This window comes from Leucoraja erinacea, unplaced genomic scaffold (genome assembly GCF_028641065.1).
Source record: "Leucoraja erinacea ecotype New England unplaced genomic scaffold, Leri_hhj_1 Leri_557S, whole genome shotgun sequence".
NCBI classification, from domain to species: Eukaryota; Metazoa; Chordata; class Chondrichthyes; order Rajiformes; family Rajidae; genus Leucoraja; species Leucoraja erinaceus.
This window is the reverse complement of record NW_026576462.1, coordinates 7,709-79,797: the sequence shown is the minus strand read 5'-3', so window position 1 is coordinate 79,797 and position 72,089 is coordinate 7,709. Positions and strand designations below refer to the sequence as shown.

Below are 72,089 nucleotides of genomic sequence, written 5' to 3'. Positions count from 1 at the left end.
ATAGCGGCACACTTGGATAGCAGTAGCAGGATCAGTCAGCATGGATTTATGAAGAGGAAATCATACTTGACTAATCTTATGGCATTGTTTGAGGATGTAACTTGTAAAATGGACAAGAGAAAGCCAGTGGATGTAGTGTACTGGGACCTTCAGTAAGCGTTTGATAGGGTCCCTCATTGGAGATTAGTGGACAAAATTAGGGCAAATGGTATTGGGGTAGATAATTGACATGGATAGAAAATTGGTTGGCAGACAGGAAACAAAGAGTAGGGATTGACCGGTCCCTTTGAGAATGGCAGACAGTGAGTGACTAGTGTGGTCCCGCACGTGTCGGTGCTGGGACCGCAGTTATTTACAATATACTAGACTAAGTGAGATCCTTTGGGTCCCAGGTTCACACGGGGGGCTGGTCCCCCAACGCAATATTCCACATTCCACCAATTCCAAAATTGGTGGCCATTCGGGGAGGGTGGTCTTTCTGGAACGCTAGCATGTGTGTTGTGGGCCGAAGGAACTGGTTTCCAGAGGGCTAGTATAGACATCGTGGGCCGAATGGATTCCTGGGCTGGCAGTTCAGTCACTCAGGTTTGGCAGTTCAGTCACTCAGTTCTGGCAGTTCAGTCACTCAGGCCTGGCGGGCTGGCAGCTCAGTCACTCAGGCCTGGTGGGCTGGCAGCTCATTCACGCAGAGCTGGTGGGCTGGCTATTCAGGGCTGGTGGGCTGGCAGCTCAGATACTGCCATAAATTCTGCTCAACACAGATGAGAGACTGTGAGAAAGAAGATAGAGTGTGTGGATAATTAACTTTAGACATTTTTCATCAGATCACAGCAATGAAGGTGGAATGTCAAACCTGGAGTGGATCTTATAATAATAATAATAATAACTTTATTTATAAAGTGCTTTTAGACAACATCAGTTACCACAAAGTGCTGTACATGGGAAGTCAACAAAAAGTTATTACAAACTACTAAAACCATTAAGACGACAGGACTATAAAAACAGTAAAAATTAAAAGACATTAAAAGCACTAAAACAGGAACAATGTTTTAGTTTAGTGTCGAAAGCCAGTGAATAAAAGTGAGTTTTTAAGGGAGGATTTAAAGATGGACAGTGAAGGGGCCTGTCTGATCTGCAGCGGCAAGGTGTTCCAGAGTGCCGGGGCAGCAACAGAAAAGGCTTTATCCCCTCTGAGCTTCTGCTTAGACCTTGGTACCTCAAGGAGCAGCTGATCCGCTGACCTGAGGCACCGGGTAGGAGCATATAGGTGGAGCAGCTCAGAGAGGTAAGGCGGGGCGAGGCCATTCAATGATTTAAAAACAAATAAAATAATTTTAAAATGAACTCGAAAGTGCACTGGGAGCCAGTGAAGGGAGGCCAAAATTGGTGTAATGTGCTCCCTCTTTCGAGTTCCGGTTAAAAGGCGAGCGGCAGCATTTTGGACCAACTGGAGACGAGCCAACGAAGCTCGTGAGACTCCAGAGTAGAGCGCGTTACAGTAATCCAGCCGAGATGAAATAAAGGCATGGACTACTGTTTCAAAATGCTGCCGCTCGAGAATGGTCTTCACCTTTGCCAGCTTCCTTAGGTGAAAGAAGCTGGACTTAACCACTGCGCCTATTTGTTTATCTAATCTTACTGGGAGCCAATGATGGGAGGGAGAAAAATACTGGGGTGAGGTTTAATACTTACAGGGGGAATACTTACTGATGGGCCGAAGGAACCCCTTCTGGGCTAGTACAGGCATGATGTGCCGAATTAACTATTTTTAAAAAATCTGTGAAATCTCAGTTGAAGGCACTTTTTCTGGAATTTTCCCGGCCTGGCACATGCCTTTTGACCCAAAATGCTCCGCATGGATTAATACGGTCATTTTCGGCAAAAGGGACTGGTTTCTGGGTTAACGGGTGCCTTGTGGACCGAAATAGGTGGTTTTAGGTAGGCCAAAGGTGAGATGGCATGTGACTCACCCACTCACGGCTGGGGGGCTGGCAGTTGACTCATGGCTGGTGGGCTGGCAGTTCACTCACGGCTGGTGGGATCACACGTACATACCATCCACCTCACACACACAATCCATCGCACAAACACAGACACCCTCCATCACACACACACACAAACACATTCATACACACACACACACACACACCATCTCACACTAACACACACCCAATGTCCATCACACACTCACAGGCACACTGAGCCACCCTCAATTTATCACCCCACTGACTCACACACACTCGCTCAAACACACACAACGTATATACGACAGTAAAATCTTTTGAATCTACTCACGTGGCTGAGCGCGGCCTTTCCATCGAGTGGGACTCCCGCAGTGAGAGGGACCTTTGGATTAACCGGAGTGCAGTGTCAACAAGTCAAGTCAAATCAAGTAAAGTTAAGTCAAGTCAAGCACAGTGAGTGCAGTGCCAACAATCCAATTCAAGTCATGTCAAGACAATCCATTTCAAGTGAAGTCAATCGAAGTCACTCCAAATCAATTCAAGGTAATCCAAGTCAAGTCAAGTAAAGCCAAGCCACGCACAGCGCAGGCGGGGCCAACAATACAATCCATTTGCCAACAAAGTCAATCAATTCCAAGTCACGTCAATCCAAGTCCAGTCAAGTCAAGTCAATCCATTTCAAGTCAATCCAAGTCAAACCAAGTCAATCCAAGTCAACCCAAGGCAACGCAAGCCTAGCCAAGTCAAGTCAAGTAAGGCCAAGCCAAACACAGTTCAGGCGGGGCCAACTGTACAATCCATTTGCTTTCATTTCAGGTCAAGCAAAGCAAAGGCAAAGCAAAAGCAAAAGCAGAGGGTAGGCGGGGACAGCCAACAATATATAATCAATTCGCTTTCCTTTCAGGTCAAGCAAAGCAAAATCAAATGCACAGGGCAGGCCAAACAACTAATTGCATTTTCACTTCGGGCTAACACGTTATTTGTTGCCAATACATTGCAGATTTTCAGTTCAGTTGACTCACAGCTTAGAATCACAGTTGCGGACTGTCCTCACACTCTTAAACTGTGAGTGACCCACGTCCGGCATCCGGGGCTCAATACTCCCGCCCTCGGAAGGGCGGAAGGGCAGTTAATCTCACGATTTTTATACATTCATATTTTTTTAATTTTTCAGCGATCGGAAAAATCCTTGGGGTTGCTGCAGCGGAGGATGACTGTGAGTAAGGTGCCAAAAAATCATAGCATTGTAGCGCACCGTTTTTTCTAAAACCAATTAACAACTTAGAGAGAAAATAGTCTAGATGAGACTTTTAGTATAATGACAGATATTATTAATTTAGATGAAAGTAATAAAGGTAACATTAGCAATTTTGGCACATGACACAGTATAGTGTCAGGGCTAGTATAGAGTTTGTGGGCGGAATGGATTTTTGGGCTGGCAGATCGGTCACTGAGGGCAGGCAGCTCACTCACTGAGGCCTGTACTGGCAGAGGGGCACCAGAATGCTTGGTGTTGCTGAAGACATCTGGAAGATTTCTGTCCACAACATCAAAGCATTCTCTCCTAAGCATTGGACATTCATCCCAAACAATGACTTTCACTTGCCTCGTGAAATGTGCCGTCTTAGAGATCTGCTCGATGTTGCACAATGTATCCTCGGCCACTTGGATGGGTATCTTGAATCGAGAATGTGTAGTTCTTCCACCAGGCAGAAATGTAGCTGCTATCCCAGAGGATACTACAGCAATAGCCACATCAACTTGAGCTCTAACATTTCCTGACATGATGTTGAAAAAGCAGCCTAAAGACAATTTCAATTGTTAATGAACACTGAAGATTTTATGCAAAATATTTTTTTTGAGGAGGGGGCTGTCAGGGTGGGATGGGAGGTGGTAAACATCGTGCAGCCAAGGGAGGGGCACAGCTTCAGGCGGGGGTTCACGTGAGCTGATGAGAAGGGGGGGGGTCATGCAGGTGGTGAGGGCGGCTTCAGTAGGGGGTGCACCCTATAGCCAGGCGGAGGGCAGCATCTTGAGGTGCGGGGATGTCAGTGGAGGAAAGGGGGCAGTGAGCGATTTACTCAAGACCTGTGGACTCACTGCCTTGGGATTAACATGTCCTTTAGACTGACCGACTCTCACGGCTTGTGAACTGACTGATGCCTGACTTCTGGAGTCACGTCCGACTTTTGTAAACTGAAAACGGTAACATCTACATTGAGGAACAGCTTCTTCCTGACAGCCATCACGCTATTAAACTTAACAAATAAGCTCTGAACTACGAAATACTATATTATTTTACACACACACACACACACATATATTCATAAACACACACACACACACACACACACACACACACACACACACATATTTACTCACACACTTATTCACACACACACACATATATTCACACACACACATATTCACACACACATACATTCTCATGCACATATTCACAAACAGACTCATTCACGCACACACAAACTCAATGACACACACATTCACACAAAGACCCACACACATACATAGACTCATACACACACACACACATACACAGACTCATCCCCCACCTCAAGACGCTGCCCTATGGGTGGTAAATGTCGTGCAGCTAAGGGCAGCTTCAGGCGGGGGTTGTCGTGAACTGATGTGAAGGGGGTGGGGTGTCCTCATGCAGGGGATATGGACGGCTTCAGTAGGGGGTGCATCCTATAGCCAGGCGGAGGGCAGCGTCTTGAGGTGGGGGATGTCAGTGGAGGAGGGGGGCAGTGAGCGATTTACTCATGACCTGTGGACTCACTCACTGCCTTGGGATTAACTCATGGCCTTTGGACTGACTCTCACAGCTTGTGGACTGACTGATACATGACTTCTGGAGTCACGTCTGACTTTTGTAAACTGAAAAGTGTAACATCTACATGGAGGAACAGCTTCTTCCTGACAGCCATCACGCTATTTTACATATCAAATAAGCTCTGAACTACGAAATACTATATTACTTAAAACACACACAGACATATATATGCGAGCATTGCCACTTTCATTTCACTGCACATCTCGTATGTATATGTGACAAATAAACTTGACTTGACTTGATATATATATATATATGTAACGGGTATAGCTTGGACCCAATAGCAGCACAGAATTAGGCAGGTATAATTGGTAATTAACTTTATTACGATACTGTAACACAGAGTAGTAACACAGGAATGGGTACACCGTACTCACACAGAGGCTCAGGATTGAGCGAGGGTTCCGAAGAGGGGCAGGCAGGAGATGTAGTGGCGGTAGCGGAAGGTCCGGTAACCAGGAGATCCAACACACGATGCAAACAAACCAGCAAGGGACAGACGAAGGGAGAATCGAAGCCAGGCAGGGAGTCGAGGAGCCGTTGCAGGGATACACCAAACAGCTCATGAGAGAGGCAGACAGAAACCAGGAGGTACGGGACGAAGGCCGTGGTCGGGGACAGAAGGCCGAGGTGATATCCGGGAAGACGACAGGACGGAATGGTCAGGGGCAGGCAGGTTCGAATCCGTGTAGGCGGTCGGGAAATCGCTGGAGAGTCTTGCATGAATGCTGAGAACAATCTGGCACTGTGTGAACGGTGAGGAGAGTCTATATACCGGGTTAATAGGTGATCAGAGGCAACTGAGTGCAACAGGTGAGGAGAGTTGGGCTGATGAGAGGGGAGTGGCAGGCAGGCAGGTGAGGAGAAGGAGGGACCGGTGGAAAATGTGAGGGAGAGAAAGATTGCGTGGTCGGCAGAGGGAGGAGCTGACAGTCGACGGCTCGTGCTGGATAGAGCTGTTAGAAGCGGACAGAACAGCAGTTGGAGTAGTAGGGAGATATTGTATTGGGGTATCGGCCGACGGCCTGTATAGGTCCGGTAAACGGTGCTCTGGCAATATTCCCTGCTGTTAGAAAATGACAGGCGAGAGTGGGTCTAGTGGTATGGAGGCCAGTGGAGGAGAGGATAATGAAAGAAAATGTTGAGAAGTAGTGGGAAACCGTGGAAGCACGGGGTAGTCCCAGGAAGAGCAGTCTTAAAAGAAGGAAAAGCAATATTGGTGGATCGGAGAGTGAAGACAAGGAACCGGAAAAGGAATCAGAAAATGATTAAAATGTGGTTAAATGTAGTGGTGAGGTTTGAAGGAGAAGGAGGAGTAAAAAAGATAGAGCCAATGAAGCTGACAAAAATAATCAGAGCCCAGGTTGGGGAAGTAAAGTACGCAAGAGTGCTGGAGGATGGACACGTGCTAATAGGGTGCAACAGTGAGGCTCGTTGAAAAGGCAATGAAAATGAACAAGATTGACAAAACCAAAATAATCAAAGTAGTGAGAGTGGGAGAACGGAGGAGGGCAGGGTGTAAAGTGGTTATCTATGGAATCCCTCTCAAAGTTAATATGAGTGAACTGGTTCAGGAACTCAGAAAGAGATGTGAATTAATTATGAATGCCAAAAGAATGACCAAAGGAGCAAAGAAAGAGGAAACTGAGTCAGTCCTGCTTGAATTCAAGACAGAATCCCTTCCAAAAGTGGTCCATTTTGGCTTCATGCGATATAGTGTAAGAGAGTACGTACCCAAACCAATGAGGTGCTTCAAATGTCATAAATTTGGGCACATAGCTAAAATGTGCAAGGGGGCGAGGTAATGCGCAAGGTGTAGTGGGGACCATGAATATGGCCAGTGTGGAGAGGGGGTCAGACCAAAGTGCTGTAATTGTGAAGGAGAGCATAGTGTGGCTTACTGGGGATGTGAGGTGATGAAACGTGAAGCTGAAGTACAAAACATAAGAGTGAAGGAAAAGGTCTCCTATGCAGAGGCATCAAAGAGGGCTGACCCTACAAAACAGATGAATGAAAGAATGACCAGGAGGGAACAAGATGTGGGCATAATGGAGGCAATAAAAGAAAAAGAAAAGAGTATATGGAAAGAAAAGGAAAAACCTGGTTATATTTATATTTATAGCAGGAGTAATAAATGCGACAGCAGAAGTAAAATCTAAAACAGAAAGGATCCAAATCATTGTAAAGCCTACAGTCCACCACTTGGGCATGGCAGGATTGAAGTGGGAGGAAATACATGATGGTTTCGGTATCCAGGCGAGCCAAGAGTCAACATGTGTGGGTTAATAATATTAATGTTAATCCTACAATGGAATGCAAGAAGCTTGTTAGCCAATGGGCAAGACTTTAAGCAATTCATAGACAGTAGGAAGGAACAACCAGATGTCGTATGTATCCAGGAAACCTGGTTGAAACCAAGTTTAGATTTTGTTCTATATGATTACGTTGCAGTGAGATGTGATAGGGGAAATGGGGGAGGAGGGGGTTGTGCCACTTTCATTAAAAAAGGGATACCATACAGGGTATTAGGAATTGGGCAGGAACAGGAATATGTGGTAATAGAAGTATGGTCTGAGAGGAGGAAAATAGTGGTAATAAATTACTATAATCCATGTAAGCGATTAGAGGTCAGTAAGTTACAGGAAGTAGAAGGCCAGAGCAAATCTAATGTTATTTGGTGTGGGGACTTTAACGCACATAATACATTATGGGGCAGTAGAAAGTCAGATAATAATGGACAGATAATTGAGGAATTATTAAATGATGGTAATCTAGTATGTTTAAATGATGGAAAGAAGACCAGGGTAGATGTTAGGACAGGGAAGGAGTCTGTGTTGGACCTTACACTTGTTTCTAATAGGATTGCTGCTAAATGTGACTGGGAAGTATATGAAAAGGGTACCATGGGAAGTGATCATCACCCTGTACTATGCAAAATAAATATTACTTTAACTATTAGTAAAGAAAACAGAAGTGGACGATGGGTGTTTGGAAAGGCTAATTGGGAGAAATTTATGGAGGAAAGTGATAGATATGTAAAACCGATACAAGAAGAGACAGATATAGAAAACTTTGAGAATAAATTGTCAGAAGGTATCAAAAGAGCAGCATTAGTTTCCATACCTAAAAGTAAAGGAAGATCAAAAAGGAAAGCTGTGCCGTGGTGGGACAATAAGTGTAAAGAGGCGGTGGTGAATAGAAACAGAGCATTCAGATTATTAAAAAGAACTCATAACTACCAACACATGATTAATTACAAACAGGCTCAGGCAATTGTAAGGATGACTATAAGACAAACAAAAAGAGCATATTGGAGGAAGTATTGTGATTCAATTGGAAACACAACACAGGTAGGGGAGATATGGGGGATGATTAAAAAAATGGAAGGTGATAAAAGGGAGTGGAGTTATCCTATCCTAACAAATGGAGATCAAACTGTAGTCTCAAATAAAGACAAAGCAGAACTAATGGTTAACACTTTTAGTAGGGTTCACAGCTCCCACAACTTATCAGATGAAGGAAGAAGAGGTAGGGAAAGAACAAGAGAGGAAAATGTTGAGGCCTTTCAAAGGAAAGGTATCACAGAGGACAAGTACAATATTCCATTTCATTTGTGGGAGCTAAAGAGAGCTCTGGCCAAGTGTAAGAACTCAGCCCCAGGGAAGGATGATATTTGTTACATAATGATAAAGCATCTAATTGAGGAGGGACTCCAAAAGATACTTGCACTATATAACAAGGTGTGGGAAGAACGGCGAATACCGGAGAGGTGGAAGGAAGCAATCATTGTGCCTATTAGAAAACCAGGGAAAGATGCAAGTAATCCAGTAAATTATAGACCTATAGCTTTAACAGCACACATGTGTAAACTGATGGAAAGAATGGTAAATGAAAGATTAATGCATCTAATGGAAGAAAAAGGTATAGCGGCTAATTATCAGAGTGGCTTTAGAAAAGGGAGAGGTACTAATGATCCAGTTCTGTGCTTGGAAGATGATATAAGGAAAGCACAAGTTAAAAAATAATCTGTAGTTACCGTATTTTTTGATGTAGAGAAGGCTTACGATATGTTGTGGAGAGAAGGTCTTCTAATAAAGCTGCATTTAATGGGAGTAGGAGGAAATATTTTTAACTGGATAATGGATTTTCTTAACGGTAAAAGTATACAAGTTAAAATAGGGTCAGACATCTCTAGTAAATGTGTAGTCGAGAATGGAACTCCCCAGGGAAGTGCGATAAGCCCGATCCTATTCTCAATCATGATCAATGATATATTTACAAACATTCAACCAGAGATGGGGCGATCGCTCTTTGCAGATGATGGCAGCCTATGGAGAAAGGGGAAGGATATATATTTTATCGTGAAAAAAATGCAGCAAGGGATAGCCCAGGTAGAAGAGTGGGGAGGGAAATGGGGTTTTAAATTCTCTATAGAGAAAACAAAGACAATGGTTTTCACAAGGAAGAAAATTAAAGAGGATGTTCAGTTAAAACTATACGGCAACAATTTGGAAAGAGTAAAAGATTTCCATTTCCTGGGAGTCCACTTTGACTCCAGATTAACATGGCGGGTCCACATTACAAAAATAATTGGAAAATGCAAAAAAGCCATCAATGTAATGAGATGCTTGGCAGGTTTAGAGTGGGGAGCAGATATATTATCTCTTAAACATCTATGTATCACTGATCAGATCCAGACTAGAGTATGGTAGTATAGCTTATGGATCAGGATGCAATTCGGTGTTGTCCGAGTTGGACAAAGTCCAAGCGGAAGCTCTAAGAGTCTGTATAGGAGGTGTGCGGACGTCACCTGTATGTGCACCACAGGTGGAAACTGGGGAGATGCCGTTGAGACTGCGCCGCAGACAAAAGGCTAATTACTGGCTAAGCCTTAAGGGTCATGGAGAGAACCACCCAACAAAACAGGTAGTACAGGAGTGCTGGGAGAGAGGGGTGGCTCAGTCTGGAAGCTTCGGCTGGGTTGGAGGAGGTGTGGCAAGGGACATGGAAGTAGAGGACAAAGAGTTCTGCCCTGCAGTATTGTGGCCATCTGTGCCAATATGGTTACTGAACATCCCAAAAGTTGATCTGGAGATATGGGAGGCAAAAAGGAAGGAGAAAAATTCGGACCTAAAAACAGAATATAATAGCCATATAGATAATAGATACAGGGAACACCTCTTAATTTTCACAGATGGATCAAAGGACCCAGTAGCTGAAACAACAGGGGCAGCTGTGGTAGTGCAAGGGATGAATGTTGAGATTTGCAAAAGAACAAATAACTATTTGGCAGTATATACAGTGGAACTGTACGCTATTTTGATGGCAGTTCGGTGGATAGAACAGGTGCAACCATGCAAAATATTAATAAGTAGCGACTCATTGGCTGCAATCCAGAGTATTGGGTCTGGTGCATCCCATAGGCGGCCTGACCTAGTGTATGAAAGTCTACTACTATTAAGCCAAGTAACAAGGAAGGGCAGTGATGTGACTTTGTTGTGGGTCCCAGCACACATTGGTGTGCTAGGAAATGAAAAAGTGGATAAATTAGCAAAAGAGGCCGTTAAAAAAGAGAACATAGAGGTAAACCTACAATTATCCAAATCTGAAGGAAGACACATTGTGTGGAAGAAAATAAATCAGGAATGGCAACAATACTGGGAACAGGAGACAAAGGGGAGACACCTCTATTCGCTACAAAACAGAGTGGGCATTACAGCAAGAAGAGGGGGGAACAGGAGAGAACAGGTAGTATTAGCAAGATTGAGGATAGGACACACCCACCTGAACAGCACATTAAAAGTGTTGGGAAAACACCCTACTGGGATGTGTGAGGAATGCCATCAGCCGGAAACAGTTCAGCATGCTCTAGTTGCATGTAGAAGATATGCAACAGAAAGAAGAGTTTTGATCAATGAAATGAAGAAAATTGGAATGACAGATATATCAGAAAAGAACATTCTAGGGTATGGGGGGAAGGAAAAGGAGTGACTTTGTTGTTTAATTTCTTGAGGGCCTCTGGCCTTATAAAAAGGATATAAAGTAAAGACATGAGGACTGTGGAGTGAAGCCAGAAGGTGGCAGCAATGCAACATTGTGGATGCCGGCTGCCGTAAAACTCCAAAGAAGAAGAAGAAGAAGAAGAAGAAGAAGAAGGGACCTGTGGAAAAGTACCGGGAGGTGAAGTGGATGAGAATGAGGAGAGGGCAGACTGTGACACAAAGAGGTCCTTCTGCAGTTGTACAGAGCCCTACTGAGACCACACCTGGAGTAGTGTGTGCAGTTTTGGTCCCCTAATTTGAGGAAGAACATCCTTGCTGTTGAAGGAGTGCAGCGTAGGTTCACAAGCTTAATTCCTGGGATGGCGGTACTATCATATGCTTTATCTATCTATCTATCTATCTATCTATCTCTTTATCTATCTATCTCTTTATCTATCTATCTATCTCTTTATCTATCTATCTCTTTGTCTATATCAATTCAATTCAATTTTAAAACTTTATTGGCATGATAAAAAACATTGTTATATTGCCAAAGTATAAAACATGACATACATATTTCAAATGCATAAGTATAAATACAAGTATACAGTGCATGGATAGATATGTCCCTGTACATAAACTCGCAATAGGCCTATAGCCCTTTATTGATTGCTACACGTTCTTGCAGCTGTAAGCAGTACAACACAATAGTAAGTTTAGCAATTCAATATAAATTTCTTAGTGTCAGTTAATGTCAATTAGTGTGTGCCTACATATGTGCATGTCGATCATTCACCGTCTCTCAGGTCATGGCATGCTGTTACGTATTGTGCACCAAGATGTGCCGTATTTCCTTCGCCACGGATTATTCTTAGTTTTGATGTTTCATCTAGTTCTATAAAATCAGGGGTTGCCATACTGAGTTTGTCAAAGTTTGCTTTCCTTGTTTTGTCAATTTTTTTGCATTTTAGAAGGAAGTGCACCTCTGTTTCAACCATCCATCAAACAGTGGCCGCATATTCTGTTTTCTCTTGGTTGCCAGAATCTCTTCTGTCTTCCTTTTTCAACTGCTAAATAATGGTCACTTAACCTGTATTTGGTGAGGGTCTGTCTCTGCCTTATGTCTCTAACAGTTGAGAGGTAGTCTGCCAATTTATAATCTCTTTTTAGGGCACGGTAACATTCTAATCTGCTTTGGCTTTTGTTTTCTTTATCCCAATGTTCCAAATACGTTTCTTTACATTGTTTGATAATTTGGTTCGCTCTAACTGGTGATTGGGGGTCAGTATTGATCTGAGGCCACTCTGGGTTTAACTGGATAGGGTTTAACTGAATAGGGGTAGTTAGTCTCAGTACCAACTGACACGGAACTCTTTTCTGTGTTCCCCTCTTGTGTTTGAAGGGCTTTAAACTGGAGAGTATATGGGGGGCTAGATTTAAGGTGATTCCAAAATTTTAGTGATCATTTCTGGAAATTTATTATCAGTGGGTATCTGCCTAGTTCAGCCCTACATGCATTTGTTGGTGTTTTCCTTTGCATACGGAGGATGTTTCGACAAAATTCTGCCTGCAGGGCCTCCGTTGCATGTTTTTCCCATTTACTATAACTATGGTGACTGAGCGGACCCCATACTTCACTACCATAAAGTGCAATAGGCTGGATTACACTGTCAAATATTTTAAGCCAGGTTTTAATGGGAATTTAGATGTTGTAGAATCTTCTTTTTATTGCGTACAGAGCTCTTCGAGCTTTCTCTTTTAGTGCATTCACTGCCATATTGAAGCACCCTGATGCTGAGATAGTTAGACCAAGGTAAGTATAGCTCATAGTGTGTTCGATAACAATACCATTGAGAGTAAATTTGTATTTATCTTCCTGACATCTGGGTCTTTTCTGAAAAATCATGATGTTGGTTTTCTTTAGATTTACTGCCAGGGCCCAATGTTGGCAGTACTCATCATGTAGGTCCAACTGTTGCTGCAGTCCCTGTTCTGTGGGGGGCAGCAGAACCAAGTCATCCGCATAAAACAGGGAATTTACCTCTCCGCCCAGAAGACAGAGGCCCGGCGCTGTGATCTGGTCCAACATTACTGCCAAAGCGTTGATATATACATTAAACAGTGTCAGGCTCAGATTGCAGCCTTGCCGGACGCCTCTTCTCTGGGCGAAGAGATCAGTGCATTGGTCCCCAATTTTAACGTCACATTTATTATTCAGATACATTGATTTGATAAGGTCATATACCTTTCCTCCTATACCACAGCAGAGGAGTTTGTAATAGAGCCCTTCATGCCAAATAGAGTCAAATGCTTTCTCAAAGTCAATAAAACAGGCAAATAGTTTCCCATTAGTCACTTGTTGTACATGTTTTTCTCTGAGAGTGTGAAGGGTATAAATGTGGTCAGTGGTACGGTGTTTTGGGAGGAAGCCAACTTGGTTTTTACTGAGAATGTTGTGTTTGTTAAGGAAATCCTGCATTCTGTTATTTATGATACTGCAGAATAACTTCCCTAGGCAGCTACTGACATAGATGCCACGATGATTATTTGGGTCTAATTTGTTTCCACTCTTATAAATGGGTGAAATAAGTGCTTGACACTGTCTATCTGTCTATCTGTCTATCTGTCTATCTGTCTATCTGTCTATCTGTCTATCTGTCTATCTGTCTATCTGTCTATCTGTCTCTTTATCTGTCTATCTCTTTATCTGTCTATCTCTTTATCTGTCTATCTCTTTATCTGTCTATCTCTTTATCTGTCTATCTCTTTATCTGTCTATCTCTTTATCTGTCTATCTCTTTTATCCGTCTATCTCTTTATCTCTCTCTCTTTATCTATCTATCTATCTCTTTATCTATCTATTTATCTATCTCTCTCTTTAACTATCTATCTCTATCCATCTCTCTCTATCTCTCTCTCTATCTATCTCTCTTTCTGTCTCCTTCTCTCACGGTCTGACTCTTTCTCTCTCTTTGACCATCCCTCTCTCTCTATCTCTCTCTCTCTATATCTCTCTCTCTCTCTCTCTCTCTCTCTCTCTCTCTCTCTCTCTCTCTCTCTCTCTCTCTCTCTCTCCCTCTCTCTCTCTCTCTCTCTCTCTCTCTCTCTCTCTCTCTCTCTCTCTCTCTCTCTCTCTCTCTCTCTCTCTCTCTCTGTCTCTCGTCTCTCTCTCTCTCTCTCTCTCTCTCTCTCTCTCTCTCTCTCTCTCTCTCTCTCTCTCTCTCTCTCTCTCTCTCCCTCTCTCTCTCTCTCTCTCTCTCTCTCTCTCTCTCTCTCTCTCTCTCTCTCTCTCTCTCTCTCTCTCATCTCTCTCTCTCTCTCTCTCTCTCTCTCTCTCTCTCTCTCTCTCTCTCTCTCTCTCTCTCTCTCTCTCTCTCTCTCTCTCTCTCTCTCTCTCTCTCTATATATATATATATATATATCTATATATATATATCTCTTCTCTCTCTATATCTATATATATATCTATATATATATATATATATATATATATATCTTCTTATTTCTATCTATCTATCTTATTCTATCGAATTCAGAGAGAACGCCGCCACCTACAGCCATCATTTTTGGCCACCTCGCTCATGGTGGCATGAGGTTGAAAGGCACTACTTACTGCAAATGGTGGCTTGGGTGATATGGCTTGCAGTTGTTAGGCACTACTTGTTTACACAACTGCCAAAATGTTGAATTTGTGGTCTGAAAAAAATTGTGGAAGTTGGGGTAAGTGTGAGAGACATGTACCCAACATTGGAATTCCAAACGTGAAATGAAGGTAAAGAGAAGCGAGAGTGGAAGGGACAACAGCAGCTAATGTGCTTGGTAAAGATTGGCTGTGCAGATACCGTAATTGAAAATATTTGAATTATCGTGTTTGCTCACTGCATTTCATCAACAGTAAGGCATTATTCGTGTTTTTTCTTGATTCCTTTGGTATCTAAAAATTCTCAGAAGTGATAAATCTGGCTGTAAATTTTTCTTCAAATGCGTTTTCATTTTGTACGTAAAAACCTACTTGAGAACCATTGGCGATTTATAAAAAATAAAAAATAAAAGAAATTACAGCCAGATTTATTACTTCTGAAACTTTTTAGTTGCCAAAGGAATCAAGAAAAAAACACAAATAATGCTTTACTGTTGATGAAATGTAGTGAGCAAACGGCCAATGTTCGCTAAGCATCTCCCTGGAAGATGGAGTTGGAAACAATGGTAAGTACCTACCAGCAGTACATCGCGTGTAATCCATTTTGGTGTAGCGTGACCCGACTGCTGTGAAACCTCCCTATATGTGTGTGTGTGTGCATGTGAATATATGTGTGTGAATATATGTATGTGTGTGAAAATGTATGTGTGTGTGAATATGTGTGTGTGTGTGTATGTATATGTGTGTGTGTGTGTAGGTGTGTGTCTGAATATGTGTGTGAGTGAATATGCGTGTGTGAATATGTGCATGTCTCTATATGTATGTGTGTGTGTGAATATATGTGTGTGTGTGTGTGTGTGTGTATGTGTGAGTGCATGTGAATATATATATATGTGTGTGAATATGTGCACGTGTGTGTGCATATGTGTGTGAGTGCATGTGAATATATATATATATGTGTGTGTGTGTGTGAAATAATATGGTATTTCGTAGTTCAGAGCTTATTTATTATGTTTAATAGCTTGATGGCTGTCAGGAAGAAGCTGTTCCTCAATGTTGATGTCACAGTTTTCAGTTTACAAAAGTCGGACGTGACTCCAGAAGTCGGGCATCAGTCAGTCCACAAGCTGTGAGAGTCAGTCCAAAGGCCATGAGTTAATCCCAAGGCAGTGAGTGAGTCCACAGGTCATGAGTAAATCGCTCACTGCCCCCTCTCCTCCACTGACATCCCCCACCTCAAGACGCTGCCCTCCGCCTGGCTATAGAATGCACCCCCTACTGAATCCCTCCACATTCCCTGCATGAGGACACCCCATCCCCTTCTCATCAGTTCACGACAACCCCCGCCTGAAGCTGCCCTTGGCTGCACGACATTTACCACCCATAGGGCAGTGTCTTGAGGTGGGGGATGAGTCTGTGTATGTGTGTGTGATTGAGTCTGTGTGTGTGTGTGTGAGTGAGTCTGTGTGTGTGTGAGTCTGTGTGTGTGTGAGTCTGTGTGTGAGTGGGTTTTTGTGTGAATGTGTGTGTCATTGAGTTTGTGTGTGCGTGAATGATTGTGTGTGTGTGTGTGTGAATATGTGTATGAGAATGTGTTTGTGTGTGAATATGTGTGTGAATGTTTGTACATTTGAATGTGTGTGTGTATGTGTGTGTGTCTGAATATGTGTGTGAGTAAATGTGTGTGTGTGTGCATATGTGTGAGTGCGTGTGAATATATTTGTGTGTGTATGAGAAATAATATAGTATTTCGTAGTTCAGAGCTTATTTGTTATGTTTAATAGTAAGATTAAACGAGTACTTACCAGTATGAAGTTTGATCTGTATTTTACGAGGAGATACGATGAGGGATTACGTGACGTGAAGAACCCGCTCAGTGCGCAGGCATGGCATTACTTCCAAGCAGGGGTGTGGAATCACAGTTAGACACAATATATGAAGTAAACATAGCAAAGATTAAGGAGACATCAGTTTACTAGTTTGATCTATATAATGAGGGCGGGAGCGGAGGGCACGTAATTCCTCATCGTAACTCCTCATAAAATACAGATCAAACTTCGTACTGGTAAGTACTCGTTTAATCTTACTATTTTACTTCGGAGTCACGTGAGTGACTACGTGAAGACTTCAAAGGTCTGTGATTTCAAACCGTGTAACAGTTTTTATTTCACTCACTGCCGAAGTTCTTGAGGGAGGAAGTGTTATCGTAATCAACCGATGGATCTGCTTTCTCAAGAAACAGAAAGGTATTTATTAACAATAACAACATAAATAGCTCCCCTGAGTTTAAATTAAATATTTCCAGTTTGTAATATTCTGTCTGCAATTAAGTCGAGCTTTATCAACGGTTTATAATAAAAAACATTCTGAACGTCGTTTCCCTCGACCATCCTGCCGTATTGAGAATGTGGTCAACCGGGACGTCCATTCGTTCAGCCGCTGATGTCGATGCTGCCCTAGTGGAATGGGATTTAAATGTATTAGTGTCTATTCCGGCAGCTTTCAGTACCTGTTTGAGCCACCTTGAAGTGGTTTCACTCGTTACCCCGCCATGAGGTTTCTTGTGGCTGACCCATAGGGCTTTTTCTCTCCCTCTGAGATTGTGGGTTGTGTCTATATATTGTTGTAGATGGTTCACCACACTCAACCTTGGCTCTAGTGGGTAGGCCCGGAATACCACCAGTGAATTGGGCGTTCCTGGCCTGCTTTGTTTTGACCAGACCTAGAATGATGAACGTGATGCGGTCTGGTGTGATCACCATGTTACCCAGTCTTAGTCTATGTAGTGACTGGACCCTGTGAGCGGATACGAGAGCCATAAGCATGAGCGTTTTTTACGTAGATTGCTCAAGACTGAGGGATCTAGCTGGTGGCCATCCTCTGAGATATGTTAATATCACACTGATATCCCATACATGGGTATACCTTGGTTTTGGGGCTGTTATTGTAAATGCCTTTCATAAGTTTTATCACCAGTGGATGGGATCCCATGCTCTGCTGTCCTGCTGTTTTTAAATAAGCAGACAGGGCGCTTTGTGCTGTATTTACGGCACTGTAACTCATCTTTTCATCATGGTGTAGATGGGCCAGGAACTCCAGCACGTCGGTGGTTGTAGTAGTTTCGTATGTTGTCCCTGCGTCCTGGCAGTATTTTCCCATTTTTTAATGTAGGTTAGGTACTGCTTCTTGGTGGATGTTCGCAGGGATGCCGACATGGTGGTGATAGTTCATTCGGATAATCCCAGTCCCTGGTAAGGTCTATCCAAAATCTACAACCCAGGAGTTTGATATTTTCATGGCATGGGTGGCTTATGCCTGATACTGGGTGAGTCAACCACCGTGGTCCACTAGGGAAATCCATAGGTGACTCGACCACCATGTCGTGATGAACTGGGAACCATGGCTGTGTAGGCCAGTCGGGCACCATCAATATCCCAAAGGCAGAGTCCATCTGTATTGCGAAGTACCCGACTGATGAGGCAGAAGGGAGGGAAAGCAAAAAGCAGAAATTCCCCCAATCCAGCGTATAGGCATCTACCGCTGCTGCCTCTGGTCTGGTTCCCAAGTCACATACATAGGTAACTGGTGATTCCGTCTTGTTGCAAACAAATCGATATCTGGCGTTCCAGATTGCTTAATAACTTTAGCAAATATTTTGGGTTTAACATCCATTCGATGTTATCATTAAATTTTTCCGTGACCTGGTGTCTGCCACTGTATTTAGCTTACCTAGTAGATAGGCAGTCGATAGTAAAAAATGTCTTTCGACACACCATTGCCAGATCTGATTGACCAATTTGTCGCACGATAATGATTTTATGCTCCCCATATGGTTAATATAAGCCACCACCATAGTATTATCAATCCGTAACCGCACATGCAAGTGCTGCATTTTAGATGCATATGCTTTTAAATCATAATACTCAACATTTCTAAATTGATGCCCAGTGTGTGTGGTAAAGATGAGTCTGGTTAGTCCATCTGGCACCTGTGCTGGATATGGAGTTAGTTGCCCCCCTCCCCCCAGACTTGAGCACTGGCATCTGATTAATAACTAAAGTAGGGTTATATATATGGTCCCTAGATAAGGGACGTATCAGATATTAAACTGATAAGAACAGATACTACACTTGATCTTAGCCAAAAGGCCGAGAAGCGATTGTCTAGGGGCTGGAGTTAGACCATAGGGCAATCTCTATACTACCATAGCTGCCCCAACCAGCTAAATTTAGGTATCTGCAATGATCCTTGTGTATGGGTTTTAGATAGTAGGTTTCTTTAATATCAATGCTTGCTATAAATTATCCTTTGGAGATCAGTTGTCTGACAGTAACAAACGTCTCCATCTTAAAATGTATATACTCAACAAACTTTTTTAGTGATGTTAAGTCCATGATGATGCGATTTCCACCATCTTTTTTGGTTTTAGTGACTATATTTGATACAAATTCGAAAGGTTCATGTTTGGTCTTTTTGATGACCCCATTTGTGATAAGCATCACCAGTTCAGCTTGTCCCTCCCGCTTTTCTTCCTCGGAGGGAGTAAGTTCCCTTAGGGCCAAGTGTTGAACTGGTGATAATATCTCTGATATAACTGAATTTTGTATCCACTAATGTTGTTGAGCATATACTAGCTCCTCGTGACATTACCCCATGCTTCTTTTAACAAGTGTATTCGCCCCCTGTTAGTAGAGCACCCTTGTTTTTTAAAATGCTGGCAGAAACCCAGACCCACCTACCTCCATGGTTATGGGTATTCTTCTGTTTTCTCCTGGTCCAACGAGTCCTACACGTCGTGTGACGTGGTAGGGGTGGCGCGTTTTCCCTGGGGCCTGCTCTGGGCCCTGGCCTGAAAGGCTTACAGGATTGGCATGCAGGCCCCGAGCTTTCACCAGTACCATAAGGTAACCCAGCTGGTGGATGCATTAGAGGTACTACTGACTGGTTTACGTGTGGTGCTCATTCCAGACACTGCCGCCTTTCCCCGATATTTTTGACACGTCGCCAGTTTTTGAAAACTTTTTGAAGAAGGGTTTTTCGGCCCGAAACGTTGCCTATATCATTCACATTTTAAACTTTAATAAAACCTTTTTGCACTTTTAATGCTGTGTGTTCTTCATGCCGTGTGTTCTTCATCACAATAGAACCTAATAGGCAGGAATGGCTGCTCTGTGGGAGAGCCACTAAGAGTGTGCATGGGGGGGAGGTTGTTTGGAGATGCACTGACTGTGTGGGGTGGGAGGGGAATGGCAAGGAGCAGAGTGGGGGGGGGGGGGGGGTTGAAGGTAGGCGGGGTGACTGAGTGAACTGCCAGCGTACCAGGCGTGAGTCACTGCACTGCCAGCCCACGAGCCGTGAGTTAGTGAACTGCCAGCCCACCAGCTGTAAGTGACTGAACTGCCAGCCCAATAATCCATTCAGTCCACCCTCTTCCCCCTTTTCTTTTACAGTCTCACCTGTTTTGGGAAGAATTTCTGGCAGTTTCTCAGCTGCCAGCCTGCCAGGTCCGAGTGATTGTACTGCCAGGCCTCAGTGACGGAGCTGCCAGCCCTCAGTGACTGTGCTGCCAGCCCAAAAATCCATTTGGCCCACAAATTCCATACTAGCCCTCTGGAAATCAGTACCTTTGGCCCCCAACACTCATACTAGCGCAACAGAAAGCCCCCCCCCCCCACCCCTCACTGGCCAGCAATATTGGAATTGGTGGAGAGGTGGAATATTGTGTTGGGTGTCCAGCCCTCCCGTGTGATGCTGGGACCCAACAGGTCCCACTTAGTTTAGTATAATATTAAAACTCTGTGTGTGTCTGGCTGGCTGGCTGTGTGTGTGCTGTTTGTGGCTGCCAGCCTTTGATTCGTTGCTACACTAACACCCGACCCACAAACACCCTGATTTTTTCCATTTCGGTAGAGATTTCACTTTTCATTCCAAGTATCCACTCCTCTTTAAATGTTGTCGTGTTTATGTACACTTTTTTAATAAAATCCTTCTCCCCCGCCCCCACTCTCTCATTTTATCGCCTCCTGCTGGCCAGCGACCATAATGGCTGCTGCCACCCGTATCTCACCTCAAAGACGCCATTTAAAAACACCCGCACTGCTGATTCCTGAGCTGCTTGAGTTGGAGGACCATGTCTCCCGTGGGGGCTACGTGTAGGGAACAGCTATCTATATTTATCTATCTATCTTTATCTATCTATCTTTATCTATCTATCTTTATCTATCTATCTTTATCTTTCTATCTTTATCTGTGAGATTCAAAAATCACAAATGCTCTTGAGACAAATTCAGACAAAGAAGTGTTTTTATTAATTTCATATTCTGCAGAATAGGTGCCTCTCCTCTGATGTCCCCTAGAGGCACAAAGAAGATGGAGATGCTTTCTATCTTTATACCATTTTTCACTATGGTCACTACCTCATGTCTCCCCATCGAGTTTCGTCCAATCATAACATAAAGCCCACATTCCCACGAGAATGTCCAGGAATGTCTCGGACCATCTCCTGACGTCAAAGACTCCCAAGGCTTCTGCTGAAGTTGTTATCTGTTTGCTACTTTTTATCTAGAATTTCTCTCTGTTCTGTATATTGTTACTTTATTCTACCAGCAGTCTGGCTTCTGCTGATAAGCTCATTTATTTCTAAGTTATATTTTTCAGAGTTCTAGTATAAATCAACCATCCCTATTAACCCCTTTCTCACAATCCACCATTTTTCTTTTTGCTACGCATCTTTTGATTTATACAATATCTTCCTTTTCTAGTGCTAGCAGCAGATTCTTCGCCTCCCTATCCTCCTCTCGCTAGTCATACTGTGTTCTGAAGGCCAGCGCAGGGAATGATACAACATCCGAATAGGCACAAAGTCAATGGTTCCTTCCCTTCACGCACAGTTTACGGGTTGATATTGTCTGGTGGGGCCTCCACAGGACCCTTAAATCGGTTTGCGTGTGTCCACCCTTTTTCTTTTGTTCGTACTGCTGTCTCGGTGATTAATAACACAAGGTAGGGTCCAGTCCACTTTGGTTGCAGCTTTTCTTCCTTCCATGATTTTACAAGATCCCAGTTCTCTGCTTTCACAGAATGGATTGGCAAGTCGAGATGGGGACTCTGTGCCAACAGCTCCTTGGTTTTTAATTCTGTAATAGAATGAGATACTGCCAGTAAACAGTTCCTTAAGAAAACATCATTACCATGGTGGGTATTCCTTCTATCTTTCCCAAATAATAAAAACCTAACTTGTTCAACCTTTCTCTGTATCTTAGTTGCTGAAACCCAGTCAACATTCTAATTGATCTCCTCTGTACTCTCTATTTTAACCTTTTTCCTATAATTATGCCTACCAAAATTATACACCATACTCCACAATTGACCTCACCAATACCTTGTACAATTTAACATTACAACCCAACTTCTATACACAATGCTCTGATTTATAAAGGCCAACACACCAAAATCTTTCTTTACCATCCTTTCTACACGAGATTCCACCTTCAGGGAATTATACACAGTTGTTCCTAGATCCCTCTGTTCAACTTCATTCCTCAATTCACAATCATTTACCATGTAAGTCTAGTTTGAATTTGTCCTGCCAAGTTGTATCACCTCACACTTATCAACATTAAACCCATCTGTCATGTTTCAACCCAGTCTTCCAAATGACCTAAATCTCTCTGTACATTTTTTAAAATCTACTTAATTATTCACAACACCACGTATCTTAGTATTATCTACATACTTCTTAATCTATCTTACCACACCAACATCCATATTATTGATTCACATGACAAACAACAGTGGTCCCAACACACATCCCTGAGGTACCCCTCTAGTCATTGACCTCCAACCTGATAAACATCCATCCACCATTACTCTCTGACATTTCCCAACAGTCACTTTTAATCCATCTTGCTATTCCTTACTAACCACTTCTTAACCAACCTTATTTCCTTTATTGAACTTTGTCAAAGGCCTTACTGAAGTTCACCACTTTAACCTCATCAATTTTCCTAATAACCTCTTTTAAGAAAAATCATGATTAGTCAAATGTCACAATCACAAATCCATGCTAATTCTTCCTAATCCTACCCCATTTATCCAAATTCCTATAATATTGTCTTTAGTATCCTTTCCATTATTTCCCACCACTGATGTCAAACAAGTTCTTGTTAAAACTCTACTCTTCTTTGTCCTCCTGTTCAATTACCTCAGGGCTATTATCTATTCGTACCTGTGGGACAGCCCTCATGTAATTATTGAAATCGTACTAGGTATCTCAACCTTCTAAACGAACATCGGTCGGTGATTTAGAAAACTCATACATACACCTTGTCTTCAGGTTTAAAGGGTCCTTCTTCCTGGTCCATCTCCGACAGCTTTTACTTTACCTGTTCATAAATAGACTTGTATATCATTATTAACTGTTTCATATACTTTTTAAATTCTATCTGTAACTGTTCCAAACCCGGTCCCTTGCAGGAACTTCTCCATTGTGTCACCTGCTGGTTAGTTTGCATGCAACATTTCTTCAGTGCCAATGGCAGAGCATTACACAAATCTTATTTATTTTAACCTTCAATGTTCCATTTATTCTTTTCATCAAATGAAAACAATCCGTTGTCAAAGCTGATTTCTGTAGGTTTACCAAACCTCTTAATTACCTTATTCAGCATAAACGACACTACAGTGCTCATACCTAAATCGATTCAGACTTACCCTGGACATCTCTTCCAGATGCTGTTTCAGCTGCTTTGTCTGCATTTTAATTTAACTTCTTTGACATGTACTTTTTCCATTTCACCATACAATTTCAAAATTCCCAATCTAGTCTGAACTATATCCTGCCTTTCCCAAGGTCATCATCTGCTGTCTTATATTCTGAAGTATTTCTCTCTCTTCACTTGTGGAACAAACCAACAAATTGTCCACATCAGCAAATACTTTCTAAGGGTATACCATATAACCATATATCGAACCTGCCTCCACCACCTTCACTGGAAGCTCATTCCACACAGCTACCACTCTCTGAGTAAAGAAGTTCCCCCTCAACTTTCAACTCTGCCTTTCCCATCTAATTAAAAAACCTACCTCATCCTAGCCTTTCTTGACATCCTTCCTTAAATCCCTTTCTCTCTCTTGGGGACCCCAGTCCTGTTAGGGCTTATAATCTCCAGATTAATTTCACTCCTGATAGGACTTTGAGGAAAAGTTCCCCAAGACATGTATTATTGGCATGTAATTCTCTGGCCCCGCTTGGTTCCCTCATAGGACTCACTTGTGTCAGTTCATCACTTATTTCAGTCTTTTCAACCAGGGGCTTTGTTCATTGACATTGACCGCAGAGACCAACTGTTTGCTGAATCGGGGGTTGGAAATAAATGACAATCCCACCACCTCCTTCAATTCTGCTTGACTTTAAGAAGAATGACTTCCACCACAATAGTTCATAATATAATGTCCACATGCCTTCTTTTTCTTGTTCATTTTCAACTCTCCACCTTCTCATTCCCCTTTGTTCCTTGGGGTTCACCTTAAGTGGGTAACATTTGCTGAGGGGCCTGCATACCCTCGGTCATGACGGCATCCAACCAGAAGATGGCGCTGTAGCCGGTAAGTTTGTGAGCGGCGGCCATGTTTGTAGTCTTTTGTCGGCCCGGTTGTAACAATTTACATCATCTTTATCTGACACTTAGTGGTTCCCACCACTTTTACCAATGGTGCCTTCAAATCTTTCATGGCCAATAATCGTCCCACATTCTCCTCCTCCAAAGCCCTAATCCATTTCCTTCCCCATCAGGGATATAGGGTGAGGCATTTTTATTTATTATTTATTTTAATTTTTTATTTTAATTTTTTTTAGCCCTCTCAGTTTATGGGTGCCCCAAGGGATAATCTGTCATCCTGTCGTCTCCTACTTCTGTTTCTCTGTCTCTCTGTCTCTCTCTCTCTCTCTCTCTCTCTCTCTCTCTCTTTCTGTGTCTCTGTCTTTCCTCTCTCTGTCTAGCTCATAGAAACATAGAAATTAGGTGCAGGAGTAGGCCATTCGGCCCTTCGAGCCTGCACCGCCATTCAATATGATCATGGCTGATCATCCAACTCAGTATCCTGTACCTGCCTTCTCTCCATACCCTCTGATCCCCTCAGCCACAAGGGCCACATCTAACTCCCTCTTAAATATAGCCAATGGAACTGGCCTCAACTACCCTCTGTGGCAGAGAGTTCCAGAGATTCACCACTCTCTGTGTGAAAAAAGTTCTTCTCACCTCGGTTTTAAAGGATTTCCCCCTTATCCTTAAGCTGTGACCCCTTGTCCTGGACTTCCCTAACATCGGGAACAATCTTCCTGCATCTAGCCTGTCCAACCCCTTAAGAATTTTGTAAGTTTCTATAAGATCCCCTCTCAATCTCCTAAATTCTAGAGAGTATAAACCAAATCTATCCAGTCTTTCTTCATAAGACAGTCCTGACATCCCACGAATCAGTCTGGTGAACCGTCTCTGCACTCCCTCTAAGTCCTATAATGTCCTTCCTCAGAAAATCCTCTCTCTCTCTCTCTCTCTCTCTCTCCTCGGGAAACTCTCTCTCTCTCTCTCTCTCTCTCTCTATCTCTCTATATATCTATCTATCTCTCTATCTATCTATCGATCTCTCTCTCTTCCTCTCTCTCTCTCTCTCTCTCTCTCTCTCTCTCTCTCTCTCTCTCTCTCTCTCTCTCTCTCTCTCTCTCTCTCTCCGTCTCTCTCTCTCTCTCTCTCTCTCTCTCTCTCTCTGTCTCTCTCTCCGTCCCCCTCTCTCTCTCTCTCTCCCTCTCTCTCTCCCTCTCTCTCTCTCTCTCTCTCTCTCTCTCTCTCTCTCTCTCTCTCTCTCTCCCTCTCTCTCTCTCCGTCTCTCTCTCTCTCTCTCTCTCTCTCTCTCTCTCTCTCTTTCTCTCCCTCTCTCTCTCTCTCTCTCTCCATGTGCCTGCAACAAATCTTTACTACTTTGTTTTTCACTTCTGTGAAAATAAATTGATCTAACTGTTCTTGTCAGAACTAAAGGATCTTCAAGGAGGCTATTTAACAAACCCCTTCGCCCTCAGGGTCTTCTCCTAGGTACCTCCCTCAGGGGTCTAATTTCAACCAAACATCTTCCCCTTCTGCCCTTTGACTCCCCGTCCTGTTGGCCGGGTGATCTTCGTCCACCCCGGCCCCTGTCTTTTCTTTCCTTTGGGTATTTTGGCCCCCTCCGGCTCTGCTCTCTCTTCCCTGGGTATTTTGGCCCCCAGCGGCTCTGCTCTCTCTTCCCTGGGTATTTTGGCCCCCAGCGGCTCTGCTCTCTCTTCCCTGGGTATTTCCTGCCCTCCAGGGTCCAGCATTTGCCCCAACGGACGATTGGGCAGAATGCGGGGATTTGGCCCACAGCCTTTCCCCCTCCCTTTTTCTAAACACCGTGTTTAATTACCTTATTTATCATAATCATATTCTTAATACCATGTTCATCATATTCTCAATACCGCGTTCATCATATCTGCCTTGCCCGTAGTTGTGAGATTCAAAAATCACAAATGCTCTTGAGACAAATTCAGACAAAGAAGTGTTTTTATTAATTTCATATTCTGCAGAATAGGTGCCTCTCCTCTGATGTCCCCTAGAGGCACACAGAAGATGGAGATGCGTTCTATCTTTATACCGTTCTTCACTATGGTCACTACCTCATGTCTCCCCATCGAGTTTCGTCCAATCATAACATAAAGCCCACATTCCCACGAGAAAGTCCAGGAATGTCTCGGACCATCTCCTGACGTCAAAGACTCCCAAGGCTTCTGCTGAAGTTGTTATCTGTATGCTACTTTTTATCTAGAATTTCTCTCTGTTCTGTATATTGTTACTTTATTCTACCAGCAGTCTGGCTTCTGCTGATAAGCTCATTTATTTCTAAGTTATATTTTTCAGAGTTCTGGTATAAATCAACCATCCCTATTAACCCCTTTCTCACATTATCTATCTATCTTTATCTATCTATCTTTATCTATCTATCTTTATCTTTCTATTTTATTCTATTCTATTCTTGAAATCCCCCCCATACATATTGAAATAACGTTTCCTTGCTCACATGCCGATCATATCTCCTGATGTAACTTATACCCGACATCCTGGTTACTGTTTGGAGGCCTGCATATAACTCCCATCAGGGTATTTTTACCCTTGCATTTTCTTAACTCTACCCACAAAGATTCCTCATCTTCTGATCTTATGTCATCCCTTGATTGAATTTCATGTCTGTACCAGCAGAGCCACCCCACTCTCTCTGCCCACCTGCCTGTCTCCTTGATAGGATGTCTTAGAATTAAGGGGAGGTCGTTTAAGACTGAGGTGAGTAGTGAATTTATGGAATTCCCTGCCACAGAGGGCAGTGGAGGCCAAGTCGCTGGATGGATTTAAGAGAGAGTTAGATAGAGCTCTAGGGGCGAGTGGAGTCAAGGGATATGGGGAGAAGGCAGGCACAGGTTATTGATAGGGGACGATCAGCCATGATCACAATGAATGGCGGTGCAGGCTCAAAGGGCTGAATGGCCTCCTCCTGCACCTAGTTTCTATGTGTCTATGTGTATCCTTGCATGTTTAGCTCGCAGCTCTAACCATCTTTCAGCCAAGTCTCCGTGATGCCCACGTCGTACCAACGAAGTTCTAACTATGAGCTCATGCACCTTGTTGCGTACACTGTGTGCATTCAATTACAATGTTTGTTCTTGTATAGTAATGGACAATTGGCAGGGGCATTGTGTCTTATTACCATTTGTCCGTTATAACCGAGTATGGTATCATTGTACGTAGTTTAAACAAAGAACTGCAGGTGGTGATCAATACAGAAAAGGACACAAAGTGCTGGAGTAACTCAGGCAGCACGTCTGGAGAACATGATCATTTGGGACGTATGTGCAAGAAGGAACTGCAGATACTGGGTTAAACCAAAGATGGACACAAAAAGCTGGAGTAACTCATCGGGACAGGCAGCATCTCTGGAGAGAATGACCCTTCTCCAGACTGATCCGGTCTGCTGTTACTCCAGCACTTTGTCGTTTCATTGCTTGATCTCATTTCCCTGTTCATGATCCATATCCCTCTATTCCTGCACTTCCATGTGCCAATCTAAAAGCCTCTTAACCACCATTGTAGTATCTGCCACCACTATCACCCATGGCAATGCATTCCATGCCTCACCACCCTTGGTGTAAAAAGCTCCCACTCTCACCTTATAGCTATGCCCGCTAGTTTTGGATGTTTGCGCCCAGAGATAAAGATTCTATGTTGTGCTGTGTGGCATTACTTGGTACTGTTCTATAGTGCTGTGTGCTGTATTCTGCTGCACGATGTGTGCTATGCCATGCTGAACAGTTTTGTACTTTGTTGTACTGTACTGCATTACACCATGCCGTACTGCATTACACCATGCTGTAGTGTTGTACTGTGCTGTAGTGTTGTACTGTGCTGTAGTGTTGTACTGTGCTGTAGTGTTGTACTGTGCTGTACTGTATTACACCATGCTGTAGTGTGTTGTACTGTGCTGTAGTGTGTTGTACTGTGCTGTACTGCATTACACCGTGCTGTAGTGAGTTGTACTGTACTGCATTACACCATGCTGTACTGCTTTACACCATGCTGTAGTGTATTGTACTGTACTGCATTACACCATGCTGTACTGCATTACCCAATGCTGTAGTGAGTTGTACTGTACTGCATTACACCATGTTGTAGTGAGTTGTGCTGTACTGCAATACACAATGCTGTAGTGAGTTGTACTGTACTGCATTACACCGTGCTGTAGTGAGTTGTACTGTACTGCATTACACCGTGATGTGGTGTGTTGTACTGTACTGCATTACATCGTGATGTACTGCATTACACCGTGCTGTAGTGTATTGTACTGTACTGCATTACACCATGTTGTAGTGAGTTGTGCTGTACTGCATTACACCATGCTGTAGTGAGTTGTGCTGTACTGCATTACACCATGCTGTAGTGAGTTGTGCTGTACTGCATTACACAATGCTGTAGTGAGTTGTACTGCATTACACCATGCTGTAGTGAGTTGTACTGTACTGCATTACACCATGCTGTAGTGAGTTGTACTGTACTGCATTACACCATGCTGTAGTGAGTTGTGCTGTACTGCATTACACAATGCTAGTAGTGAGTTGTACTGTACTGCATTACACCATGTAGTGAGTTGTACTGTACTGCATTACACCGTGCTGTAGTGAGTTGTACTGTACTGCATTACACCCTGCTGTAGTGAGTTGTACTGTACTGCATTACACCATGCTATAGTGAGTTGTACTGTACTGCATTACACCATGCTATAGTGAGTTGTACTGTACTGCATTACACCATGCTGTAGTGAGTTGTACTGTACTGCATTACACCATGCTGTAGTGAGTTGTACTGTACTGCATTACACTGTGCTGTAGTGAGTTGTACTGTACTGCATTACACCGTGATGTGGTGTGTTGTACTGTAATGGCCTGTGAACTTTTCTAAAGTTCAGAGTCTGTGACAATCTCACTTCAAGTGTCAAAGTTAGACACAAAATGCTGGAGTAACTGCAGAACAGGCAGCTTCTCTGGGTAGAAGGAATCTGTTACGTTACAGTTTACGACCCTTCTTCAGACTCAGACTGAAGAAGGGTCTCGAGCCGAAAGATCACCCACTCCATCTATTCAGAGATGCTGCCTTTTAGCAGAGTTACCAACAGAGCCAACATTTTGTGACTACCTTCCGTGTAAAGCCTTCAGTATTGATCATTAAGGACATTAAAGGAGCATCTGCTTACTTCCTACCAACTTTCAGTATCTCTATTGAGGAATGCTGGATGAGATCTACCATCTAATGCAATATTCCGGTAAGCCTGGGTCCAGCTATTTTCCACATTAACATGTCACACTGTGTCATTTTAAGGATCTTACCTTAACTCGTGCGCCTGCATCAATTCTGATTACACAAATGCCAGCAGAACAGGGAGTTTTATCAAGCTCTTGTGCAATTTTATTCCCAGCTCCTAATGAGAACATTAAGCAGGCACCCCCATGGTGCAGCAGTTACAAGCTTTAGACAAAATTCAGAATGAAAGTCAACTTTGGAATATATATTTTACTTTGATCAATAAAAAATAAACTTTTTGAGTTTCAATTCATCATAGTGCAGATGCTAGAGGAGACCTCATGGTGTGTAGTGGTGCGAGGAACATAGAAACATAGAAAATAGGAGCAGGAGTAGAGCCCATTCGGCCCTTTGAGCCTGCACCGCCATTCAATATGATCATGGTTGATCATCAAACTCAGTATCCTGTACCTGCCTTCTCTCCATACCCCCTGATCCCTTTAGCCACAAGGGCCACATCTAACTCCCTCTGAAAAATGTTTTCCTCATCTTGGTCCTAAAATATCTCCCCCTTATCCTTAAACTGTGACCTCTTGTTCTGGAGAGTTTTGCTCTTCACTTAGAGGGAGGTTTTATTCAATGGGAGAATAGTGGAGATTGAAGCAAGAACAAAATGAATAGTCCCCTTGATCTGACCGACAGCAGAGGACGTGAAAACTGGATCTAGGGCACTCTCGGTGGAGAAGATCAAATATGACAGAGGAGAAACGGGTAATATATATAAGCATCTGGATAAACAGGGTCTGATTAGGAACAGTCAACATGGATTTGTGCCTGGAAGGTCATGTTTGACTAATCTTCTTGAATTTTTTGAAGAGGTTACTCAGGAAATTGATGATGGTAAAGCAGTGGATGTTGTATACATGGACTTCAGTAAGGCCTTTGACAAGGTTCCTCACGGAAGGTTGGTTAAGAAGGTTCAATGGTTGGGGATTAATGGAGGAGTAGCAAGATGGATTCAACAGTGGCTGAATGGGAGATGCCAGAGAGTAATGGTGGATGGTTGTTTGTCAGGTTGGAGGCCAGTGACTAATGGTGTGCCACAGGGATCTGTGTTGGGTCCACTGTTGTTTGTCATGTACACCAATGATCTGGATGATGGTGTGGTAAATTGGGTTAGTAAGTATGCAGATGATACTAAGATAGGTGGGGTTGTGGATAATGAAGTAGATTTTCAAAGTCTACAGAGAGATTTATGCCAGTTGGGAGAGTGGGCTGACAGATGGCAGATGGAGTTTATTGCTGATAAGTCTGAGGTGCAACTTCTTGGCAGGACAAATCAAAATAGGACGTACATCGTAAATGGTAGGGAATTGAAGAATGCAGATGAACAGAGGGATCTGGGAATAACTGTGCACAGTTCCCTGATAGTGGAATCTCATGTAGATAAGGTGGTAAAGAAAGCTTTTGGTGTGCTAGCCTTTATAAATCAGGGCATTGAGTATAGAAGTTGGGATGTAATGTTAAAATTGTACAAGGCATTGGTGAGGCCAATTTTGGAGTATGGTGTACAATTTTGTTCACCTAGTTATAGGAAGGATGTCAACAAAATAGAGAGAGTACAGAGGAGATTTACTAGAATGTTGCCTGGGTTTCAGCAACTAAGTTACAGAGAAAGGTTGAACAAGTTAGGGCTTTATTCTTTGGAGCGCAGAAGGTTAAGGGGGGACTTGATAGAGTAGGGAAGATTCAAACAAGGTGACATGACTTGAGAATTAAGGGACAGATGTTTAGGGGTAACATGAGGGGGAACTTCTTTACTCAGAGAGTGGTAGCTGTGTGGAATGAGCTTCCAGTGAAGGTGGTGGAGGCAGGTTCGTTTTTATCATTTAAAAATAAATTGAATAGTTATATGGACGGGAAAGGTATGGAGGGTTATGGTCTGAACGCAGGTGTATAGGACATGGGGAGAATACGTGTTCGACACGGACTAGAAGGGTCGAGATGGCCTGTTTCCGTGCTGTAATTGTTATATGTTTATATGGTAAAGAAGACCATCTGAAAGGCACACGTGTGGAAAGTCTTGTCAGCTAAGCAGGTAATGGAAGAATACAGACATACAGCACAGAAACAGGCCCTTCGGCCTAATTCCATGCTGACCAACATGCCTCATCTACACTGGTCCCACCTGCTTTTGTTTGCCCCGTATCCCTCTAAACTTTTCCTATCTATGTGCCTGTCCAAATGCCTTTTAAACATTGTTACAGTTTCTGCCTGAAGCACCTCCTCCGTAGACCCACCACCCTCTGAGTGAACAAGTTGCTACTCAAGTTCCAGGTGGAGGTGGTGGAAGGGCAGAGTGGCCTTGGAATTCATTGGGAAGGGAATGTCAGGCTGGGTGTGTGCGGTGATGATCAGAGGGCGGGAGAGATTGGCTGGTTTAATTTGGCAATGAAAGTTTTGCGATTATAATATTAATCTCGACGCAAAGCGTGAAGCAGTTAGATGACGGTGCAATGGCATGGTTAGACTGCCACACTATTGTCAATCAAACTGGGCAGGAGATAAGTGTAGGCCAGAGGAAGGCCAGAGTTCCTCTTTGTAATCTCCTCCTCGATCTTCAGCATGGCTTCCACGAAGTCTGTGATGTGCGCTCTTGCCTCCAGCTCAGTGAAGCGCTCCTCCACGTACGTGCCCAGCTTGGTCTGCAGGGAGAGAAGAGACGGCTGTTCTGATCAAACCAGGGTGACAGCTCAGTACACACACATACACTGAGCGCAGTTCTGGTCTTGGAACACACACAGACGTGCACACACACACACACACACACACACACACATTGGCAAATGTGCACACACATACACATAGATACACAAAAACAGAGACACAGCCACATGGTCAGGGAGATGCAGACACATGAGCACACATACACACTCTGACGCTCACACAGATGAGTATACGAGCAGGGAGGTTCTACTGCAGTTGTACAGGGTCTTGGTGAGACCACACCTGGGGTATTGCGTACAGTTTTGGTCTCCTAATCAGAGGAAATACATTCTTGCCATAGAGGGAGTACAGAGAAGGTTCACCAGACTGATTCCTTGGATGTCAGGACTTTCATATGAAGAAGGACTGGATAGACTCGGCTTGTACTCGTTAGAATTTAGAAGATTGAGGGGGGATCTTATAGAAACTTACAAAATTCTTAAGGGGTTGAACAGGCTAGATGCAGGAAGATTGTTCCCGATGTTGGGGAAGTCCAGAACAAGGGGTCACAGTTTAAGGATAAGGGGGAAATCTTTTAGGACCGAGATGAGAAAAACATTTTTCACACGGAGAGTGGTGAATCTCTGGAATTCTCTGCCACAGAAGGTATTTGAGGCCAGTTCATTGGCTATATTTAAGAGGGAGTTAGGTGTGGCCCTTGTGGCTAAAAGGATCAGGGGGTATGGAGAGAAGGCAGGTACGGGATGCTGAGTTGGATGATCAGCCATGATCATATTGAATGGCGTTGCAGGATTGAATGGGCTGAATGGCCTACTCCTGCACCTAATTTCTATGTTTCTATATTTCTATGACACCCTACTGACACCAAACACAGACACGCATATACTCACAAACACGTGTACACACACACACGCAGACGCTTAGAAAGACACACACAAAAACATTGACACTAACAGTCAGGCAGACACAGATGCACACAAACATATATACACTGATACACACACACTGACACATGCAAATACTGACACATCCTGACAAAGACACATTTTGATTCGTGTTGCTGTATGGCAACCCAAATTTCACTGTACCAACTGGTGCATGTGACAATAAATGTCAACTTGAACTTGAACTGCCAGAGACACAGAGATACATCTCTTATTCTTTTAGTGCAACATTTGTCCATTCGGCTGTTAGTTTTTCTGCTACTTACGTTAATGGGAGATGGTTGACTGAGCAGATAGGTGGTTGCAATCACTGTTGCTTTTTCAATTCCCTTTGGCAAAGTCTCGGCAATATCTGCTTTGGTGACTAGGCCCTTTTTAGTCGGTGCAGGCTTCCCCATAATGGAAGGGCTGTTTTGTACACAGGAGCCCCAGTCATACTAGGAAAACAAACATTATATGGAGATACAGTAACATATAACCGTATAACAATTACAGCACGGAAACAGGCCATCTCGGCCCTACAAGTCCGTGCCGAACAACTTTTTTCCCTTAGTTCCACCTGCCTGCATTCATACCATAACCCTCCATTCCCTTCTCATCCATATGCCTATCCAATTTATTTTTAAATGATACCAATGAACCTGCCTCCACCACTTCCACTGGAAGCTCATTCCGCACGGCTACCACTCTCTGAGTAAAGAAGTTCCCCCTCATGTCACCCCTAAACTTCTGTCCCTTAATTCTGAAGTCATGTCCTCTTGTTTGAATCTTCCCTATTCTCAAAGCGAAAAGCTGGTCCACATCAACTCTGTCTATCCCTCTCGTCATTTTAAAAACCTCTATCAAGTCCCCCCTTAACCTTCTGTGCTCCAGAGAATAAAGACCTAACTTATTCAACCTAGCTCTGTAACTTAGTTGTTGAAACCCAGGCAACATTCTAGTAAATCTCCTCTGTACTCTCTCTATTTTGTTGACATCCTTCCTATAATTAGGCGACCAAAATTGTACACCATACTAAAGATTTGGTCTCACCAATGCCTTGTACAATTTTAACATTACATCCCAGCTTCTATACTCAATGCTCTGATTTATAAAGGCTAGCATACCAAAAGCTTTCTTTACCACCCTATCTATATGAGATTCCACCTTCAAGGAACTATGCACAGTTATTCCCAGATCCCTATGTTCAACTGTATTCTTCAATTCCCTACCATTTACCATGTTCTTCCTATTTTCACTTGTCCTGCCAAGGTGTAGTACCTCACATTTATCAGCATTAAACTCCATCTGCTATCTTTCAGCCCATTCTTCCAAGTGGCCTAAATCACTCTGTAGACTTTGGAAATCCTCTTCATTTTCCACAACACTCCCTATCTTAGTATCATCTGCATACTTACTAATCCAATTTACCACCCCTTCATCCAGATCATTGATGTACATGACAAACAGCAAAGGATCCAACACAGATCCCTGAGGCACCCCACTAGTCACCTGCCTCCAAGAATGCAAATGTGGGAATCTGGGGCAAAACATAAAGTACTGGAGGTACTCTGCGGTCAGGCAGCATCTGAGGAGGGAATGGACAGACCACGTTCAAAGTCAGGACCCATAGTCATAGACATGTAGCGTGGAAACGGGACATTCAGCCTGAAGTGCATAAGCCAACAAAGATACCCCATCTACGCCATTACCACGTGCCTGCATTTGGCCCATATCCATCTAAACCTTCCCTATCCATGTACCAGAATGAGTGTCTTACCATACACCCACCACCCTCTGTGTGAAAAAGTTGTCCCTCACCAAAAAACCTAAGCCCTTAGTTCTTGATTCCCGTACTCTGGGTTAAAGACTGTGCATTCACCTATCTATTCCTCGCATCTTCTTAGCAAAAGGATTTCAGTATAGGAGCAGGGAGGTTCTACTGCAGTTGTACAGGGTCTTGGTGAGACCACAACTGGAGTATTGCGTACAGTTTTGGTCTCCTAATCTGAGGAAAGACATTCTTGCCATAGAGGGAGTACAGAGAATGTTCACCAGACTGATTCCTTGGATGTCAGGACTTTCATATGAAGAAAGACTGGATAGACTCGGTTTGTACTCACTAGAATTTAGAAGATTGAGGGGGGATCTCATAGAAACTTACAAAATTCTTAAGGGTTTGGACAGGCTAGATGCAGGAAGATTGTTCCTGATGTTGGGGAAGTCCAGAACAAGGGGTCACAGTTTAAGGATAAGGGGGAAATCTTTTAGGACCGAGATGAGGAAAACATTTTTCACACAGAGAGTGGGGAATCTCTGGGATTCTCTGCCACAGGAGGTAGTTGAGGTCAGTTCATTGGTTATATTTAAGAGGGAGTTAGGTGTGGCCCTTGTGGATAAAGGGATCAGGGGGTATGGAGAGAAGGCAGGTACAGGATACTGAGTTGGATGATCAGCCATGATCATATTGTTGGATGATCGGCCATGATCATATTGAATGGCGATGCAGGCTTGAAGGGCCGAATAGCCTACTCCTGCACCTAGTTGCTATGTTTCTACCTGCGCTCCAAGGAATAAAGTCCTAGCCTATCCCTATAGCTCAGGCCCTCGAGTCCTGGCAACATCCTCGTAAATCTACTCTGCACTCTATCTAGCTTCCTATAGCAGGGTGCACACAAGACTCCAGGTGTGGCCTCACCAACATCTTCTTCAGACCGAGAACCTTTTTAGAGTAGGCATAAAAATCCATGAGAGGAATAGATCGGGTAGATGCACAGAGTCTTTTATCCAGAGAAGTGGAATCGAGGACGAGAAGACATAGGTTCAAGGTTAAGGGGAAAAGATTTAATAGGAATCCGAGAGGTAACATTTTCACACAGAGGGTGGGTGTATGCAACGAGTTGCCAGAGTTGAGGCTGGGACTATCACATCATTGAAGAAACAGTTGGAGAGGTACATGGATAGGACGTGTTTGGAGGGTTATGGACCAAGCGCAGGCAAATTGGATTAGGGTAGCTGGGACATTGTTGGTGGTGTGGGCGAGTTGGCCGAAGGGCCTGTTTCCACACTGTATTAATCTGTGACTTTATACTTTGAAGAGGTTCAGCAGTGGAGCTGTATCTTGGACACACCAGATGAGTCATAAAGTCATGGTTTTGGGTCAAGTCTGAAATCGTGAAGCAATGGGGGTGAGTGGACCAGCTCCAGTTACAAACCCATCACTCTCCCTTCCCAGTCCATCCCACCTGCCCCTCCCCAGCCCAGTCTGTTCAGGGGATAAGTCTGTGTTTGTTGGTTTATTTATTCAGGTGAAGGCGCTGTACACAAGGCAGCCAGACAACAGTCGCTTGCTTGTTTTGTTTTTTTTGTCTTCAATTTAATTTCAAGTTTTTGTCCACCTTGTGTGTTGTGACTGTTGGCCGACCAATTTCCCTCTGGGGATGAATAAAGATTTATGATATGGTATGTCCTAGAGTTACCAGAAGATGCCGGGGAACCAGGGTGGGGGGGCAGGTGATCGATAGATTGATATCTGGGTTGGAAGAACATAGTGGTACATGGTAAATGGTGGGGAATTGAAGAATGTAGGTGAACAGAGGGATCTGGGAATAACTGTGCACAGTTCCCTGAAAGTGGAGTCTCATGTAGATAGGGTGGTAAAGAAAGCTTTTGGTGTGCTGGCCTTTATAAATCAGAGCATTGAGTATAGAAGTTGGGATGTAATGTTAAAATTGTACAAGGCATTGGTGAGGCCAATTCTGGAGTATGGTTGTACAATTTTGGTCGCCTAATTGTAGGAAGGATGTCAACAAAATAGAGAGAGTACAGAGGAGATTTACTAGAATGTTGCCTGGGTTTCAGCAACTAAGTTACAGAGAAAGGTTGAACAAGTTAGGGCTTTATTCTTTGGAGCACAGAAGGTTAAGGGGGGACTTGATAGAGGTTTTTAAAATGATGAGAGGGATAGACAGAGTTGACGTGGAAAAGCTTTTCCCACTGAGAGTAGGGAAGATTCAAACAAGGGGACATGACTTGAGAATTAAGGGACTGAAGTTTAGGGGTAACATGAGGGGGAACTTCTTTACTCAGAGAGTGGTAGCTGTGTGGAATGAGCTTCCAGTGAAGGTGGTGGAGGCAGGTTCGTTTTTATCATTTAAAATAAATTGGATAGTTATGTGGATGGGAAGGGAATGGAAGGTTACGGTCTGAGCGCAGGTATATGGGACTAGGGGAGATTATGTGTTCGGCACGGACTAGAAGGGTCGAGATGGCCTGTTTCCGTGCTGTAATTGTTATATGGTTATATGGTTATAGTGGAAGAACACAAAGTGAAGGACACAAAAAGGGAAAAGTTCAGAAACCTCTGCAGGGTTGAAGCAAAGTGGCAGGATGGGTTGGGAAATGGCTTCTTGGAGTTCATTCATAAAATGGTGCAAGGGTGATGTTTGAGTTGGTTGGCTGGGCAATGCCCTGAGGAATGGGGGCACGCATCATTATTGTGTCCAAGGTTATCCATGGTTTAGTAAAGGTTATGGATTCAGGATTAGTTTTAGTTTATGGAAGACCCTTTGTCCCACTGAGTTTGTGCCGACCATCGATCACCCGTGCACACGAGCTCCATGTTATCCTACATTCTCATCCACTCCCTACACACTAGGGAATTATTTACACAGGGCCAATTAAACTACAAATCAGCACATCTTTGGGATGTGGGGGAAGGGGGGGGGGTGAAACTGGAGCACCAGAGGAAACCCATGTGGTCACAAGGAGAACATGCAAACTCCACACAAACAGCACCTGAGGTCAGGTTCAAGACTGCACTGGAGGCTCCTGCTGTGTCACAGTCCAGTGCATTGTGTTGCATTGGAGCACCAATTGCATAAAATGCGAGCTGACCTGTCCAACGTTTACTGCAGAGTGTTGTCCGGAACAGGTGAAGATGACCATGGTTAGGTACTTGATGAGTTCAGCCTTGGAGTGAAATGATGAAGGGAAGCCTAGTGAGAAAGATCAGAGGTGTTACAACAATGAACTGGAGACCATCAAAGCACTCAATACGCAGAATGCAAACTGCGGCAATGCATGCATCAACTCTCTGCTTGGCAGTGTCAGCACCCCACCCTCTGTGAGAAAAAATAATCCCCTTCAGGTTCCTATTAAATCTTTCCCCTCTCAGCTTCAACATATGTTGTCTGTTCTTGATTCCCATACTCTGGGTACAAGACTGCATTTTACACCTATGTAACATTGTTTCTCAACCCCCTGCTCTCCAGCATGATGTCCTGACCTGCCCAACCTCTCCCCCTAGCTCAGTCAATTGGCTTGGTATCAGTGCAAAATGTCCCTAGTATATAGTAGGATAATGCTTGTGTGAGGATATCACTGGTTGACGTGGACCCGGTGCACCAAAGGGCCTGTTTCCGCACTGTTTCTCCAAGCTAAACTGAAAATTAGGCCCAGGTACAGTGCATATAACATTATATCTTGTAAAATGTTTTACCCTCTTTCCTTTGTGCAAGAGACAATAGGTGCAGGAGTAGGCCATTCGGCCCTTCGAGCCAGCACCGCCATTCAATGAGATCATGGCTGATCATCCCCCAATTAGTACCCCGTTCCTGCCTTCTCCCTATATTCCCTGACTCCGCTATTTTTAAGAGGCCTATCTAGCTCTCTCTTGAAAGCATCCAGAGAACCAGCGTCCACCGCCCTCTGAGGCAGAGAATTCCACAGACTCACCACTCTCTGTGAGAAAGAGTGTTTCCTCATCTCCGTTCTAAATGGCTTACTCCTTATTCTTAAACTGTGGCCCCTGGCTCTGGACTCCCCCAACATTGGGAACGTGTTTCCTGCCTCTAGTGTGTCCAAACCCTTAACAATCTTATATGTTTCAATAAGATACCCTCTCATCCTTCTAAAGTCCAGAGTGTACAAGCCCAGCTGCTCCATTCCCTCAGCATATGACAGTCCCGTCATCACGGGAATTAACCTTGTAAAGTTTTGTCCCAGCTGTAATTAGGCAACTGGATGGTTATCTCATCAACTGGAGTGCAGTCCTGACCTCCCATCTATATAAACATATAACCATATAACAATTACAGCACGGAAACAGGCCATCTCGACCCTTCTAGTCCGTGCCGAACACATAATCTCCCCTAGTCCCATATACCTGCGCTCAGACCATAACCCTCCATTCCCTTCCCATCCATATAACTATCCAATTTACTTTTAAATGATAAAAACGAACCTGCCTCCACCACCTTCACTGGAAGCTCATTCCACACAGCTACCACTCTTTGAGTAAAGAAGTTCCCCCTCATGTTACCCCTAAACTTCAGTCCCTTAATTCTCATGTCATGTCCCCTTGTTTGAATCTTCCCTACTCTCAGTGGGAAAAGCTTTTCCACGTCAACTCTGTCTATCCCTCTCATCATTTTAAAAACCTCTATCAAGTCCCCCCTTAACCTTCTGCGCTCCAAAGAATAAAGCCATCTGCCCCATTGGAGACCTTTGAACTGTATTTAATCGGACCTCATCAGATTTCAATGTTATATCTTAGCACTGGCTGATGTCACGTTTATCTGTGTACTGCGTGATCGTATTCATGTACAGTCTTTACTTTGACTGGATAGCATGTAAACAAAAGCTTTTCACTCTACCACAGTACACATGACATTAGTAAACTAAACAAAACTAATGTTGAGATTATAAAATCATGAGGGGCATAGAGAGGGTAAATGGTCACAATCTGTCCCCAGAATAAGGGAGTCTAGAACTAGAGGGCACAGGGATAAGGGGAGAGAGGAGGAAGTTAGAGGGCAGGGCCTCCTGATTGCCTGCCCCAGAGCTCTGTGACAGGACAGAGAGATAGATTCTTCCTTAGTGCGGGTGTCGGCAGTTATGGGGAGAAGGCAGGAGATTGGGGTTAGGAGGGAGAGATAGGTCAGCCCTGATTGAAAGATGGAGTCGGCAATGTGCTGAATGGCCTAATTCTACTGTCACTTATGACCTTATGAGGACTGGATATCAACAGCGGTCGATCGATAGACACTGATCAACACGACGAGATTTGAAGAATACCTGACGATTTCTTGGATAATAATCCTTCGACGAAGATCTCCTTCACCCAGGCTTGAAGTTCTGGATCACACTGGACATTTGTGTCGTTCTCATAGTAAAGGTCAACAATGTTTTCTGTAAACCTTTGAAGGAAGGAAGGAAGGAGAGCGTTAATGGAGGGATTGTGTATAAAAAAACTCGAGACCACTGTTGGATTTGCTTCTGTACAGGGGAGCAAGCGGATGAAAGCAACGAGGAGCTGTGTGAGTGACGAGATGCAAGGCGGCGAGGAGAGGGAGGTAATGAGGGAGGGAAGGGCCATGTGGGAGAGGTCAGTCAGGATGGGCTGAGTTATAGAAGGATGTGGATGTGGATTTCAAACAATTGGCTGGAGTAACGATCAAAGAGAGCATTGTGACCAGTTTACCCAGTTTGTCAACGCGACCGCAACACCACAATGCCGCCCCTAATATCTTCTGCACCCTCATCAAAGCATCCATGTCCTTCCTGTAATGGGGCGACCAGAACTACATGCTATACTGCAATGCGCCAAACCAAAGTCTTATAAAGCTACATCATGACTTCCTGACTCTTATACTCAATGCCCTGAACAATTATGGCAATCCTATCATGTGCCTTCTTTACCAAATATGTGTGTTGCCACTTTTGGGGAGCTATGGCCTTGAAGCCACAAGATCCCTCTGTACATCAATGATCCAAAGGGTCCTGCCATTGACTGTATACTTTCCACTTATATTTGGCCTCTCAAAGTGCAACACCTCACACAGATTCATACAGCTCGGGAATAGACCCTTTGAATTGATGGCTGTGAGTGCGCTTATACTGTGTGCCTGGGGATTCTCACACACCACTGTGATGGCTGTTTAAGTTTATCTTTAATCTTCATGTAGTTATGTATCCTGTTGCTTTTTTTTGTATGACTGTATTGTACATCAAATTTCACTGTACCTCGTTACACATTAAAGGACCTTTGACCCAACTTATCCATGCCCAAAGATAACACCCTCAGGAAGCTGTACTGTGCCACACTCTACATGATGGCATTCCCCTGCGTTAGATCAGTATCCACCTACACCTGGCAGAAATGCTACTCAAAGGCAATGATTGTACGTGGCCTTAGCACCACCTCAGTAGGTATTAGTCACTGCTCAGTGGATGGGGTGTGTGTGTGGAGCAGGATCCTTCTGTCCCCTGACTCACTTCTACCAACCCCTTGTCCCCTCAATGACTGTAAATGGCTTTAATAGGTGAGGTTGTGTCAAATGATGGCAGGGGAGACATCTAAGGCAGGGTTAGGGGTCTCTCACTTGTTGATGGCCAGCCAGTTCTTCAGAGCATCATCTCTGTAGTAATAATTGGGGATCTTTTCCACTCCTCGAGCAGCCAGATTGTCTGGGAGACACATAGATTCGTAGGTAGTGCGATCCAGACCGCGCTGCAAGACCTCCACGGTGGCTGGCCCTCCGGAAGAGAATGCCTGGAACAGATGAAAACACTCAGTAGAAAGTCATGATGCAATTCTATAGTATCCTATCTGTTCCGACTCCTATCCTGAAATGCTGCCTGCTCCGCTGAGATACTCCAGCATTTTGTGTCGTTGGTGTAAGCCAGCTTCTTCTCCCGCTTTGAAACATCACAACAGCAGCACTCACCTGCTACAGCCCTGTTCCCACCCTCACCTGGCTCCTGTACTACCCCACTCACTGTCGGGGAACACGATGTCAGACGGGTGCTCCTGGCAGTGAACCCCAAGAAGGCTACCGGCCCAGATGGAGTCCCTGGTAAGGTGCTCAAAGCGTGCGCCCACCAGCTCGCTGCCATCTTCACCAGAATTTTCAATCTCTCCCTGGCCCAGGCAGTTATTCCGTCCTGCCTAAAATCAGCCACAATCGTCCCTGTGCCGAAGAAGTCTCCCATCACCAGCCTTAATGACTACCGTCCTGTTGCCCTCACTCCGGTAATCACGAAGTGCTTCGAGAGATTGGTCCTCCAGCACATCAAGGACTATCTACCACCAGACTTCGACCCCCACCAATTCGCTTATCGCCAAAACAGATCCACAGAAGACGCCATCACCGTAGCTCTCCACTCTGTGCTGAGCCATCTGGAGCAGGGGCAGAGCTACGTCCGGATGCTCTTTGTGGATTTTAGTTCAGCCTTTAACACAATCATCCCGGACATCCTCATTGGTAAACTGGTCACTCTCGGCCTCCCCACTGTCACATGTGCCTGGATTAAGGATTTCCTCACAAACCGGCCCCAGACTGTGAGACTTGGCCCCCACCTCTCCTCCACTCGCAGGTTGAGTACCGGTTCCCCACAGGGCTGTGTGCTAAGCCCCCTCTTATACTGTCTCTACACCTACGACTGTAGTCCGGCCCACAACAACAACCGCATCGTCAAATTTGCTGACGACACTACTGTGGTCGGACTTATTTCAAAGGGAGACGAGGCAGCCTACAGAGAGGAAGTCCTGAAGTTGACAACCTGGTGCTCAGAAAACAATCTGGCTCTGAACACCAGGAAAACAAAAGAGCTCATTGTCGACTTCAGGAGGCACAGCACCGACTTAGTCCCCCTACACATTAACGGCGAGTGTGTGGAGAGGGTCAACACCTTCCGGTTTCTCGGCGTCCATATCGTGGCTGACATCTCCTGGACGGACAACACGACAGCGGTCATCAAGAAGGCTCAGCAGCGGCTGCACTTCCTGAGGGTCCTCAGGAAGCACAACCTGGACTCTAACCTGCTGCTGACCTTCTACCGCTCGTCCATCGAGAGCCTGCTGACATACTGCATTACAGCATGGTATGGCAGCTGCACCATGGCAGACAGGGAGAGGCTTCAGAGGGTAACCAGGACAGTGCAGAGGATCATTGGTTGCCCTCTCCCCTCCCTGATGGACATCTACACCTCCCGCTGCCTTAGCAGGGCAAAGAAGATCACCAAAGACAGCTCCCATCCTGCGTTTGGACTGTTCGACCTGCTGCCCTCTGGAAGGCGCTATAGGTGCATCAAATCCAGGACAAACAGACTCAGGAATAGCTGCTTCCCGAGAATTATATCTACCATAAATTCAAATCCACACATGCACTGACTACACCGCCCAACACGGACTTCCATCTGTATATATGTATATATGTATGTAGCGCCGTAGAATTTGTGCACCTATTCCCCCCCCCCCCCATCTCCCTTCTGTTTTGTTTTTCTGTTTCTTGTTTTTTGTGTAAAATTGTATGTATGCACTGAGTACGAGCAGCTTTCAGTTTCACTGTACATGTATAGTGACAATAAATGGCATATCATATCATCTGCAGTTCCTTCCCACACGACTCTGTAGGACTTTGGACAGGTCACATTTGGAGTGTTGTGTGCAGATCTCGTCGCCCCATTACAGGAAAGATGTGGAGGATTTGGGGAGGGTGCCAAGTAGGTTTACCAGAATACTGCTTGGATTAGAGGGTTTCAGTTACAAGGGAGAGGTTGGATAGACTTGGATTGTTTTCTCTGCAGTGTTGGAGTTATAGGGAAGGCCTGATAGAAGTATATAATATTATGAGTGGCATAGATATGTTAGACAGTCTGAAGCTTTTTCCCTGGGTGGAAATATCCAACACTAGAGGGCGTTAGAGGTTAGGATGAGGATAAGTGGTTAAGGTGAGAGGGGGGAAAGTTTAATAGCGTTCGTTTCACTGAACACCTCCACTCAGTCTGCCTAAACCTACCTGATCTCCCAGTTCCTCAGCATGTTAGCTCCCCCTCCCATTCCCACACTGAACCTTCTGTCCTGGGCCTCATGCACGGTCAGAGGGAGGCCCAGTACAAATTGGAGGTACAGCACCTGATATTTTGCAGTCAAGTCAAGTCAAGTTTATTTGTCACATACACATACGAGAAGTGCAGTGAAATGAAAGTGGCAATGCTCGCGGACTTTTGTGCAAAATACAAACAACAAAACAACCAAACAAATTATAAACACAGTCATAACACACATATTCTTTTACCTAATAAATAATGGAAGGAAAAACGTTCTGTAGAGTTAGTCCCTGGTGAGATAGGCGTTTACAGTCCGAATTGCCTCTGGGAAGAAACTCCTTCTCAACCTCTCCGTTCTCACCGCATGGCAAAGGAGGCGTTTGCCTGACCGTAGCGGCTGGAACAGTCCATTGCAGGGTGGAAGGGGTCTCCAATTATTTTGTTTGCTCTGGAGTTGCACCTCCTGTTGTATAGTTCCTGCAGGGGGGTGAGTGAAGTTCCCATAGTGCGTTCGGCCGAACGCACTACTCTCTGCAGAGCCTTCTTGTCCTTGGCAGAGCAATTCCCAAACCAGATGGTAATGTTCCCGGACAAGATGCTTTCCACCGCCGCTGCGTAGAAGCACTGGAGGATCTTATGAGACACTCTGAATTTCCTCAATTGCCTGAGGTGGTAAAGGCGCTACCCTGCCTTACTCACGAGTGCTGAGGCGTGTGATGCCTATGTCATATCCTCGGAGATGTGGACTCCCAGATATTTAAAACAGTTCACCCTATCCACAGGATCCCCATTTATCCTCAATGGAGTGTACGTCCTCGGCTGATGTGCCCTCCTAAAGTCCACGAACAGCTCCTTCGTTTTTTTGATGTTCAAGAGGAGGCTGTTATCCTGGCTCCAGAGTGCTAGATCAGCCACCTCCTCCCGGTAGGCCTTCTCATCGTTGTCTGAGATCAGGCCTTATGTGGTATCAGTGGTATGAATATTGAATTCTCTAGCTTCAAGTTACTCTTGCTTCCTCTCTCTCCCCATCCCTCCTCCTTCACAGTTCTCCCACTATCTGTCTGCTTTGTTGTCAGCTTCTCCTAGATAACAACGATCTACATTTTCCTGGATCTGCATCTCTTTTGATGTCTTACACTTCCTTATCTCTGCAACTCCCTCTCCACTGACTCAGTCTGAAGAAGGATCTCAACCACAAACGTCACCCATTCCTTCCATCCAGAGCTGTTGCCTGGCCCACTGATATTCCAGCATTTTGTGTCCATCTAAAAGTTTTACGGAGAAGTGCAAGCCAAGTTGTTTTTTACACACAGAGAGAGGTGGGGGCCGGGAACGCATTGCCAGGGGTGGTGGTGGAGACAGATACAATAGTGGTTTAAGATAAGCAGACACTGTGGAAATGTAGGGAATAGAGGAACATGGATCATGTGCACGCAGATGGGATCAATTTAACTTGGCACCATGTTTGGTCTAAACATTGTGGGCTGCAGGGCCCGTTCCTTTGTACTGTTCCATGTCACCTCAGCAGTTCTGTCTGAAGAAGGGTCTCTACCCAAAGAGTTGTCTGTCCATTCCCTCCCTCCACGGATGCTGCCTGACCCAGAGTTCCTCCAGCACTTTGTGTTTCACTGCTGACTCCAGCACCTGCAGTCGCTTGTTTCTCCAATTCTGAAGAAGGATCTTGACCCCAAATATCATATCAATGTTCTCCAGAGATGCTGCCTGACCCGCTGAGTTACTCCAGCACGTTGTGTCTTCCATGTCAGATATTCCTTTGTTCCCTGGAAGTATTTTTAAGAATGGAATGCACTTGTATTTAAGAATGAAGAATGAGTGCGGCACAGTTGTGCAGTGGGTAGAGCTGCTGCCTCACAGCACCAGAGCACAGGTCCTGGCCATTCTGACTATGGGTGCTGTCTTTGTGGAGTTTGTACTTTCCGCCTGTGTTTCCTGCAGGTGCTCAGGTTTTCTCCCATATCCCAAGGCCGTGCGGGTTTGTAGGTTCATTGGCCTCTGTAAATTGCCCCCTAGTGTGCAGGGAGTGGATGGGAAAGTGGCATGATGTAGAACTAGTGTGAAGGGGTGATCGATGGTCAACATGAACTCAGTCAGCTGCATCTCAAAACTAAAATATGAATTCTTTTTTTAAATGCTTGCAGTCATTAATCCTGTGCCAACGCTGCTAATCTAATAACCAGGAACTGAGTAATTAACTGGAAGAGCCAGGATGTTGGTTCTCAGAAGGGGCGGGGTGAGGGGGATACCCACTGAACACCTCTCCGCTTCTCCGCTAGAGCCCAGGCCAGCACTGAAAGTGTCACCACAGGATGGGTGGGGTGGGCAGGCTGGCTTTGATCCGTGTCGGCTGTTCTCAAATTCATTGCCATAGACGGCTGTGAAGGCCAAGTCATTGGGTATTTTTAAAGCGGTGATTGACGGATTCTTGATTGGTAAGGTTATGGTGAGAGGCAGGAGAATGGGGTTGAGAGAGAAAGACAAATCGGCCATTATAAAAAAGGTGGGGTAATTCATTCAATAGGCCAAATGGCCTCATTCTGCCCCTACATCTTATGGTCTTATGTAGACCACACTCAAGTGTCGTATGAACTTTGAATTCTATTATTTTAGGTATCTACTAAAAAAAACCTCACCCCTCCTCCTTTCTTTATCACCCTCTATCTTGCCCCCCTGGGCCCCACATGGACTCACACCTGAGACTTCTCCTCTCCATTTCCACCAGCATGCATTCCTCGAACTTCACTGCGCAACTCCAATCCTTTCTGAAGTTTCACACCTTCTCTGTCAAACCATCTGCCAATAATTTAAAAAGCCCTCACTCACCCAAGCACTGTCCTGCCCTCTCCTCTCTTCCACCTCTCTCCCCTCAAACCACAATCAGACTGAAGAAGGGTCCAGACCCAAAACAGCACCTATCCATGTTCTCCTCAGATGCTGCTTGATCTGCTGTGTTACTCCAGCACTTTGTGTCATTGTGGGCTTCCTTGTGTTAAAGGACTGTTTCGTGTTGAATGAATCGACAAGTCTCTGACTGTGAAATTCTGATTTCTGAACGGCCAATATATCCTAAATACTTCCAATAAAAACATGGAATAATAGGCTCACCTTATCAAAGACGCCATCTTTGGAGATGAGGAGATTCCTCGCAGCCATATTGATGTGCAAAGTATATTTCACATGAGGCATCAAAAGCTGAAATGTGAAAAGTTTGAAGTGACTTTAAGCAACTTTATGTAAGATAAAGAGGTGATAAACTTCACCGTCAGCCAAAGTGTTGATGGGTGTGTGAAGCGCCACGGATGTAGGTGGGAGGGGACTGGACAAGAGGTTGGGGGGTATAGGTTGTAATCCAGGAGATGAGCTCAATGGGGAAAGAGCAGGCAGAGACAATACTTCTGCCAGAGGGCAGTCCAGCTTGTAAATTTCGGGGAGGAAATAGAAGTGGGCCTTGCGAGGCTATGGAACGATGAGGTTGGAGGCTGTGGAGGGGAGATCGCCAGAGGCAATGAGATTCAAAAAGTCTGGGCGATGACGGCCGAGTGCTGGGGTCCAGCTAATGGTCACTGTCAAGGGGTGGGTATGTGGAGGTGTCTTAGAGTTGGTGCCTGGCCTCAGCGCTGTGGAGCGGTCCTGACATGAAACGTCACCTATTAATGCCTCCAAAGATGCTGCCTGACCCGCTGAGTTACTCCAGCACTCTGTGAAACGTCACCTATCCATGTTCTCCACAGATGCTGCCTGACCCGCTGAGTTACTCCAGCACTCTGTGAAACGTCACCTATCCATGTTCTCCACAGATGCTGCCTGACCCGCTGAGTTACTCCAGCACTCTGTGAAATGTCACCTATCCATGTTCTCCACAAATGCTGCCTATAGGCACTGAGTTACTCCAGCATTTTGTGTCCTTCACCGCCAGTCAGTTATGCTTAGTGTTGGTGGCCACAGGGAAGAAGTGCCGTCCCAGGGAGGGGGGGGGGGGGGAAGGGGGATGGAGGGTCGTGGGGAACGGAATGCATGGGGACATGTCAGGGGAGCAGGGGATAGAGGGTGGGAGGGGGGAGAATGAGGGGGTGAAGTGTGAGGGCAGAGGGGTGGAGGGGGAGGACATGTGGAAGGGGTGGATAGAGGGAAGGGGGTTGAAGGCTGGGCGAATGTGGGAGGGGAGCATGGTGGAAGGTGGTTGCTTGTTCCATTACTTTCTCCAGTTTGTAAGTAAGGTAAACACTCCGCCCCCACCAAGAGTTCTCATTGGAGAGATCAGGATATTTTCTTCCCCTTGGCTCCAGCCATTGTTCTTGAATTTGACTTGTTTAAATCTGATGCGATTGGATCGCATACAAACCAAAGCTTTTCACTGTACCTCGGTGTGTAACATTCGTAAATCTAGATCTTAATTAATTTAATAATATATGTAAAGGTGCGGATGGATGTTTTTGTAAAATTGTGAAAGGCTTTATTTACTCAGCATCCTTTTCCCAAGGTGCAAATGTCAAATGCTAGAGGGCATAGCTAGAATGCCAGAGGCCAATGTGGAAAGGAGTTGTGCTGGGAAAGCTTTTACTTTATACAGAGGGCGGTGGGTGCCTGGGACACGCTGCCAGGATGGTGATGCCGGCAGATACAAGAAACTTTTTAAGAGGATTTTAGGTAAGTACATGGAAGTGCAGGGAATGGAGGGATATGGATCATGTGCAGGCGGATAAGATTTTGTATAGGCACCATGTTCGGCACAGACATTGTGGATTCAGGGCCTGGACCTGCACTGTTCATTTGCAAAGACACATGATCAGGCAGGGAATGGGGTGGGGGGGAGGAATAGGCACATGGTGTAGGCCAAGACTGACATCATGGTCAGCACAGATGTGGTGGGCTGAAGGGCCTGTTCATGTGCTCTGCTGTTCACTTAGACAGGCACACGGTCATGCAGGGAATGGGGGGATATGGACCTTGTGAAGGCAGAGGGCATTGACTAGATTGGCATCATGGTTGGCATAGATATGATGGGCTGAAGGGCCTGTGTCAGTGCTGCACGATCTACATTCAAATCTTCACTCTGGACTACAAGTGCTGTGGACATTGGAAGAACATTGACCGTGGCTTGAGTGGAGAAGTTTAACTCCACCGTCATAGTGGGGCAAAGCTGGTAGCTCTCTGTACCAACTGCTCCACAGCTCTGCTTTGTTCAGAAGGGCAATGCTAGTTGACCTGGGAGTACCTTGAATATCGGGTGTGCACTTGCGAGCTGGCGTAAAGTTGCAATGCCAAAGATTTCACCAAACAGGTGCGTCCTGAGCAAGTGTGAGACCAGCTGGTGAACCTGTACGTCAGCGTTGCGGACCCACATCTTGGCCAGAAGCCAGTCGTACTCGCTGTCGCTCGGGAGAAATATCGGGCAGTCCGGCCCAGGATGCTGGGTGATCTGTCAATAAAATGATTCACATGTGACTCTTGCAGTTAACCCAAGGTAAGAAGAATGACATGAGTGAGACATGTCAGCAGAGAGCAGAGGTGACAAAGCGGTAGAGATGCTGCCTGACAGTGCCAGAGATCCGGGTCTGTTTCTACGCTGTATCTCTAAACTAAACTAAACTGAACTGAACTGAGGACAGCAGCATGGAGAGGATTTTTTTTAGCCAGAAAGCACAGCCTCAGAATTAAAGGACGTACCTTTAGAACGGAGATGAGGGAAAATTTAATTAGTCAGTGGGTGGTGAATCTGTGGAATTTATTGCATCAGACGGCGTAGGTTTAAGGTGAGGGGGAAAGAGTTAATAGGAACCCGAGGGGTAACTTTTTTACACAAAGGATGAAAGATGTATAGACCGAGTTGCCGAACGTAGTTAAGGCAGGAACTATTGCAACATTTAAGAAACATGTAGACAGGTACATGAATAGGATAGATTTAGAGGGATATGGGCCAAACACAGGCAGGTAGGACTAGTGCAGATGGGGCATGTTGGTCGGTGGTGAGCAAGTTGGGCCCAAGGGCCTGTTTCCACATTGGGTGACTCCATAGAGGCCTAGAATTGATCAATTGAGAGAAGGGCAGAAGAGGAAAGTCTCAGACATGCAAAGCCCAAAGAACTTCACCAGCAGAAGGTGAGAGTGGTGTTACTTTGAGAATAGCCCTGGAGGAAGAGTGAGAAAACAGCTGAAGGATGCAGGAGCAGGGCTGGTGAGGATGGAAGAGACTGTACCTGGATGGCAATGGGGAGTAGATCGTTCATTGGATTCACGTACAGAAGACACATTGGTGCTCCAAGATATTGGTGGCCAGCTGCCGAATTGGCTTTAATTCCATCCAGCATCTCGTAGTCAACAAGGTATATATTACCTTTCTGTAATGAGAACAGGACCAGACATGTGTAAAGAACTGGTGGACTGTGTCAGCAAGCAAGTTTCACATCCAACAGAAAGCTAAGAAGGGTGCAGTCTTGTTCCCAAAATTCTGCTGCAAAATGGTCTTGTTAATGGCTGTTGAGTTAATTAGTACAGGTGCACAACCTTTTATCCGGTGTTCCGGAAACCGAAAAACTCCGAAAACCGGACATTTTTTCCAGGATATCGTCTGCACACCAAAGCTCGCGTTTGGCGCCAAACTTGACCCGAAACTATCCACGGTCAACCCAGGTCTGTACTACTGTAGTGGCTGCCTCCTCCCCGGAGACCGGGGAGACACTTAAACATCTGTAAATCATTGCTTAAATGTTAGTCAGTTAGTTTGGAGGGCTTTTATGTGAAGGGGGGGTTGAAGGGGTAAACTTTAATTCTTAGTCCCCTACCTGGTCGGAGAGACGGGGAGCGGTCAATGCCTTACCGGGTCGCCGTGCAGTAAGCTCCGCAGCGCTGTGGCCGCCAACTCCCAGCTGGGGCTGCGGGCGGCGCCGGTTGTAGCTCAGACCCCGGCAACTCTACCCCTGGTTGCAAGGCGCTCCAAATCCAGCGCTGCCCGCCCCCCGCCCCCACCACAGCTCCGCAAATGTTGGGAGTCGGCGGTGTCGCAGCGCTGGGATACCAGCGGGAAGCGGGCAATGCCATACCGGGTCGCTGTGCGGTAAGCTCCAGGGCGCGGAGGCCGCCTTCTCCCAACATTCGCGGAGCTGGGGCTGCGGGCGTCCGACCGCGGGCGGCACTGGATTTGGAGCGCCTCGCAGCCAGGGGTAGAGTTGCCGGGGTCGGAGCTACAACCGGCGCCGCCCGCGGCTGGACGGAGCCCCCAGTTCTGCGATGTTGGGAGTCGCCGACTAGGTAGGGGACTAAGAATCAAAGTTTCCCCCTTCACCCACCCACCCCACCACCACCACATAAAATCCCTCCAAACTAACTGACTAACATGTATGCAATGATTTACAATGATTCCCCGGTCTCCGGGGAGGAGGCAGCCGCTCCAGACTTTTCAAGCCGCCACTACCTACCTAATCTACGCTAAAAATCTTCCATTCGGAAATCCGAAAAATGTCCGAAATCCGACAAGTGTCTGGTCCCAAGGCTTTCAGATAAAAGGTCGTGCACCTGTAATAGCACATTTAACCATATAACCATATAACAATTACAGCATGGAAGGCCATCTCGACCCTTCTAGTCCGTGCCGACACGTATTCTCCCCTAGTCCCATCTACCTGCGCTCAGACCATAACCCTCCATTCCTTTCTCGTCCATATAACTATCCAATTTATTTTTAAATGATAAAAACGAACCTGCGTCCACCACCTTCACTGGAAGCTCATTCCACACAGCCACCACTCTCTGAGTAAAGAAGTTCCCCCTCATGTTACCCCTAAACTTCTGTCCCTTAATTCTCAAGTCATGTCCCCTTGTTTGCATCTTCCCTCCTCTCAGTGGGAAAAGCTTATCCACGTCAACTCTGTCTATCCCTCTCATCATTTTAAAGACCTCTATCAAGTCCCCCCTTAACCTTCTGCGCTCCAAAGAATAAAGCCCTAACTTGTTCAATCTTTCTCTGTAACTTAGTTGCTGAAACCCAGGCAACATTCTAGTAAATCTCTCTGTACTCTCTCTATTTTGTTGACATCCTTCTTATAATTAGGCGACCAAAATTGTACCCCATACTCCAGAATTGGCCTCACCAATGCCTTGTACAATTTTAACATTACATCCCAACTTCTATACTCAATGCTCTGATTTATAAAGGCCAGCACACCAAAAGCACCCTATCTACATGAGATTCCACTTTCAGGGAACTGTGCACAGTTATTCCCAGATCCCTCTGTTCACCTGCATTCTTCAATTCCCTACCATTTACCATGTACGTCCTATTTTGATTTGTCCTGCCAAGATGTAGCACCTCACACTTATCAGCATTAAACCCCATCTGCCATCTTTCAGTCCACTCTTCCAACTGGCATAAATCTCTCTGTAGACTTTGAAAATCTACTTCATTATCCACAACCCCTCCTATCTTAGTATCATCTGCATACTTACCAATCCAATTTACCACACCATCCTCCAGATCATTGATGTAAATGACAAACAATAGTGGACCCAACACAGATCCCTGTGGTACCCCAGTAGTCACTGGCCTCCAACCTGACAAACAACCATCCACCATTACTCTCTGGCATCTCCCATTCAGCCACTGTTGAATCCATCTTGCTACTCCACCATTAATACCCAACCATTGAACCTTCTTAACCAACCTTCCATGAGGAACCTTGTCAAATTTCTTGATTAAACCAGTGGCATTGGCAACCGCTGACTGTAGCTGGCTCAGTCCTTGTGTCATTCAAGGGCTGGTTGCAATATTGGAGGCTTGCCTGGATTGGAGGGCTACAGCTACAGGGAGAGGTTGGATTGACTTAGATTGTTTTATCTGGAACGTCAGAGGTTGAGGGGAGACTTGATGGAAGTATCTACAATTATGAGGCATGACTTGGTCATATGGATTCAGAACTGGTTTATTCAAGAGGACATTTATTCATAGAAGGAATTCGGAGTATTGCGTGCAATTCTGGTCACTCCATTACCGGAAAGAGGTGGAGGTTTTGGAAAGGATGCAGAGGGGGTTTACTAGAATGTTGCCCGGATTAAGGATTTCAGGTACAAGGGAGACGAGGATTGTTTTCTCTGAAACGTCGGAGGTTATACTCCAAGTACGCGCTGATGTTCAGAGCCATGTTGTGACTGACCTGGACTTCCTGCTGCAGATTGGTTTTTGGCCCAAGAAAGGGGCCGACCATTTGCTCTGTAACGGGGAAATTTGCTGGAATCTTTTTACACTGTTTGATGTGATTGGGGTTCGATCCGTTCAGGAACTGATAAGCAAATAACTTGTCTTCATGCCAATGCTTCGTCACAAAGTCTGAGGAAACAAAGCAGACACATGTTCATCTCATCCCACATTGGAAGAATGGACATTTGTTCTAGTATAGTTCACAGATACAGTATGGAATCAGATCCTGCAGTCCACCCGGTCCACACCGAAATTAATCACCTTCACACTAGTTCTATATTATCCCACTTTCTCTTCCATCCCCTACACACATGGCACAATTTGCACAAAAGACAATTCACGTACAAACTCGCACATCACCACGACTGTAGGTGGAAACCAGAACACCCAGAGGAAACCCACAAGGTCACAAGGAGGACGTACAAACTCCACACACAGACAGCACCCGAGATCAGTATCAAACCCAAATCACTAACACTGTAAAGTAGCGAGACTACCAGCTGTGCCACTGTGCCACCCAACTTCATCAACGTAGGGTAGTGATATTGCTTGCATTAACCCCATGGCACTGTGTCCGTCTCTCCCACTCAGCAGATTCTCAGAGGCAACATGTCACTTGGAGCAGATTGCCACTGGACGGAAGTTCAAGAGGTGTCAGATGAGTCCCCTGGGAGGCTTTCTGCTCCACTGGCTCTTCCCCTCACCCATGTGACAACTTGCCCCTCCACATCTGGCATCCCAACCAGTGGCAGAGTTTCCAGCAATTTTGAAGCCATGCCCAGCCTGGGTTGTTCCTTGTCCTCTTGGCAGCAGTGTTGGGCACTATAGAGAAGGGCATCGCAGCCCTGCCCACTACCCACAGCCCCCTGCAAGAAGCTCCCTACACACAGTGGTTAGTGACAATGCGGGTGGCAGTCGTTCTGTACCAGCGACAGTGAAGCCTTGGGATGTTGAGTCCATAAGACCATAAGCATAGGAGCAGAATTAGGTCATTCGGCCCATTACTCCACCATTCAATCATGCTGATCTAATTTTCCCTCTCAACCCAATTCTCCTGCATTCTCCCCATTACCTTTAACACCCTTACTATTCACAAACTTGGCCTCCACAGCCGTCTGCGGCAATGAATTCCACAGATTCACCATCCTCTGGATAAAGAAATTCCTCCTCATCTCCATTCTGGAGATACATCCATTTATACTGAGGCTGTGCTCGGAGAAGAGAGGTGTGGGCAGCCGAGACCGTGGGACTCCAGCTCTGGGGAAAAACGTACCTTTGACTGAACTTATGTAGGTTCTCTGAAACTGAGCCTGAGAACGTTCCTCTTCATGCACACCCTGCTGTGTAATGCTACAGAAACAAAGACAGAAGGAACAGGTTCAGTCGGACATGAAGGACTGCCGATGTCAGGTGTTTGAATCACAGCCACCCAGATGTTTAGGTCGACCCATCCGCAGACCACAGCTGGGAACAGCTTGAGCTTGCAGCATTGGGTCACACCCCCAGCGGCACTCTGCAAGACCCACTGCTGAATGTAATGTGAGAATAAGCCTGGGAATGCCCACAGCAAGGATTCTGCGTGCAAAGACGGTGGGGAGAGGTGGGTACCAGGGAACCATGGGCAGCAGGGAGTGGTGGTGTGGCGTGGGCAGGGCTGTGGGGTGGGCATGTGTGGGCAGCAGGAAGTAGAGGCAGGGATACAAGTTTCAGCTGCCGGTGTGCCAGGCAGAGGAGGCATGGCTGAATCTGGGCACAGAGTGGGTGCGAGAAATGGTGGCGCAGAGGAAGAGTTGCTGCCTTGCAGCACTTACAGTGCCAGAGATCTGGGTTCGATCCTAACTACAGGTGCTGCCTGTACGGAGTTTGTACGTTCTCCTTGTGACCAGCGTGGGTTTTCTCCGAGATCTCCGGTTTCCTCCCACACTCCAAAGACGTACAGTTTTGTAGCTTAAATGGCTTGGTATAAGTGTAAATTGACCATTCTACACCCACTGGGAAACAAATTTTACATTAACCAAGCCAATTAATCTTGGAAACCAAAGTTCTCGGAGAAAACCCACGCTGGTCACGGAGAGAACGTACAAACTCCCTACAGACAGCGCCCGTAATCAGGGATCGAACCCAGGTCTACAGCAGCTCTTACCACTGCGCTACCATGGACTGGCTGGAACAAAGGGCCTGTTTCTGTGCAGTATGTCGAAACTAAACTAAATCTGGGTTAAAGACAGGGTGCAGGTCAGAAGCCAGGCTCTCAGTGGCCAGAGAGATCACATGTGGGCCGAATGCAGTAGCCTGGAGATATCACTGACATGAACACACGTGGTGGGAAGTGGGCTGCAGAATGAAGGATGATTTAGTGCTGGCACCAACTAAAACAGGAATGGGTGACGTTCTGGGTCGGGAGTCTCCGTACAAGCTCCAGGAACCCCGACCGAGCCCATTAGAGCATCACCCAATGTTGTTCCCATACTTACGCCTCCTGAATGGAGAGTAACAAGCCAACTGGTCTTTCAAGTGGGATCTTGGCATCTCTCGGCAAGTCCTCGACATCATCATAGTGGATTTTGTTGGGAATACCTGGTGCATAGCTAGCCCATCTGAAACATGAGACGAGAATTTTCATATGGACGCATGAAAGTAAACAGTAAATCAGAGATTAATCAATTTGTTGTTTGATTTCGGGCACATCAAACAACCTAGCCGGGACGCAGAGTAAATCTCTGATGCACTGTAGGAAATGTAGCATATATAACATGGAACAGCACAGTAACGTGATGCCAAGTTCAACTGATCTCATCTGCCTGGACATGATCCATATCTTTCTATTCCCTGGACTTCTTTGTGCCTAAAAGCCTCTTAAACACCACAATTGTATGTCTTTACCCCTGGCAAAGTGTTCCATGCCCCCCCTCCCCCATCACTGACCCCATTCCCCCACCACTGACCCCTCCCTCAGCACCGACCCCTCCCTCAGCACCGACTCCTCCCCCACACGACCCCTCCCCAACACTGACCTCCATCCCCAACATTGACCCCCTCCCCAACACAGACCCCCCTCCCCAACACCCCACACTGACCCCTCCCCCCACACTGACCCCCTGACACTGACCCCTCCCCAACACTGACCCCCTGCCCCCACAGGCCCCCCTCCCCAACACTGACCCCTCCCCCCCACACTGACCTCCCCCCACACTGACCCCTCCCCAACACTGACCCCCCCCCCAACACAGACCCCCCTCCTTCAGCACCTCACCCCCCCTCCCCAACACTGACCCCCCTCCTTCAGCACCGACCCCCCCCCCCCACACTGACCCCTCCTTCAGCCACCGACCCCTCCCCAACACTGACCCCGACCCCCCTCACCGACCCCTCCCACTGACCCCCCCCCCACACACCCCACCCCCACACTGACCCCACCCCCACACTGACCCCTCCCCCCCCTGACCCCCAACACTGACCCCTCCCCAACCCTGACTGACCCCCTCCCCACACTGACCCCCCCCCCACACTGACCCCCTCCCCCACCCTGACCCCCCCCCCACACTGACCCCTCCCCCACACTGACCCCTCACCCCCAACACTGACCCCCCCCCACACTGACCCCTCACCCCCACACTGACCCCTCCCCCAACACTGACCCCTCCCCCAACACTGACCCCTCACCCCCCTCCCCCCCACACTGACCCCTCCCCCCACACTGACCCCTCACCCCCAACACTGACCCCTCACCCCCACACCACTCCCCCACCCTGACCCCACACCTGACCCCCTCCCCCAACACTGACCCCTCCCCCCCACACTGACCCCTCCCCCCACCCACACACCACCCCTCCCCCCCCACACTGACCCCTCACCCCACACTGACCCCCTCCCCACACTGACCCCTCACCCCCCCACACTGACCCCTCCCCCACACTGACCCCTCTCCCCCACACTGACCCCCCTCCCCCCACACTGACCCCTCACCCCACACCCAACACTGACCCCCCACTGACCCACCCCACACACTGACCCCTCCCCCCCACACTCCCCCCCCCTCCCCCCCACACTGACCCCCCTCACCCCCACACTGACCCCCCCCCAACCCCACCCTGACCCCTCACCCCCACACTGACCCCCCCCCCACTGACCCCTCACCCCCACACTGACCCCCTACCCCCCACACTGACCCCTCACCCCCACACTGACCCCCCTCCCCACACTGACCCCTCACCCCCCCACACACCCCCTCACCCCCACACCCCCTCCCCCACACACCCCCCCCCACCCCCCCCCCCCCCCCCCCACACTGACCCCCCCTCACCCCCACACTGACCCCCACCCCCACCTGACCCCTCACCCCACACTGACCCCTCCCCCCCACACTGACCCCCCCTCCCCCACACTGACCCCTCACCCCCACACTGACCCCTCCCCCCACACTGACCCCTCACCCCACACTGACCCCTCCCCCAACACTGACCCCTCACCCCCAACACTGACCCCTCACCCCCAACACTGACCCCCACACTGACCCCTCACCCCCCCCTCCCCCCACACCCCCTCACCCCCCCTCACCCCCACACTGACCCCCTCCCCACACTGACCCCACACCCCCACCCACACTGACCCCTCCCCCCAACACTGACCCCCCCCCCCACACTGACCCCCCCCCACAACACTGACCCCCCACCCCACACTGACCCCCCCCCACCTCACCCCCCCCTCACCCCCACACTGACCCCCACCCCACACTGACCCCTCACCCCCACACTCACCCCTCCCCCACACTGACCCCTCCCCCAACACTGACCCCTCTCCCCCACACTGACCCCTCACCCCCCACACTGACCCCCCAACACTGACCCCTCACCCCCACACTGACCCCTCCCCCACACTGACCCCCCTCCCCCCCACACTGACCCCCTCCCCCAACACTGACCCCCCCCTGACACACCCCCACACACCCCTCCCCACACTGACCCTCACCCCCACACTGACCCCTCACCCCCACCACACTGACCCCCCCACCTGACCCTCAACCCCACACTGACCCCCTCACCCCAACACTGACCTCCCCCTGACCCTCCCCCCACACTGACCCCCTCACCCCCACACTGACCCTCACCCCCACACTGACCCCTCACCCCCACACTGACCCCCCCCCCCCACACTGACCCCCACACCCCCACTCACCCCCCTCTCCCCCCACACTGACCCCCCCCCCCACACTGACCCCCCCCCCCCACACTCACCCCCCCCTCCCCAACACTGACCCCCCCCCCACACTGACCCTCACCCCCACACTGACCCCTCACCCCCACACTGACCCCTCACCCCCACACTGACCCCCCCCTCCCCCCCTCCCCCACTGACCCCTCCCCCCACACTGACCCCCCTCACCCCCACACTGACCCCTCACCCCAACACTGACCCCTCCTGACCCCCCCACACTGACCCCCCTCCCCCACACTGACCCCTCCCCCCACACACCCCCACACTGACCCCCCTCCCCCCACACTGACCCCCCCCCCCACTCACCCCTCACCCCCCACACTGACCCCCCCCACCCACCCACACTGACCCCCACACTGACCCTCCCCCCACACTGACCCCTCCCCCCACTGACCCCTCCCCCCACACCCTCACCCCAACACTGACCCCCCCCCCCACACTGACCCCTCACCCCCACACTGACCCCTCACCCCCCCCACTGACCCCTCCCCCCCCACACGGACCCCTCCCCCCACACTGACCCCTCACCCCCCTGACCCCCACTCACACCCACACTGACCCCTCCCCCCACACTGACCACTCACCCCCCCCCCACACTGACCCCCCCTCCCCCACACTGACCCCTCCCCCCCAACTGACCCCTCCCCCCCTGACCCCTCACCCCCCACACTGACCCACCCCCCCACACTGACCCCACACCCCCTCACCCCCCCCCACCCCTGACCCCCTCACCCCCACTGACCCCCCCCCCCACACTGACCCGCACCCCAACACTGACCCCTCACCCCACACTGACCCCCCACCCCCCCACACTGACCCCTCACCCCCACACTGACCCCCACACCCCACACTGACCCCTCCCCCCAACACTGACCCCTCACCCCCCTGACCACTGACCTGACCCCCCCCCCACACTGACCCCTCACCCCCACACTGACCCCCACCCCCCACACTGACCCCCCACACTGACCCCCCCCCCCCAACCCCCCTCACCCTGACCACTGACCCCCACCCCCCCCCACCCCCCCTGACCCCTCACCCCCACACTGACCCCCCCCCCACACACCCTCACCCCTCACCCCCCACCCCCCTCACCCCCACACTGACCCCCCACCCCCCCACCCCACTCCCCCCACTGACCCACCCCACACTGACCCCACCCCCACACCCCCCCACCCCCACACCCTCACCCCCACACTGACCCCTCCCCCACACTGACCCCTCACAACACACTCCCCACCCCACACCCTCACCCCCCCTGACCCTCACACTGACTGACCCCTCACCCCCACACTGACCCCTCCCCCCACACTGACCCCCCCACCCACACACTGACCCCCCCCCCCCCACACTGACCCCTCACCCCCAACACCCACCCCCCCCACACTGACCCCTCACCCCCCCCACCCCTGACCCCCCCCCCCTCAACACCTGACCCCTCCCCCCACACTGACCCCTCCCCAACACTGACCCCTCCCCCCACACTGACCCCTCACCCCCAACACTGACCCCTCACCCCCAACACTGACCCCCTCACCCCCACACTGACCCCCCACACACCCCCCCTCCCCCCACACCCCCCCCTCCCCCACACTGACCCCTCCCCCCCACACTGACCCCTCTCCCCACACTCACCCCCCTCACCCCCACTGACCCCCCTCCCCCACACTGACCCCCCTGACCCCCCCACACTGACCCCTCACCCCAACACTGACCCCCTCCCCCCACACTGACCCCTCCCCCCCCCCAACACTGACCCCCACCCCCAACACTGACCCCTCACCCCCACACTGACCCCTCACCCCCACACTGACTCCCCTCCCCACACACTGACCACTCACCCCCACTGACCCCACCCCCACACTGACCCCCCCCACCCAACACCTGACCCCTCCCCCCCAACACTGACCCCCCTCCCCAACACTGACCCCTCTCCCCCAACACTGACCCCTCTCCCCAACACTGACCCCCCCCACCCCACACACTGACCCCTCCCCCCACACTGACCCCTCCCCCCACTGACCCCCCCCCCCACCCCAACACTGACCCCCCCCCCACTGACCCCCCCACACTGACCCCCCCTCCCCAACACTGACCCAACCCCAACACCCCCTCCCCCCAACACTGACCCCCCACCCCAACACTGACCCCTCTCCCCCTAACACTGACCCCCCTCCCCAACACTGACCCTCCTCCCCAACACTGACCCCTCCCCCAACACTGACCCCCCCCCCAATGCTGACTCCTCCCCCAACACGGACCCCACCCCCAACACTGACCCCCCTCCCCTTGCACTGACTTCAGCCCCTGGGACAGTTTAACCACCACTAGAGGAGGAAATGCTTGCTACCCCACCCCCCATCTCCCATCCCTCCATCCCCCCCCCCCCTCCCCAACCCCCCCCCCCCCCATCCTCCCCCCCACACACCCCCATCCTTTCCCCCCCCCACACACCCCCATCCCCATCCATCCACCCCCCATCCTCCTCCCCTCACCGCCCCAAATGAGGCCATTCGGCCCGTTGAGTCTACTCCGCCATTCGATCATGGCTGATCTATAGTTCCCGCTTAACCCCATTCTTCTGCCTTCTCCCCATAACCATTGACACCCTGTACTAATCAAGAACCTGTCAATCTCTAGTTTAAAAATACCCAATGACTTGGCCTCCATCGCTGTCTGCGGCAAAGAATTCCATAGGTACACCACCCTCTGGCTAAATAAATTCTTCCTCCTCATCTCCATTCTAAGGGTACATCTTTATATTCTGAGGCTGTGCCCTCCTGGCCTAGATTATCCCACCAGTGGAAACATCCTCTCCACATTCACCATATCATCACTTTTTGTTATTCGGCACAGCATCTACTCACTGGTATTCCTCTTGCCTCTTCTGCATTTCTTTCATCCAATATTCTTCCAAGGTGGGAGATGTGTACTCGTGTCTTTTCCGGGCTGGAGAACAGTTACAGATTATCAGGACAAACACCAAACGTCACTCTATTTTCCAAGAGCACGAGCTTTGCAAAACCTTTCCTTATCTCTAATAGATATCTCTGAGTGATTTAGACATTCCAGGGTCAGAGGGATATGGGAATCTCGCGGAAAATGCACTGAGATGAATGATTGGCTGCGATCTGATTTACTGGCCAATGTCTTGCCTCAATCTCAATCTCTTCTGCGATAGAAACACACGGCATGGAAACAGGCCCTTCAGCCCAATTTGTCTGTGCCGACTAACATGGGAGAGCATGTCTCACGGATCTGATTGAGTTGTTTGAAGGAATCACGACTTTATTCCTTGGAGATGATCTTAAGATCAGAAGGGAAATAGATAGGGTGAATGTAAGAATAGGTGATTCCAGGGGTTTAAAGTGGGAGGGGAAAGATTGAATAAGAAGGTGTTTTACACAGAGGGAGCTCACGGACGAAATAGTTCAGGCAGGGACTATCAATTGGGCAGGTACATGGATAGGTTTAAACAGATATAGGACAAACGCAGGCAGGTGGATCTAGTGTAGATGGAGCATGTTAGTTAACATGAGCAAGTTGTGCTGAAGAAACTATTTTCATGCTGTATGGATCTAAGGAGTTTTTATGACATAATTACAGTTACAGATTACTGCTTGTGCAGTTTGCATCAACCAAGAAACGACATTATTATCATTAATATCCACGACACACTCGAGCCCCCATGGGGTCTCCAAAGTCCCTGTGGACATCGTGTGCTCCCGTGCCAGAGACTGAACACTCGACTGCCCGCTGCCTGGACCAGAGAATGGCCATCTTGGACAGACATAACAGCAAACTAGTGGGACAAGAGGTCACAGCCTCAAAATTAAAGGATATTCCTTTAGGAAGGAAATGATGAGGAATTTCTTTAGTCAGAGGGTGGTGAATCTGTGGAATTTATTGCCGGAGAAGACTGTGGAAGTCAAATCAATGGATATTTTTAAGGCAGAGATAGGTAGATTCTTGATTATTATGTTTGTCAGAGGTTATGGGGAGAAGGCAGGAGTGAGAGATAGATCAGCCATGATTGAATGGCAGAGCAGACTTGATAGGCCAAATGGCCTGATTCTGCTCCTATCACTTATGATCTTATGACAGGGAGATTCCCCTCCCTCTTCTTACCAGGTGACCATAGATCAGGAGCGTGCGGCTGAAATGCAGCCAAAACCTGAGAGCAACCCATATAACCATATAACAATTATAGCACGGAAACAGGCCATCTCGGCCCTACAAGTCCGTGCCGAACAACTTTATTTCCCCTTAGTCCCACCTGCCTGCACTCATACCATAACCCTTCATTCCCTTCTCATCCATATGCCTATCCAATTTATTTTTAAATGATACCAATGAACCTGCCTCCACCACTTCCACTGGAAGCTCATTCCACACCGCTACCACTCTGTGAGTAAAGAAGTTCCCCCTCATATTACCCCTAAACTTCTGTCCCTTAATTCTGAAACCCCTTTAGATTGGAGAGAAAGTGAGAGGAGACATTGTCAAGTAATGGTTTATAAATGTGCTGTGACTTTGCCTGAATAAATCGAAGCTGACAACTGGATCAGTTAGCGCGGACTTGACCTCCCATCTACCTCATTGAAGACCTTTGAATTATCTTTAATTGGACTTTACCTTGCAATGAATGTTGTACTGTACACTGTGGCCGGTTTGATTGTATTCATGTATAGTCTTTACTTTCACTGGACAGCACACAGACAAAAGCTTTTGTACCAAAAGCTTCCCTTGGTAAATGTTAGAATAATAAACTGAACAAGAAACAGGACTGTAGAGATCGGGAGACAATTGACCAATTCATAGAGGAAGGAAAAGCAGTCACACAAATGGAAAGTCAGCAAACTAAACTATACCAGGGTAGACAAGCTTCTGTAAAGACAACATCTTTATCAGGATATGTTAACTCATCGTACCAGTTCCTTCAATGATCTCCAACGGGGTTGAATCGGTGATCCAGCTGAAGCAGGGGAAGTCGTAGGATATTTTGTTTGTGGTTTTCACCTGCACATAACTGCAGTACCAGTCGTCCTCACCAAACAGATACGTATCCTTGAAGAGTTTCACCAGCAGGATGTCCCCGAGATCAGACGTGGTTTTCAATTGCATGCAGTGGGTCTGTGCCACAAATGGAAAAATCCCACCATTCTCAGACCATCGCAAAGCAGAGCCATAAATACCCCCACCCCCTCACTCACCCACCCGTCCCACCCTCTTTCCCACCAACCACCCCAAAACCAGACACTCTAGCTCCCACACCCCCACTGACAACCCCAGCCTCTCACACACACCAATCCACAACCATCTCATCCTCACCCTCCCATTCTCACCCTTATCCCCAAACGCCAAGTTGACTCTTACCCTTAGGTACACAAAAATGCTGGAGAAACTCAGCGGGTGCAGCAGCATCTATGGAGCTCCATAGATTATGCTGCACCCGCTGAGTTTCTCCAGCATTTTTGTGTACCTTCGATTTTACAGCATCTGCAGTTCCTTCTTGACTCTTACCCCTGCCCACCTTCACACCCCCCCCCCCCCCCCATTGCCCCCCACCTCACTCACCTCACACTTACACACCCCCATCCCCACCTCCACCCTCTCTCTCCAAAAAATGTTGCTCCTCACATCTCCTTTAAACTTTCTCCCTCTCACCTCATAGCTGTGCACACTAGTGTTGGACATTTCCATGCTGGGAAAAGGGTTCTCTCTACCTTATCTATGCCTCTCATCATTTTATATACTTCTATCAGCTCTCTCCGTAACGTCCAATGTTCCAGAGAAAACAATCCATCTCTCCACCCTCTCCCCATAGCTGAAACCTCTAATCCAAGCATCATTCTGGTAAACCTCCTCTGCAGCCTCTCCAAAGCCCTCCATATCCTGCCGGTAATGGTGTGACCAGAACTGCATGCAATAGTCCATATAATGAGGTACTCACCTCCCCTCTGCGGATTGGTACCCAATTCCCTATCCAAACCTTCTTGGAGCAGCCAAGTGTTCCCACTAACATCACGGATATGATATCCTTTGTCCCAGCGAAGAACACGTCGCCAGTGCCGATAATGACCTCGTATGTGGCCTTCATGTTTGACTCGCTTAAGATGCTGCTCTCTGCGTGTGTAGCATTCTCTCCACGCAATATATATATACACAAGGGATATTGTAGGGTGGGGAAATGTTTGTCTAATTGTGTTTATCTTGGCAGAGGCTGAATATGTCACAGTCAATTCCAAGAAAACTGCCGTACAAAAGTCCGCGAGCATTGCCACTTTCATTTCACTGCACATCTCGTATGTGTATGTGACAAATAAACTTGACTTGACTTGACTTGAGGTGTTTCTTGGTAAGTTGCCAGGCAAGATCTAACACAACATGATTTATTGTAACCTAAAGGGCCTGTCAGATTCAGATTCAGATTCAGATTAAAACTTTATTGTCATTGTGCAATGTACAGTACAGAGACAACAAAACACGGTTAGCATCTCCTTAGAAGAGCGACATAGAATATGAGCAATAAATAAATATATTTACGTGCATACAGACATAGTAGTGCAATTATTTTTTTTCCGGGGGTGGGGGGGGGGGGTGCGTTGGCAATCATCGAAGTACAGTGTTGAGTACAGCCGCAGGGAAGAAGCTGTTCCTGGACCTGCTGGTCTGGCAACGGAGAGACCTGTAGCGCCTCCCGGATGGTAGGCGGGTAAACAGACTGTGTCTGGGGTGAGGGCAGTCCTTGACGATGCTGAGTGCCCTCCGCAGACATCGCTTGCTTTGGACAAACTCAATGGAGGGGAGCGAGGAAGCGGTGATGCGTTGTGCAGTTTTCACCACCCTCTGCAGTGCTTTCCGGTCGGAGCCAGAGCAGTTGCCATAACATACTGTGATACAGTTGGTAAGGATGCTCTCGATGGTGCAGCGGTAGAAGTTCACCCGAATCTAAGGAGACAGATGGACCTTCTTTAGTCTCCTCAAGAAGAAGAGATGCTGGTGAGCCCTCTTGACCAGAGTTGAGGTATTGTGGGTCCAAGAGAGGTCATCGGAGATGTTGACCCCCAGAAACCTGAAGCTGGAAACATGCTCCACCTCCGTCCCGTTGATGTGGATGGGGGTGTGCCTGCCGCCTCTAGACTTTCTGAAGTCTACGATGAGCTCCTTGGTCTTCTTGGAGTTAAGGGCCAGGTTGTTGTCAGCGCACCATGCTGCTAGGAGCTGGACCTCCTCCCTATAGGCCGACTCCTCGTTGTTGCTGATGAGGCCAATGAAGCCACCAGCATTGGCGATGAGGCCACCAGCATGCGATTGATTGCATGTGGCGAGCGCGACCTAAGGTGGTCGCTTGAGCGGTACGGCCTAGCGGGGCCGGTCCCACTTCGATCGCCGGAGCCGTATGGAGTTGTGCGGGGCTGGTCCTGACATCACATCCAAAGAACTGACACTGTCCAAAAAATCCGCGCGGCCGCATTGAGGCCGTACGCAGCGCCTCAATGGGCATACGCAGTGTCTTGATGGCCTACGCCTAGCGCGTGGCGTTGCGCGATGACGTCACCGCCTGGTGTGTCGTTGCGTGATGACTTAACCGCACGATGCCATGCAACGTCCAAATTCAGTCGGCCCGCCTCCTGTCCAGCTGATTGGTGAGTATGATGTCGGGACCCGCCCAGCACAACTCCAGATGGCTCCACGGTTGGAAGTGGGACTAGTCCCGTGAGGCCGTACGCCTCAAGCCACCACGTTTGGTCGCGCTAGACGCTTGCAATCACATGCTGGTGGGACAGGCCTTTTACACAATACACAATGGACGTGGGTGGCAGGGAATTGAGTATTTATAGCTTTACTCCTAGTTAATCAAAGGCAAGTGCAGATCACCTTATAGATTAACCCATGAGTGTCAGGGTAGAGATAGTCTTCACTGCCCCTCCTCAATGAATGCAGCTTGCCCAATGTCTTCCTGTCCTCTGACACCGAGGTTTAGTTTAGTTCAGTTTAGTTTAGAGCGGGGGTCGTCGACATATAACCATATAACCATATAACAATTACAGCACGGAAACAGGCCATCTCGACCCTTCTAGTCCGTGCCGAACACATAATCTCCCCTAGTCCCATATACCTGCGCTCAGACCATAACCCTCCATTCCCTTCCCATCCATATAACTATCCAATTTATTTTTAAATGATAAAAACGAACCTGCCTCCACCACCTTCACTGGAAGCTCATTCCACACAGCTACCACTCTCTGAGTAAAAAAGTTCCCCCTCATGGTACCCCTAAACTTCAGTCCCTTAATTCTCATGTCATGTCCCCTTGTTTGAATCTTCCCTACTCTCAGTGGGAAAAGCTTTTCCACGTCAACTCTGTCTACCCCTCTCATCATTTTAAAAACCTCTATCAAGTCCCCCCTTAACCTTCTGCGCTCCAAAGAATAAAGCCCTAACTTGTTCAACCTTTCTCTGTAACTTAGTTGCTGAAACCCAGGCAACATTCTAGTAAATCTCCTCTGTACTCTCTCTATTTTGTTGACATCCTTCCTATAATTAGGCGACCAAAATTGTACACCATACTCCAGAATTGGCCTCACCAATGCCTTGTACAATTTTAACATTACATCCCAACTTCTATACTCAATGCTCTGATTTATAAAGGCCAGCACACCAAAAGCTTTCTTTACCACCCTATCTACATGAGATTCCACTTTCAGGGAACTGTGCACAGTTATTCCCAGATCCCTCTGTTCACCTACATTCTTCAATTCCCTACCATTTACCATGTACGTCCTATTTTGATTTGTCCTGCCAAGATGTAGCACCTCACACTTATCAGCATTAAACTCCATCTGCCATCTTTCAGCCCACTCTTCCAACTGGCATAAATCTCTCTGTAGACTTTGAAACTCTACTTCATTACCCGCAACCCCACCTATCTTAGTATCATCTGCATACTTACTAATCCAATTTACCACACCATCATCCAGATCATTGATGTACATGACAAACAACAGTGGACCCAACACAGATCCCTGTGGCACCCCACTCGTCACTGGCCTCCAACCTGACAAACAACCATCCACCATTACTCTCTGGCATCTCCCATTCAGCCACTGTTGAATCCATCTTGCTACCACCATTAATACCCAACCATTGAACCTTCTTAACAAACCTTCCATGAGGAACCTTGTCAAAGGCCTTACTGAAGTCCATATACACAACATCCACTGCTTTACCCTCATCAATTTCCCGAGTAACATCTTCAAAAAATTCAAGAAGATTAGTTAAACATGACCTTCCAGGCACAAATCCATGTTGACTGTTCCTAATCAGACCCTGTTTATCCAGATGCTTATATATATTATCTCTAAGTATTCTTTCCATTAATTTGCCCACCACTGACGTCAAACTAACAGGTCTATAATTGCTAGGTTTACTCTTAGACCCCTTTTTGAACAATGGAACAACATGCGCAGTACGCCAATCCTCCGGCACTATTCCCGTTTCTAATGACATTTGAAATATTCTGCCATAGCCCCTGCTATTTCTACACTAACTTCCCTCAATGTCCTAGGGAATATCCTGTCCGGACCTGGAGACTTATCCACTTTTATATTTCTCACAACCTACGGCCCAGGGGCCGGGTCAGGCCCCTAACCCAAAATCATCGCGTCCGCAGGCGGTTTTAGTTTCGTTATCTACACTTCATTACAAAAAATCGGAACTGATATAATCCCATGAACTGGGCAAAAGGTTAGTTGGATTGGTGGACGCGGTTCCACTGATATAAAAGTTGCAGTGGCAGCAGTGCCACGAGTTCAGCGCGCCCCGGAACCATTCGTCCCCGCGCTTCAGCTGGGGGAGGGGGAGGAGGATGCTATGAGAATGCAGGGTGACTTGGACAGGTTGGGGGAGTGGGCAGATGCATGGCAGATGCAGTTTAATGTGGATAAATGTGAGGTTATCCACTTTTGTAGCAAAAACAGGAAGACAGATTCCTATCTAAATGGTGTCAAGTTGGGAAAAGGGGAAGTACAACGGGATCTGGGGGTCCTTGTACATCAGTCTATGAAAGTAAGCAGGTACAGCAGGCAGTGAAGAAAGCGAATGGCATGTTGGCCTTTATTTGACGGGATCTCATTGAAACATAAGATTATTAAGGGTTGGACACGCTAGAGGTAGGATGTTGGGGTAGTCCAGAACCAGAGACCACAGTTTAAGAATAAGGAGTAAGCCATTTAGAACGGAGATGAGGATACACTATTTCACACAGAGATTTGTGAGTCTGTGGAATTCTCTGCCTCAAGAAGCCGGTCTCTGGATTCTTTCAAGAGAGAGCTAGATAGGGCTCTTAAACATAGCAGAGTCTGGGGATATGGGGAGAAGGCAGGAACGGGGTACTGATTGGGGATGATCAGCCATGATCACATTGAATGATGGTGCTGGCTCAAAGGGCCCAAAGGCCTACTCCTGCACATATTGTCTATTGTCTATAATAGCAGTCTGAAACTACCTGCTATGTTCAGTAGACATAATATTGCTAAAATATATTAATATGTCTAAGATTAGTTAGTATGTATTGAAGAGGTGCCTGCTGGCGCATGCAGGTATCGAACCCGGCATTTGGAAGTCACCGTCAACTGACTCAGGAGGTGCTGCTGTTTTCGCGCGGTTTTGCTTTCGCGCCACAGTTGTGTGTTGACCACCATTGTGGTCAGACGTGTTTGCAGAGACCTGTGTGCCAAGGAGTGATTGTGTTAATAAATGCTAAATTGGTGACCCCGACCTGTCTAGCCGTCGTTGGACAAAAGATCATGCAGAAGGACTACGTCCACACAGAATCGGTAGGCACGAGGCAGGCCTCACCGGGCCTCAAGCTACCTTCCTTTTGGCCAGATCAACCTCAGGTGCGTTTCGCCCACGTTGAGGCACAGTGCCATCTGCATCAAATAATTGCGGATGACACAATGCACTTCCATGTGGTGGGATCTCTGCCACAGGACTGTGCCTCGAAGCTGTTGCCGTACATCAGAGACCCGCCGACGATCACAAACTATGAAGGTTTGAAGGCCCTGCTGCTCCATACCTTCGGTCTCAGCCGTAGAGACAGGGCGGCGAAGATCCTGCACATGGACAGTGTCGGCGATCAGCGTCCATCCACCATCATGGCGAAGATGGGCATCAAACGGGCGTTGTTGGAGCAGATGCCGGACGAGGTCTGCTTGATGCTGGCCGGAGCCGATTTCAGCAATCGCCAGCATCTCGCAGAGAGAGCCGACGAGTTGTGTACCCACTGACGGCAGGACGTTTGTTCTTTCACCCGCCCCCAATGTCTTGGGGCGACCGAGACGACATCAGGACGAAGAACAGGATCCGCCCAGCGCCGAAGAAGCATCGCTGTTGCCGGAGGTGTACAGCCGACGCCGTTGGTGCTACAACCATCTCCGTTACGGTGTGGAAGCCCGAAGATGCTCGTTTCAGGGAAATGCCTCGGCCAATCGTCCATAGAGGCGAACGCGATCGGCCCAAACGAACGCCTCTATGTCCGTGATAGCCAGTCCGGCCACCGTTTCCTGGTGGACTCCGGTGTCATAAGCCAGCATCCTGCCACCAACCGCCCGAGATACCCGCGTCGGTAAGGTAGGACACCGAGAGCCCACCGGTTCAGGCCCACGCACGCCTCCTCCCGCCCAATAAACTGCGCATCGCACAAGACGAGTTCCAGCTTACGGAGGACATGGGGATTGTCCGGCAGTCGGATAGCCCTTGGGCTTCCCCGCTGCACATGGTACCCAAAGCGTCCGGGGGTGAAGACCTTGCGGTGATTACAGGCGTTTAAACGCGGTAACCACAGCGGATCGTTACCCAGTCCCGAGCATCCAAGATTTCTCAGCTCATTTGCATGGCGCTACCTTCTTTTTGAAGATCAATCAGATTAGTATGATTAATATAATCAGATTCCGGTCCATCCCGACGACGTCCCTAAGACGGCCACCATCACCCCTTTCGGCCCTTACGAATGGCTAAGAATGCCTTTTTGGCCTGAAGAACACTGTTCAAGCTTTCCAAAGATCAATGGATCAGGTCGGGCGGGGTTTGCCGTTCATATTCATCTATCTCAATGATATTCTGGTGGCCAGCATCTCACAGGCTGAACACGTTAAACACCTCCGCCTGCTTTTCGAACGGCTGGCAGGCAAGCCGAAGGACCTGGTTTGGTCCAGGGAGGCCGGTATAGCTTTCGAGGGGGCTAATGCTACCATGCTGGTACACCCTTGGGCATTGACCCTAACAGCTCTCACCGTGGACACACCTGACGTGGTGGTGGGTGCTGTCCTCGAGCAGCGGGTAGGTAGCTGCAGGGTGCCGCTGGCATTTTTCAGCAGGCAGCTGCGGGCCCCGGAGATCAAGTACAGTGCTTTTGATCGGGAGCTCCTCGCGCTTTACCTAGTGATCCAACTTTTCCGTTATTTCCTAGACGGCCGCGAGTTTACCGCATTCACGGACCACAAGCCGCTCACGTTCGCTTTAAATAAGGTGTCTGATCTCTGGTCTGCCAGGCAGCAGCGGCACCTCGCTTAAATCCCCGAATTCATATCTGATATTCGGCATATGGCGGGGAAGCTGAACATTGTGGCTGACACGCGGTCCCGTTCGGCAGCCCCTGAGGTTTCCGCTTTAAGCCTAGGTGTGGATTATACGGAGCTGGCCACTGCCCAACGGGTTGATGCCGGCATGGAGGGTTATCGCAAAGCTGAATCGGGCCTTAAACTTAAACTTATACGACTCATTTGCGATGTCTCAATGGGTAAAGCCCGTCCCATCGTTCCGATTACCTGGAGGAGGCGGATCTTCGACACCATCCACAGCCTAGCTCACCCGTCCATTCACGCCGCCTCTGCCTTGGTCGCGGCAAGTTCATCTGGCACGGGTTACAAAAGCAGGTCGCAGCATGGACCCGCTCTTGTATCCCCTGTCAGACTTCCAAGAGACATGTGCGCCCGCCCGTGCAGGATTTTGCTGTTCCAGACGGCAGGTTCCAGCACATCCATGTCGACCTGGTAGGTCCCTTGCCGTGTTCACGCGGGGCCACTCACCTACTGACTATCGTGGACAGGTTCGCCAGGTGGGCGAAGGCAATATCGTTAACTGATACCTCCGCTAAGGCTTGTGCCCGCGCCTTTGTCTCCAATTGGATCGCTTGTTTTGGGGTCCTTTCCAATATTACTACCGATCGTGGGGCCCAGTTCACGACCTCCCTGTGGTGTGATATGGTACGGTGCAAACTCCACCAGACCACCGCGTATCATCCCGAGTCCAACGGTTTAGTCGAGCGGTTTCGGCGTTGAATGCCCAGCTCACTGGCCCTGATTGGGTTGACCAGTTGCCTTGGGTCCTCCTAGGCATCAGAACCACGCCTAAGGAAGACCTCAACGCCTCGTAAGCTGAGTTGGTTTACGGTTCGGTTTTGCGGGTATCTGGGGATTTTCTGTCAGACACCCGTGATCAGGAGGTCCCGTCTTTGGCGGTGCTAGCTGAGCTTCACGAGCGGGCGTGATCCCGGTTCCCACTTCCCGACACAGGTTGTCCGCGGTGCATGTGCTCACTATGTTACGGGATTGTGCTTATGTTTTTGTTCGTAGAGATGCTCATCGCTCGCCATTAGAGCGGGTGTACGAGGGTCCGGACAGGGTGCTGAGGACTGGTACCTCGACATTCACGTTGGACATGGGTGGCTCGGAGGAGTTCGTCTCCATGAGCCGCCTTAATCCAGCCCATGTCGACGAGGATAGCCCAGTGGCTGTGGCCACTCCGTGGCGTTCAGGATGTCCACGGGCCGTTTTACCGACCTCTGCACCGGTTACCCCGGTTATGTTTCACCGGTCCCCTCTATTA

General features: G+C 47.5%; 1 protein-coding gene and 1 pseudogene across 1 annotated transcript; both read right to left on the bottom strand.

Moving 5' to 3' along the window:
- Nucleotides 1-18,488: 18,488 nt before the first annotated feature.
- Nucleotides 18,489-18,599, bottom strand: LOC129694148 (U2 spliceosomal RNA; annotated as a pseudogene).
- A 10,834-nt stretch (nucleotides 18,600-29,433) lies between these two features.
- Nucleotides 29,434-64,343, bottom strand: LOC129694146 (polyunsaturated fatty acid 5-lipoxygenase-like). Its single transcript, XM_055630864.1, has 14 exons — nucleotides 64,150-64,343; nucleotides 63,128-63,329; nucleotides 61,064-61,145; nucleotides 55,457-55,579; nucleotides 54,256-54,332; nucleotides 52,939-53,111; nucleotides 49,990-50,130; nucleotides 49,008-49,211; nucleotides 46,898-46,984; nucleotides 41,326-41,495; nucleotides 40,019-40,140; nucleotides 37,838-37,938; nucleotides 33,229-33,399; nucleotides 29,434-31,996 (listed from the first exon to the last, which is right to left on the bottom strand). The coding sequence occupies exons 1-14, from the start codon at nucleotides 64,294-64,296 to the stop codon at nucleotides 31,817-31,819; spliced, it is 1,980 nt and encodes a 659-aa protein (XP_055486839.1). The 5' UTR covers nucleotides 64,297-64,343; the 3' UTR covers nucleotides 29,434-31,816.
- Nucleotides 64,344-72,089: the final 7,746 nt, after the last annotated feature.

What these genes read in the sequence shown, in the direction of transcription:
- LOC129694146 (XM_055630864.1), bottom strand. Translation starts at nt 64,296, where the DNA reads ATGAAGGCCACATACGAGGTCATTATCGGCACTGGCGACGTGTTCTTC. An exon ending in GTGCACACCCGATATTCAAG is followed by an intron (nt 46,985 to 49,007) that starts GTACTCCCAGGT and finishes TTCACATTTCAG; the next exon opens with CTTTTGATGCCTCATGTGAA. An exon ending in CTGCAGTAAACGTTGGACAG is followed by an intron (nt 33,400 to 37,837) that starts GTCAGCTCGCAT and finishes TTGTTTTCCTAG; the next exon opens with TATGACTGGGGCTCCTGTGT.